At 34.2% G+C, this 60,948-nt stretch overlaps 2 protein-coding genes across 2 annotated transcripts; one reads left to right on the top strand and one right to left on the bottom strand.

Moving 5' to 3' along the window:
- Positions 1-8,117: 8,117 nt before the first annotated feature.
- LOC145098784 (putative purine permease 10) lies at positions 8,118-21,960 on the bottom strand. The gene is made up of 3 exons (XM_079036392.1): positions 21,842-21,960; positions 9,809-10,387; positions 8,118-8,871 (listed from the first exon to the last, which is right to left on the bottom strand). The coding sequence occupies exons 1-3, from the start codon at positions 21,876-21,878 to the stop codon at positions 8,354-8,356; spliced, it is 1,134 nt and encodes a 377-aa protein (XP_078892518.1). The 5' UTR covers positions 21,879-21,960; the 3' UTR covers positions 8,118-8,353.
- Positions 21,961-23,731: 1,771 nt separating this feature from the next.
- LOC145061705 (uncharacterized) lies at positions 23,732-28,794 on the top strand. Its single transcript, XM_079009250.1, has 4 exons — positions 23,732-23,818; positions 26,251-26,459; positions 27,774-28,577; positions 28,623-28,794. Exons 1-4 carry the CDS (start codon positions 23,732-23,734, stop codon positions 28,792-28,794), a joined length of 1,272 nt encoding a protein of 423 aa, XP_078865376.1.
- The last annotated feature ends 32,154 nt before the right edge of the window (positions 28,795-60,948 follow it).

Here is a 60,948-nt window from a genome sequence, read left to right as displayed (position 1 = left end):
CAACACCCGTTCGCTGACTAGTGAGTACTACGGCTCCCCATAGCATCACAACACCCTCTCGCTGACTAGTGAGTATTACGGCTCCCTGTAGCATCACAACACCCTCTCACTGACTAGTGAGTACTACGGCTCCCCGTAGCATCACAACACCCTCTCTCTGACTAGTGAGTACTACGGCTCCCCGTAGCATCACTACACCCTCTCTCTGACTAGTGAGTATGCAGCTCCCCATAGCATCACAAGACCCCCTCTCTGACTAGTGAGTACTATGGCTCCCCGTAGCATCACAACACCCTCTCGCTGACTAGTGAGTACTAGGGCTCCCCGTAGCATCACAACACCCTCTCACTGACTAGTGAGTACTACGGATCCTCGTAGCATCACAACACCCTCTCTCTCACTAGTGAGTACTACGGCTCCTTGTAGCATCACAACACACTCTCATACCAACTCATGGACGTTGCAGCTCCCTGTAGCCTTACATTACTTTCTCTTACCATCCCACGATCTCATCCTCTAGTCGACCCCACTCACTGCATCTGTTAACCCACGCTCGACGACCCAACATAGATAGATGCACACACCATCCAAAAGTAAGTGGCGCTACTCCTGACAGCAATCGTCATGACGAAACTCCTTTTCTCATTGCAATTCTCATTCTTAAATAATCTCTTTTGACATCAATCAGTCGAAGAGCTCCCGCTGGAACCATAGACACTTGCTACACCGCTAGCCATCTCTTAACTCAGAACTCAAAATAATCTGGAATTAAGGACATCATAACCAGGTACCTCGATACACTATCACAGAATCTCATGATGTTTTACCCAAACCACATATCTCATACCTATGACACCATACTCGGATACTGCATTGCTCTTTCAGAATCTCACAACCTATCTTCCTCCCGCACCATTCGAATCTTAGAGTATTCTATCTCCCAAGTGAAACATTAGAAGCATCGTCAATGGCTCAGTAATGATGTCGAATATCAGAAACTCCCCCTCTACTGATCAGTACTCACACGGAGCTACTCATATCGACATTGAAATTTTTTGACGAATCAGCGGCTGCCCTTCCGGGGGTATAGTTTACAATCTATACCTTCACTTGCAAATCCCGACTATTACATCCTCAATCCAGCGACCCAATCGCACTCGAACTTGACATATGCTAACTCCGAAAAGCACAGGCCACAAAGAATCTCCCAATTCGCTCATCCTTTCTCAAACATATACCACATGCGTTATCTCGCTCTGCACCTAGCCTCGATCACCAATAACCCTGGACTCATGAATCCGCACCGCAGGTCTCTATATCCAGATCTTTAACTGTTCCCGAACAAATCTATTATTCCCTCAATAAAATACCCGGTTCTCCCCCACTTAGGGTTCGAACAGTCACCAATTGGCACACCAACAATCTATCTCAAACACTGTTTCCACTAGTAACATCGCACCTACTCTTGGAAGGTGCTACGCAACGCTCGATGATCTCCCCGACAGAGATCAAGCAACTCCCATTACCCCGAATTTCAGATGAAATCCTTAGAACTCCCCATCATAACTGCCTCTAGTCACTCAGAATCTCACACCATTCCATCACTGGACCTCCCAACTGTCCAGTATCAACACTGACTCTTGGTCTGGAAATGACGAACTATCATTTTCCTCATCCTTGACTCCTCAACTAACACTCCATCACATCACTTATGATAAGAGCAAAACCCACATTACCGCTCTCGATACCCATCAAAAGCAATAAGATCCACCACCCTGATAGACCTATCTTGATCGTCCAACCCTGCAGCTAACACATGCCTTACTATACTCAAACAGGGTATATCCTGGTCCTTGACCATCTCAGTCCCCACTGACGACCTGATCAAGCTATATATTTACCTCGCGGCAGACCTACTACCATATACTCCGATTGAAGATCACCATCAGTGCAATCCCACAGGGCTCACCCCTAAACTCAGAAACCAAAATCTCAACACCTCTTACGTCTCCCATAGGAAACGGAATTAGCACCAATCTGGTCACGGAAAGTGACACCCCCACTATCGGTCGGTCGCCCAGCCTAGACAAAATTCTTCCATAACGCACCATCCCTACTCATCCCTGAGTCTTGCGACTCCAACTGGTATCTCACTAAAAATCCCTCGGAGGTAATTCGATTTCCCTCTCAAGGGATACTCTAATAAAACTCGTTCATTGTGGCCCTCAAGCCCCATACTCTTTCACATCTGTTCATAATCCAGACAATCACCACAGAATAATGGATGAAACCAAAAGCACTAACTGCCACATGTCGTGGTACTCAAACCATGACATCACCTCTCGATCCGCTACTTGTCATGGTACCCGAACCATGACATCACCTCTCGATCTGCTACTTAGATCCTCCAGAATACTCCATGCATCGAGTATGGGTCCTCTGCTTTCAGTAGTACGGGCCCATACTACCTGCCACATCTACCCATACTCTCTACACGGACCATCCCAAATTCCCTAAGTAGCTGCTCAACCTCCTCAATCAACAATCCCAACACGCGAGCTCACTCCCCAGCAAAATGCTCTACTCTGACAGCATACTCATCTGACTAAGGTCACTTCCTAGGTTCTCACACTTCTACACCATCAGCTGCTGAGAAACTCCTTATAATGCCAGTCATCCACCTCCTGAATATCGTCACATTCACTTGGTAGCTGACTCCCATCATCATAAATTCCACAAAGCACGAAGCAACCAGCATTCAGGCATCGAATAAACACGTAAAACGCACTCTAGGTGATAAATCCACTTGCTCTACTCATACTCAAAAGATATCACCGAACTCTTCAACTCTACCCCTCACAAGTATGTGACTACTCTCTTCATAGGCTCCACAAATGCTCATCTAGGTATCTCTCTTAGATTACTCCTCTACTCAAATCCCCCTCTAAAGGATTCCTGCGGGATACTCTCACTCAGCACCTACTCGAAATCGCAGTCCTAAATATGAATACCTAGCCTACTCTAGCATGCATAATATATCATAACACATAATGTAACAGTATTTTGGGAAATCACCGTTCGGGCTCTGGCTGATTGTACACACTGCTCTTTTTCATTTTCCCTTAGAAACTGTCGTTCGCTTTAGAAAAATCACTTCTTTGAAAACTTTTCTCAAATCTCCAGTTTGAGTCCAGATTCACCTGAAGTGCATCCGAATCCCTTAAACCAAGGCTCTGATACCAACTTGTAACACCGTAAATTTTCAAACAAAAATTTCATTTAAAAATCGCATACTTTTGTAGCATATTATATAAAAATCTCGTGTATTCAATTTACAAAACACAACTCCATTAATAATCCAGGATCCTCGTAACTCTTTCTCTGGTGTGTACAATCAAGCCGGTGCCATCCCGTGATCATGAGAAACCGGAAACACATAACACATACACGGTAAGCACAAAGCTTAGTGAGTTCCCCAAAATACCACATACAACGCATAAGCCACTTGAGGCTATAACTCGGTTTGACCCTTCAGTCAATGTGTCTCAACGGGACCCTCCAGTCCTGTAGCTCGTTAGACCCTATGGTCCGGTCTAGCTCGTTGGACCCTCCGGTCCGGTCTGGATCGTTGGACCCTCCGGTCCGGTCTGATCGAAGACCCTCTGGCCTGATGAGTCGTTGGACCCACTGGTGTAGTCTATATAACATATAGCTTACATATAACATAATGCACATAAATCTCAAACATACACATACACATAAGACCCTCTAGTCTACACATAGATACCACTCTAAGTACTATATAGTGAGAAGACTCACCTGACAAGCAACAAGTAAAGACCTTGCTCCTAAATCTCGAACTAGCCTCCGCCTAATCACAAGGGATGAATATTTCTAAGTGATACTCTAATCACCACTTTAAATAACGAAGGCTATTCTTCCTCTCTTTAATTCTTTGAAGTGGTTAAAAGACCATTTTACCCCTCCATAGCCTCTACTACTCATGTTGACCAAAGCCCCAAAGTCAGCAGAAGTTAAACTTGAGTCAACAGTCCATGTTTGACCCGACTCGTCGAGTCCACTTATTTTCCTTAGAAGTCTCGTGACAGTCCAGCTCAGCTCGTCGAGTTGACCCCCAACTCGTCGAGCTATCACATGATTCAGTTCTTCGGGACAAACCCTAACCAAATCGTTGAGTCTGCTCATTGACTCGGTGAGTTCATTCAGACCAAATGTTCATTCAGACGATTTCAATCAAATCTATCACTCCAAACAATAGATCTATCATCCCAAGGCTCAATAATCACGTAAAGCTTCTATCTTTACGTTCATACTCGAGGTTATTGCTACAAAATGCTAATATATGCCTTTCATGAAGGATTTAGCTCATCAACCCTCATTTGAACGACTAAAGCTGGGACACCTAGACTCTAAGGACCTTAGGAGGTCCAGATCTGAGGTTTCCAACCTCAAACCATGTCTCATTCAACTCATAGATTCAAAAGGATGGAAACAAAGCCCTAAAACTCCCAAAATGAGATCTAGTACAAGGAATGAGCAAGATGAGGACTTTGTACCTTATTCTAGCAGCCGAAACACTCAATACCACAGATCCACTGCCTTCCTTTGTTCCCCATCATGAAGCTCTTCATCCTTCTTCATAGAAATGCACCAAGATTGCCCAAAATGATCACACACTCACTTTACCAAGGTTAGAATGGTTTAAGGGTTTCTCTTAGGCTCTCAAGGGAAAGTGTGGCCGCAAATAAAGGCCATAAGGGCCTTTAAATAGGTCACAAACCCGGACAATTAGGGTTTCTCTGCCCAGTACCTACTCGGCGAGTCCACTTATTAAATCCACGCGATCAACTCGACTCGACTCGACGAGTTGGCCCCTTAGCTCGTCGAGTCCCTCCTTCAATCTCAAGATTAACATACACAATAATGTCCCTGAAAATTCGGATGTTACAGTGTAGGCCTTAGTTATGAACCAAGTTGGCCTATGCGTAGAATGGTCATTCTACCCTATGAAAGATTATTGGATATGGACTAGGATGGACTAGGGGTAAACGGTCATTTTACCCTAAGGAGAATTATTGGTTTTGGTCTAAGTGTTATCTTGGTATTGGTAGTTCGGGGAGCCGAAGGATCGGTAGTTCGTGGGTTTGTTAGATAGCAACCAGAGGGGTATCAGCAGAACTTCAACAATGCAAGGTGAGTCTCCTCACTGTGTGAATGGGTCTACGGCCACAATGCTGGCCCATGTATTTTATGAGTAGGAAGACCCGGGGGTTAGCCCTAGGCACTGTATGCTAGTATATGATTACGGATCAAGGTCTGATGTCGGGCAGTTATGCGAGGAATGCTTGTATGATAGTTGATACTTGTTGTCTATGTGATACTCGCATATGTCTGGTAGGGAGGTGAGTGTGGGCGAGGTCCCGTATCTCGCCAATTGCAGAGTATGGACGGGGTTCCTGATCTTATGAGCAGCAGATCATGAGCGAGGCCTAAGATATGAGAGAGGTGAGTATGGTCGGGGGCCCGTATCTCACTATCAGCAGGACCCTGGACGGGGTTCCATGACTCACCAGTAGTAGGACAGGGGCGGAGCCCAAGATAGGCGAGGCCTTAGTACTCAAATACAATAGAGTGTATTTAGCTTACGTGTTATGTGTTATGTTATATGTTATATATGTTTAGAGGGCGCGACCTAGAGGGAGGCGGCGCCTAAGAGAAATAGATATGTATACCGAGTGGGGCTTGATGCCAGGCGGGGCCTGATGCCGAGCGAGGACCGATGTCGGAGCTAGTCTGATGCCAGGCACATCCTGATGCGGCGGCGGGGGCCCAGTATGTGGTTATGTATATGGTATGTGGTAGATTGGGGAACTTACTAAGCTTTGTGCTTACAGTTTTCAATTTTGGTTTCAGGTGCTTCCGGGAGCGGAGGGAAGAGCTTGCGATGATCGCATTGCCCACACACCAAAGGAGTTTCAGCTTGGGATGTTTACCCTGATAAAACAAAATAATGTTTTAGACATGATACTCTGATGTGATGTGTTTTGAATGAATGGTTGACACTTGTGGTTTTATTATTAAATTAAAAACAAAATTTTTGGTCATGATTTTTGGGTCATTACAAAATAAGACAAAATAACGACTTCCATTAAAAGAGAAAACAGGGGAGGGTCCCCAAACATCAGAATAAACTATTTCAAACGGTTTTGAGGATGTCACATGAGAACTAGGGAGATGAAGTCTATGACTTTTTCCTAGTTGACACGACTCACAAACAGTAGCAAATTTAATTTTAGACACAGGAAGTTTGAATGTAGAAACTAAACGGCGAAGAAGCGGTTCATGTGGATGTGCAAGTCGCTTGTGCGATCCATGAAGTGAGGTGTGACTACTGGTAAAAGCTTTGTGAGTATAAGAGGGAGGTAGTCGATAAAGCCTTCATGTTTATCCCCTTGAAGGATTGTTTGTCCCTGAAATGTCTTAACAGAACACGATTTAGGCCAAAATTCCATGTAAACATCATTATCTTCTGTCAATTTAGAAACACTAAGAAGATTTTTAGTAAGGTTAGGAATAATCAACACATTTGGCAATTTGAGATGAGATAAAGAAGATGAGCCAACATGAGAAATAGACAAGTGATTACCATTTCCTACTTGAAACTTTTCATCCCATGTGTATGAATCAACTATGTTGAGCTTGGTAATGTCAGGAGAAACATGATCAGTAGCACTAGTATCAAAATACCAAGTTGGTTCAATAGATGATGGGCTAAAAGTGCTTGGTGCTGGTTTGCTTTAGGATTAGGCCTTCTAGATGGAAAATTTGTTTGGTTTCCCCTTTGCCAACAATCAATAACTTTTTCACCAGGTTTAGTATACAATTGACAAATTGGGCATCGTCTCCTCCGGTCAGATCTGCGACTTGAATTAGAGGAATTTGGCCTTTGATTAGCATTTGATGGAGTACTTGATCCGTGACCAGCATAGGAGTGAGAAGAGTGATGATTTGATCGATTAACTGTTAGGGTAGCAGCAGGGGATTGTGAGACGGAACCAAGGTGAATATGGTCTTGTTCAATCCTAGCTTCTTCCTGTAACAAAAGACCTATGAGATCATAAACTGTTAGAGTTTCATCCTTCATCATAAAAGCAGTAATGAAACTGCCATGAGATGAATCCAGGCCAGCAAGAATGTAGCTGATTAGGTCTTCTTCACGAACTGGGCGTAAGTTCTCTTCTAACGAATCAGCAAGCGACCTTTTTCTTTCAATGCATTCTATCATAGTTATAGACCCTTTTGTAAGAGTCTGAAGTTGATTTCTGAGCTGCATACGACAAGCCCTAGTTTGAGCTTGATACAAGGTCTCGATAGTTTGCCACACTGTGTAAGAAGAGTTTGAGCGGGCAACCAGAGCATGATCTTTATCTGTCATTGTGGATTTGAGCCGTTTGAGCGGGCAACCAGAGCATGATCTTTATCCGTCATTTTGGATTTGAGCCATAATAAGACATACCTATCACGTTTCTTCCAGAAAACATAATCGGGGTTTGGTGTTGAGGTGGGAGGAACAACAGCAACAGTCAGAGTAGAATCAATGGCTGGAATGGCTGCAACAGCAGGAACGATTATTGTTTCAGTCGGCGGTTGAGGATTCCAAACATAATCCTCGAGATCGAAGGCTTCAAGGGTTGCGACTATGGTTGTGCGCCAAAGTGGATAGTTGGTGCGATCGAGTTTCATAGTGATTTGTGGTATTTGAAAATTCAAGGTAGGGGCTGTGGTAGTAGCCAGATTGAGAATACTTTGAGATGCAGATGCCATAACAAAGAAAAAATCAAAGTGTTATAAGCTCTGATACCATAAAGAACACGGGTGTTGAATGAAATTGTATATCTTCAATCATATCTTTGATACAAGAGGTACATGAGCTTAAATACAAAGAGAAGTACAACTAATGTGGAGATATAAACTCCTACATATCTGTTATGACTATTTGAATGAAAGACTAAATCAAAAAGCAATGTACACATGTTCCTTTAATGTTATTAACGTGAAATATATCAAAACAAAAAGTAAGGACATAACAAATGGAATTATGAATACAATATACACACAGTAAGGTCTCATATATTCATTTCTTGCAAAACAAAATTTGACTTGCATATTTTTGTATACATACTTTACAAGCCAAGTTCTTGTATATTCATTTCTTACAAAACAAAAATCGACTTACATCTTTTTTTATACATACTACACTAGCTAAGGTTGTCTCATATTATGGCAATTCTAGTAATACAAAGGTTTTTTAAAGTAATACAAAGTCCTATGTTTATTGACTAATACTACTTGTTCCCGTAAGATTAACTTCATGATCAAGATTTATAAGTCTAGCATTTGTTTTTTCCTTCAAGTCATCAAGATAATGCTGATAGATAAAAGAGACAAACCCCCATATTGCTAACAACATGGAAATCACCTTCACTCCATTCATCTTTTCATCAAAAAACCATACTGCCAAAACGGGCACAATTGGGATACCTAAAGTACCAATAACATTTGAGAAAAGAGATGAAACCTCAAAGATCAAACCCACATAACCAACCGTGAAAACTTGCCACGCGACAGCTGTTCCTACAAGATTCATTATATACGAAGCCTGTCCAGACTCAAAACCCCTCATTTCCCCTTTTATATCTTTCCATTCACCACTAGCAAATAGTCCCATTAGAATTCCAATACTTGCTATCATATTTTGGTACACGGTCATATCGAATACCACCTTGTAACTTGTTGATTTCAAAATCTTTTGAAACGCAAGTTGTGTTATTGAAAGCATTAAACCCCACCCTACACAATGACAACATAAACTTTATCTTGAGCTGCAAGTCACCCTAATTAAGGTTGAAGCCTATATGAATCGAATTTGGGGAAACTCCATTTCGGATGCTTAATTCCCAAGTCATCACCATTAGACCACCTTATGGTTTAACTTCATGGTTATATATAGAATTTTATATCAAATATATAATAACCAAATTTTAACATGGTTCTAGTCCAAATACATAGTTTTCTATGAAAAGTTTGACTTTTGGTTTTGTACCTTTCTTGTGAAATTATGTACCTTTTTGTTTCCATGTTTATGAAGATTAAAAAAATGAGAAATTAAATATCCACCTACTTTTTATTCCTACAAATCCTCCTACCCAATTAAATAGTGACATGTGTAATATTTAATGTTCATTTAATAATATTTTAATAGACTAATATAACACATGTCATCATTTAATTAGATAGGATGATTTGTAGGAATAAAAGCAGGAGGATATTTAATTTCTCAAGTTGTTGCTAATGTGGAGATATATGGAAACAAATTTAATTCATTGCATAGTATTTTTTTTTTTGAGTTTCAGAAATGGTTTAGATGCTGAAAAACGTTGTGAAATGTTTGTAGTGATGTTCGTGGTATTGTCCCTTAATATTCTATCATTTTCACAAATTAGAAAAAAAAAAACTATTGTAATGTAGTTACTATTTTATAAAAATGCTTCCGTAAGTTAGTAAGTTTGTCACGAATCACGACATATATCCACAATAAACAAATTGAAGAAACTGTCATAGCCACACCATCACTAAAGGCAAAACAAATGCTTAAAATGTAACAAAAGATTATATAAAGTTCCACAAGAGTAAAATCAAATTATAAGTTGTAGCTTAAACTTGTTTTTTGAAAAAGAATGTTTACGATTCAATTATATATCTCTTAACGGTTTTAAGAAGATGTTACCTGCAGAACCAGCGACTGTGCAAACAAAACCAATGATATACTTGCTTCTCGATATTTTCCCAGTCTCTTCAGAATCGCTCTGAAACACAAGTAGCGTAGACGAAAAAGTGAGCAGAACAAGTGAATTAGTGATGAAAGGAGTGAACTTCTGGCCATTAAGAAAATATGAAAAGAAGGCGTTGAAAGCGAGAGTACTCGCAGAGATCAAAGAGAACGTGGAAACGGGCAAAAAATTGAGTCCAAAGGTAAACAACATGCAGTCTGCAGCCATGAATATTCCAAGAGTTGTATAGAGTATCACAAGAGTAGTCAACGAAGGTCTTTTGACGATTTGTTGATGGTATTGTGGTGTTTTTGAAGGTGAGAACAGGAAGATGAAGGGGTACATAATTGGGAATCCAGCTGTTTGAACTAGTGTTGCCATCCATTTACTGTTGCCACCTTTGATGAAGTAAAGTCTTCCTAACATTGTTGCGACTGACTGACCGGAGAGTACAAACATGGTGAAAAATACTATCAGTATCCACCACTTGTATTGTACAACTTTTGAGGAGCCTCCTCTACCATCTGATTGGATTTCTGTAATTTATAGTAATTGATAAAAAAAATCTTGATTAGAAGCAGAATCATCACGCAAGTTTCTACGTTTACCCATTAATGCATACATTTGAATTTTTCTCTTGTTTGGTAGACCCGTAGAAAATCTTTCTAGAAAAGTTTTTGTACCATTTTTTATTTATCCATTAAAAGATTTCACTTTTATACTTTATTTTAATTTAAAATAATTAATTATATAAACTATAAAAATCAAATCATCTTATTTAACTGACTGGTCAATAAAAACTGGATGAAATATCAAAAGCCTTGATGAAATATCACCTTTTATTTTTTATTACCCTTAGATCCCTGGCGTGTTCAAGAAACAAGAGTGAACCATCAAGAATGTACATATTGTTTTTTTTTGAAGATTTTATTGATAATATTGATATTAGATATATTAATAAGTTACTACAATACTTTTCATTATGGGAAGTGATTCGTACACAACATTTTTTCTCCGTACACAACAAATTATGTTTTACAAGATTGTATTGTACAACATTTTAAAACATCAATTGCTGTGTATGGAAATATGTTTTACAATATTAGCTCCCTTTCATTATTGGAAAAATAGTTTTTTTTATTTCTTCAACCGGTTATTATTTATTAAACATTTTAGAATTTAGAATTCTTTAATAACTGCTTTTTTCCGTTCAATGATATTTATTATGTTTTTCTAATTAAAATTTAAAAAATATTATTTAAAAATAATTGATCTAATGTTAAATATTTTTGTTACGTGCAATTTGTGCACCGTTTTGCACACATTTTAGTCCTTTTCCATGCATCTATTTAGCATAATTGTACTTCCTTTTTCTTGCATTTTATCATATTCATGTTAGTCTTTAGAACAACCTTATTTGCACACTTTCATGTATTTTTCAAGTAAACCGAAGGTTGGGACGCACTTTGAGAGGTGCCGGGATGCATTGGTGAAGAATTCAGGATGATCAGGCGAAGAGCGGAAAAGTTGGAAAACTTTTACATTGAATGAATTTAGTGTAAATATTTTCACAGACTTTTACATTTCCGAGCTTGTGAGGAGTATTGGGTGTTGTTGCGCAAAGAGGTATAGACTAATTATCGTGTGTCTCTGTGGATCGACTCTACTTGCATTGTACTACCTTTTAGTACAATATACTGGGATTCTTTTGAAGTATATCGTACCCCTTTATTTGTTGGGTTTGACACGCCTAACAATTTTACTTCAATATCCAACGTCTACTATTAATAAGGAACAAATTGTTTAAATCACAAGTAATTTGGTTTTTAAACATAAGGCGTATATTTCTATAACGACAAATTTTGATAATTAAAATTTATAAGTTTAAAATTGAGATTTTATAAATTTATGAAACTCAAAACCTTATATAATTAATAAACTGGGAAGTTTTATAAAAAGGTTTGTAAATAGTTCTTTAGCACTCAAACGTCAAACGTTAATAAGATATTGATATTTAAATTTGATCGTGTCAAAAATATAAAATTTGATTTTTAAAAGAATCTATTAGTAAAATGTGATTTTATAAAAAGTTACCATGGTATATTAATATATGTAATACCAATGATATCATATGTTTTTAAACTAAAATTATAAAACATATAAATACCCATTTTAAAATGCAAGTCTATGTCGTCTATTTTGAAAATGCTCGCATCTCACTTGTATAATGTTTGTGGGATAAATGATACCTAATCACTTGTATTTATCTTTTGATGGCCGATGTGAATTCGCGATTCCTATAACTAGTTATTGACCGATTACACATGTTTCTCAAAATGGATGATTTGATCAACAATCTTTTACAAAAAATGATACATAAGTTTAAGAGACCTGACACATAGATGTGATCAAACATGTCAATTAACAAAAGTTGTTAGCAATCTCATGTCGCTAGGAATTATATATTATATAACTAATATTCGATATTTACCTTTTTGAATTAAATAAATAGGATAATGGTCAATTAACCATTTATTATTATTATTATTATTATTATTATTATTATTATTATTATTTTGCAAATTGGGTCTTACGCTTTAATAGTTAATTTGTTAGAAGCTTAAAGGGTATTAGTTATTGAAGATATAATTCCTAAGAGTACTAAATGAATTATGTTAAAATTTTATAATTCCCAAAATGTAAAATTTTATAATTCCCAAAATGCAAACACCTTGAATATCTTACTCCTTCGATCCATCCTTAAGAAGGAAAATATATTTATTAAGAACTTCCTCACTTGGAATTGAAGGTTGAAAATGGTTCTTAGACGCTAAGGGAAGTTAAGTATACTTGTCCTCCCACTTCCCATTTAGCCCCTTCTCACATCTATAGAAGCTCATAAAACATACTGCAAAATGGTCTTGTGGTATGTATTTTTCTGGGTTTTTGTCCAAACCTCAACTTTTTTTTAGATTGGTGGTCCCTTTGACAGTATTTGTATGTGGCTTTAGTCCCTCCAAAAAACTGAAATTACTGTAATACTCTTGTGTATTTCTTTTCTATTTTTCTTCTATTCTTTATCTATTTAAATAATCAAAATAATAATAAAAGACCTCTCTCTCACATACACACATATAAATTGGTCATCACCCACCTTTCACGATCGTTCTTCTCTCTTAATCAAACCTTGAAACCAGTAATAAAATCTAAACCAAAACTGATGTGTTTCTATTTGTATAAATAGAATCCAATGCATCAACAGCTTATATCCATGTATCTCTTTGACTTAGTAGTGGTGTGGTTCACCTTACGGGTCGTGACCCACCATTGCTGTTCAGATGAAAATAAAAGTTGTAAACCAAAAAAAGAACCCAAATCCACAAACCAAATCTTAAACCAATTCTATGTGAATATAAACAAATCAAGACAATAAGATCAATATCAAAACCAAAATCAAAACAATAACAATGGAATTAGGTTTTAAGATCTTTTCCTCTCCTCTTCTTTTGCAGCGGGTCTTCTAGAGATAGTGGTGGAAAGATGAATAACAAAATTGACACCGGAGATAATACCTACCTCGAACCTTACTCTACTCTCTCTCTCTCTCTCTCTATCTATCTATCTATCTATCTATCTATCTATCTATCTATCTATCACCCCTTTCGTCTTCTTCACATCCAAAGCTTTGAAACCAGAGAAATTATTTGTCACAGGTAAGCAGGAAACTATAGGTATTTACTTTAATGGTGCCGGTAGAAGGGCGGACTCCCCGAGTGCTTCTAGAGAGAGAAATTAAGAGCTCGAAATTTGGTAGCTTTATATAGGAACAGTGGGTACGCACCACATACTGACCATAGGCGCGTCACGCCCTTTGCGCCTTGGTGGCTCCTCTGGTCATTTGCCACGTGTCGTCCACCCCTTCGTCTGCATTATCCTTCTAGAACAATGCCACATGTCACCATTTCATGGTGCCATGTGTCCAAATCTCATGGTGCAACGTCATCTTGTCTCTTGGAAGAGGCGGCCTCCCGACATGCCACGTGGCACAATCCGGTGATGCCACGTCATCAACACTGGTAAATTTTCGCAGATTTTCGAACAACCATAACTTTCGCATACGAGCTCCGTTTTTTATGTTCTTTATATCCCCAAAATCCTCTCGAAGAGCTCTAAAACTTTCATTAATATCTCAAAATCTAATTCTTGATATAACAAAATTTCATATTTAGACCGGTTTAGACTGTTAAAGTCCTTGCGAAATTCTTAATTCCTTCATACGAACTCTGTTTTTTACTGTCTTTTTTATCAACAAGTTCATATTCACGAGATCTTCAATTCTCCTTTAGATTGTTTCAGCTAACAATCAACTGATTTAAATTTCGATTTATGTGCTGACAGATGTGTCGAAACTTCGAAAAATGATAACTTCCTCTCATCAAGTCAGATTTGGATGTTCTCTATATGCACGCTCTCGGCTTAACGAATACTATGAATTTCATTTAGATCACTTAGGATAAAAAGTAATTTATCAAAATTTCATTTTTTGCGATACGTAGAGTCGTGTCGGTTTATTTGCGAATCTTCGAAGAAGCATAACTTCTTCATACGAAGTCAGATTTAGTGTTCTTTATATTTATGGAATCCTGACACATACTATAACTTCGGTTAAGATTATTTATCCTAAATAATATCATATAAAAAAAATCATTTTTAATGCTTATTATATATTAATTGACTAACCCGAATTGACTAACCTGAATCTGTAGGTGTTACAACATCTTCTACAACTTCCAATCCTCCATTTGAAGAATTAAAGTCTACAAAGGTTGTTATTCTTTTCATTCTATGGTTGGTTTAATCTTTCTATGAATGAAAAATGATTTTTGGTAGGTATAAAAATGTTTTATGTTTATTCAAGTTTTAAAGCTTCTATTGCCGTTTTTAGCATTTTTAAAAACTAATTTTTGAATAAAACTCAATAACGCCATCGTTGCATTGACCTCACACCCCACTTCATCATCAATCAGTTTTATTCCTATTCCAGTTTGTATAAAATCGGGGATTTTCCCCATTTTTTATTCTACTTATTATAAAAGATTAAATTAGATTTACGGTTTCTGTTTTTTCCCTAGGTTTGAGCACCAGTGTCTTTTTTGTAGCATTGAGCATCCACGAAAATTTGTTTTCGCATTTTTGCAGCTTTGAGCGGTAGTTAGGGTTCTTATTTTGCAAACGGGTTTTTTTTTTTTTTTTTTTTTTTTTTTTTTGTGAAGAATTGTTGATTGTTATTAAGTAAATAAAGAAAAATGGATGATAATGTGTTTGTATTTAATTCATAGGGCAATGGTTTTTTTCACAGATTTGAACATCAATGGTCGATGGTAGAGGTGGTGGTGTTGATGGGAAGAAAGAATTTTTAAGGATTATCGGTGGTGGGTATGGTCGATTGCAGCAGTGCTTGTATAGTGGTGGTTGTTGGTGAGGGAATGAGAGTGAGAATATATATATATATATATATATATATATATATATATATATATATATATATATATATATATATATATATATATAATTAAAATTTTGAAAAAAAAAAATATAAAGGGTAATAGTAATTTTCTATCGGATAGAGATTTATACCGTAACAAAATAAATAGGGACAAATCCATAATTTTAATAAACAACATGGACGATTTCAATATCTTCATCTATATATGGACTATTTTATAAATCTCTCTAATCTAATTTATCATTTTAAACAGATATCATATTAATATTTGATATTTGGGAGTAAAATAAAATTATTTTATTTTGCTAAGACGGTGGCCTTTGTTTTTTTAAATAATAATAATAATATTATACGATCGATGAACATTATTATGTATATATATGCAGTTATATGAATAAAATTTGTAATTATTATATTTTAATTTATATTCTCTATTCAAAATATCAATTTTAGTTTTAACAAGATTTTATAATATAAATTATTATTAGAAATAAAATAATATTATACATTATTAGTGTGCTTCGAGTCGACACGGGTTGAAGGCAGGCTCAAGACGACACTATCGGTACCGTCGGCTACACTATTTCGAGCTTAGGTACAACAGAAAAACAAGAATCACTAGTTACCTCTGAGGCATTGGGGCTATGACTTTGAAAAGAGTAAATTACACGATTCGTCCCTGGTCGAATGGTCAAATTGCGCGTTTAGTCCTTATTTTCAAAATTTAACTCGGACCATCCCTATAATATTGTTTTTTCACTTAGACAGTCTCTGACGGATATAAAATGACTATTTTGCCCTTCTCAGTTTCTTTTCTATTTTTCTTATTATTTGTTTTCAATTTATATTAATAAATAATTGAATAATCCATCATTTATACCCGACCCACCCAAACACACCCAACTCTTTTAAACTTTCAGGTAGGAAAGAGATACAATCGTCGTCCATCCACCACCACCACCTAGTACCGTCTCCGACCACCTATCACTGTCACTAAAACGACCTCCATTGATACCAACAAAACCCACACACCTCTCACACACCTATTATCCTTTCCCACATGTCACCTTCTTCAACAGACACCTTTTACACTCCCATTCTCTCTTCGACCTCTGTCACATTCTCAAAATCAGATCTATTTGAAAGCATGTAAATTCGTTTGATGGTTCAACAAGCACTGAAGAATATGGAGTTCAACAATTGCAAAAGAAGTAGGTGGTGCTCTGATGGGAGTTTGATGGCGATGTATGGTGGCCATGATGGTAGTTAGTCTCGCTGAGAACGGAAGAGGGGGAACTATGGAGTATTGGTTATGATGTTGGATCTCGATGAGGAGGGTGACAGTGGTGTCACGGTTTTCTAGCGTCAGGGAGGCAGATGGGTGGTGTCGTCTACACTGATGGGATTGCTTAGGTCACCAACACTGAGCTAGGGTTTGGATTTTGGAGCAAATGGAGAAGAAGGGCGGAGGAGGCGCTGGTTAGCTAGGGTATTGGGTTATTGTTGGGAGTAGGGGAGAAAGAGGGAGACAACGGCAGACTCTTCAGTACGTGCGAAGCACCTGCGATAGTGTGTTCTTGGTGATGTCAGAATGGTGTCAACAGACACCGAAAACCTTCCTCTTCTCCAATTTGAACGTTGGAAACCACCTTCATCCATTGGAAATCCTCAATCTGAAATCTGTCGCCATGAATTTGGAAACCACTACCCATAACGTCCAACAACCCATATAATTTGTACTTCTTTTTTCCTTCCAGGTTCACCAATCGGAGGTGCGGTGATGGTGGTGGGCAACTGTCAATGACAGATCTGCGATGGTGGTGGGATTTGAATGGATCGGAGGTGGTGTTGATCTGGTGTGCTTTGGGAAGGGCGAAGGAAAAAGGGAAAGGGAAGGGGAACGATAAGATATCTCCAACAAAGTGATGCTCTTCTTTTTCTCTCTCCCAGCAGCTCCGACGACGACAGTGATATCTCCGGCGACCCATCTTTCTCTAGCTCCAACAGCACAAACAGAAGATACAGTGAAAATGAAAGGATAGAGGGTTGTAAGTGGGGTTAGGGCAGAGATTGTGGGTTTGTGGTGTTGGGGATTATTTTTATTTTTCTTTTTAATTGTTAATAATAAACAAATCAAAAAATATATCAAAAAAGAAATAAAAAAGGTAAAATAGTCATTTTATGTCCGTCAGGGATGGTCCGAGTGAGAAATAAATATTATAGGAACGGTCCGAGTTAATTTTTGAAAATAAGGATTAAACGTGAAATTTGACACTTGAGTAAGGGATGAATCGTGTAATTTACTCCGTTGAAAAAGTCTCTCTCTCTCTCTCTCTCTCTCTCTCTATATATATATATATATATATATATATATATATATATATATATAGAGAGAGAGGATAGGGAATATACATTACAGCCCCACCTAAGCTTAGGTATTAAACCTCTAAAATATGTCGTTTTATCACGCTAAATATACCCGGTTTGGTTTTACTTCGTAAATATATCATCCCCCATAACATTTCTTTCTGTCATTATCGTTTTACAATCTCTGTTTTCCTTCTTTAATTATCGTTTATTAATTCATCCAAGTGACATTACTAAACCCTAAACCCTAAATTTAAACCCTAAACCCTAAACCTAAACCCTAAACCTAAAATCTAAACCCTAAACCCCAAACCCTAAACATAAACCCTAAACCCTAAACCTAAACCTATATCTAAACCCTAAACCCTAAACCTAAATCCTAAACCCTTAATCCTAAACCTTACTGTGTCGATCTTGAATTTACATCTTGAAATATTAATCGTGAATCCATTAACCGTAATCTTTATTTAGTAAAACAATTTCTTTTCAAGAGGTTTAGTACCTAAACTTAGGTGGGGCTGTAATGTATATTCCCTTTTCCCATATATATATATATATATATATATATATATATATATATATATATATATATATATATATATATATATATATATATATCATTCTTAAAATTTTGTTTTTTGTACCAACTATAAATACCACACTCAACCACTTTAAAAATCACACACATTCTCTCCAATTCGGCAATTCCATTCCAACTTTCTCCGGTTGCGTTAAAATTCCATTTGAAATGGATTCTAGTCGTGACTACTTCAAAAAAACAAAAAGTCAGTTCAAGCCAAATATGCAACCGATGCAACGAAGTGGGTTCTTAAGATTTTTCATATTCCACACTCGAAACCAAAATTCCAAATTATCCATAATTCACACTTTATCAACCCTAATATAACTAACTACAGATGCAACAAGTGTAAAATCAATTTCAACTATTCTCACAAAATTTGTGTTTCTTTTTTACCTAAGTATAAATACCACACTGACCCACTTCAAGAACCACACAACTACTCTCCAGTTTGATTCCAACTTTCTCCAGTTCTATTATAATTCTGCTTAAAATGGATTTTAGTTGTGGAAACTCCAAAAACGTCGGTTCAAGCCAAATACGCAACTGGCACAACGAAGCTAGAAGCAGTTCTCAATAAGTTCCATATTTCATTCTCGAAAACTAAATTCCAAATTATCCTTAATTCTCACCATCTCAACCCCAACACAACTACCTACAGATGCAACGAGTGTATAACTAATTTTGTCTATTTCAAGAAAATATCAGTTATAATTTGTTCCCCTACCATTCATAATCCTTTCCGAAAACCCAATTCCAATATTCCACTCCCAAAGCATCGCAATTTCGTGATGCTCAAAACAAAGAACCCGAAGAACCAAGCGATAAACCCACTCCCATCCATCAAAACCAAAACGAAGAATTAGACAACAAGCCCCAACCCATCCCCGACACTTCAAAAATTATACCGATCGTCGAAAATAAAACAATATGGATCGATAAGGAAGAAGTAGCATTGACGAAGGCTTATATCGACATTTCAAAAGATAAGGATGGTGTAAGTCAACACAAGGAGCTTTTTGGGATCAAGTTCTGAAACACCCTAAACTACAACTGTGGGTTCAGATCGTTCAAAGCACCAAATGGACTCCAATTGGAAGGATATGTAGGTGAAATGTAACAATTTAAATTGCATCTTCAATCGATAGGTGAATAATCGTGTGAATGGTAAAATCAAGGTTGATATGTGAAAGTCGACAACATAAACTCTACAAAATCAAAGCTCTTACACACAAGATGGCTTGGGATACTTTGAAATTCCTCCTGAAATGGTTAGACGTCAACAAATACAGTAATAATCCATTAATCCCCCTCTTACATCCAAAAGGATCAACACATCGACTCCAACGCGTACATAACCTCTTCTAATGCATAATTTTCATCCGATTTTAATGTCGAGCTTGAAGCGATTCCATCTAATTTTAATGTCGAGCTTGAAGCGATTCTTATTGTCTTACAACCACCGAGGCAACAAAAATGAAAGAAAACAACATTCACATCCTCACAACCTCTCGAACTAACTGAGTTTGTCGTTGAAATTGTTGGCCTTGTCTACCAAAACAAAAAAGAGAAGGAAGAGAAAGAAGGCGACATTGAGATGATGAATTTCGGCTCATGGGGAGCTATCAGGCAAGATAAAACGGCATTCTTTGAGGAAAATGATATGTAGCTCTTTCTTAAGCCGCATGACCATTTGACCGAAGAGATGTTCAATTTGATGCTGCCATGAAACGATACATTAATACATTGTATGGTTTTTAAATATATAATTTTATTTTAGACTTTTAATTATTATTTTAGAATTTTTTAATAATGCCTTCGAATTTTAAATGCCGTTTCATGCTTTTATTTTCTCTATGTAGTAGTTTTTTATTTTTTTAATGAAATGTATTTTTTAATTGGTAATATTTAATTATTTTTCTAAGAAGTATTAAATAAATTATATATGACAAGGAATGAGAAGTATGAATTTTCATGAATAGAAAGGTGATGATGGGAGGAATAAAATTCTAGCATCCTAATTATTATGTTTTAATATAATATATAAAATAGGTAATAAATATTATTTTATGGGTAATTAAATTATCTAACCAGTTTTTAAAGTATATTCCAAGAAAATAATCAATATTTTTTCTTTAACAAAAATAACCATTGGTCTGGAATGGATTCCAGACTAAGAAACAACATTTTTTTTATTGATTCTAGAACGACATCCAGATTGTCGACCAACATTCCAGATTCCGAACAAAAATTTCGGATTTTGAAAAAAAAGCCTTTATAAATTCAAGAAAATAAAACCAAAATCAGAAGAATATTTCGAGGATTTTGAGAAAAAAAATATCCTCTATCTAATAATTTTTTTAACATTATATTGTCTGCATTTTAATTATTTTTATGATTAAAAAACTGACGCCATTTCGTGATATAAAAGAATCACGAAACTGGTAACAAGGTATCTCTTTGACCGTTTGACGTATAAACAAAATAAGTTGTAACAAAATTAATAAGTTAGGCATGCAAGTTGAGCCCTTGTAGGAGGATATTTTTTATTTTTTCCATATAGTTCCAAAAGAGTCAACAACGAAACTCATAAAACCAAATTCCATTACGGCATTTCTTGAACATAATTTTGTTTACACTTAAAAACGAATAATCAAAAGTTATAATTTTTTATTTCGTGATTTTTTCCTGAAATTGTTTATTTCGTTAAAATAAAGTTGCTTTCACACACAAAAAACAAAAAAAAAAAAAAAAAAAAAAAAGTCTTTAGAATCGATTTAACACATCACAAATATCTTTCACGAAATAAATAGTATAAAAAAAATGAATTAAATATTATATCCGTATATTATTATATCTATTTTAGTGATGATCATAGCTATAGTCATGAAACGCATAACGAGGTAGAACTATTTTTAATATTACAAGTCTATTTCATCGTTATCTTCTTCAATTCATGTTTGAACAATTAGGTACAAGTTTTTGAATGATTTCCTATGTGTTTGTGGTCATTCCTTGAGATTTTCAGATATAAAATAATCAAGTCCAGCTGAATATACAACCTTTTATGCATGCCATACAAGCAATAAGAAATTATTAGACAATATCTAATCATTCCAGGATCATGGGCCTCATATCGATTAAATTATTGTGTATGAGCTTCCAATTATAGGTCCAATTCATTAATGATGATTACTATGTCATACTCATGTATTTATTAATTAAAGAAAAAAAAAAGTATAAAGTAAAAGCTTATTAGAGTTTCTTGAGGGTCAGTATCTAAATATAAAAGTGTTATACCCTCTTCAACAAGTCATATAGCGTGATTGTTATGAATATAGTCGCCGATTTACCCTTGATAAACTCTCCTATTTTATTTACTACCATGCTAAAAAGATAATAGAAAATACTCAGTATGTCAAGTACTATGTACAACTTATCATACACAAGGCACAACTCACTATTGCAAAAAATTTAGAACAGAAAAGAAGAAAAAAGTTTCAATTATAAAGGGTTCAAAGTTAAGAGTATGCTTACCAACGGTAGTTGTTGCCTGTTCTTCGGCTTCCTTCATTGATTAGTAGAATAGGGAAAAGGGTAGAGCGAAAGCGAGAAATGGAAAATAGAATTTTGGGTTTGTAAGGGTGTTCTTTCCAACGCAATCATATATATATATATATATATATATATATATATATATATATATATATATATATATATATATATATATATATATATATATATATATATATAGGGTTACGTTATTTTGTTTTTAGTAACTATTGTGTGCCAGAATGCATAGATCTGGACCATCGGATGAAATATAATCAAAGGTCATGATCTGAGGGTTTATGATAGTAGAATAGGATAACATATACCATATAATCACACAAATTTCAGCATAAGAGCATTTTAGTCAATTAACCTATATTAAAAAAGGAAATTTTCGGATTTTTAAGGATAATTAATTTCTTTATTTTTAAAATCTGAATATTTTAAATTAATTCAAAATTAAAAATCCGATTTTATTTTGTCTAAATGATAGAATGTTAACCATAAACTAGTAAATATATTTTTCGATTTTATTCTGTCAGAATGACAGAATGTCAACCATAAACTAGTAAATACATTCTGAAAAGAATACACAAAATCAATTCTTGAACTAATAATATACCAAATAATTACATTGTATAATTGTGATTCATTAAATAATAACAACATTCTACAAAGAAAAAAAAAACATCAAAATCTAACAAAAACACTAATCTATTCTGAGAGAATATTATTTTTTAGCAACACTTTATACATTATAGCATAACACATTCTGGTATAATACACTCTCGTTCTCTATGTTTTCTTCCTTCTCCACATCAATGTTAGTGTCTTCAAAACCTAAATCCACAAAGAAAACATAATCAAGTTTCAAAAATTAAAAAATTCAATGCATTCTAAGAGAATTACAACTATAAATTCTGACAGAATGTATTAAAGACTATAAAATTTAATAGAATATAGAAAAAAATAAAAACTATAAATTCTGACAGAATGTAGTAGAGACTATCAAGTCAACCATAAAGTATCACAAATTCATTACCAGTTACACAAATATACTTGTTCTTGACAATTATTCTCGAACATTCTAACAGAAAACATTTATATAAAATAAATTCTAATAGAATACATTACAGAATATATTTATATAAAATAAAGTCTAACAAAATAAGAAGCAGGTCGTCATTAACCAAGTACAAACCAGTTTATTTAGAACCCCACTTCAAAACATATTCATGAATTACAAGACATATGCTGTCAAAACTAAACCAAAACATGAAAATTATTAAAATTAATTTAATAAGAAAACCTTCAAGATTGAATGAACCAAAATAATTATTAGTAGCCTTAACAAATAGGATCTAAAAAAAATACAACACATGCTAGCTATTGTTTTTCCTAGAAGGTTCTTTGTGTTCTTGTTTAATTATATGATAGCAGGTTTTTTGCTAACAAATTGAGATAATGCAAAAGATTATTTCTTCAAGGAACACTCACGTGAAACTTCACCACAAATTACACAAGCATTAACGAACAGGAGCACTATAAAATAATATTGATAAAATCATCATCAAGAGCATTAGGAAACAGGAGCATTTAAATCAATACCGCAACATATTATTTGGGTTTAATATTGATAAAATTATCAGAAGCATGAACAAACAGGATGAAAAATACAACGTATCAGAATTTAATAGGAAACACTCAAAATTTTAGGAAAAAAAAAAAACACAATTAGCGCATACCTGTGGAGAATTGAAGAAATTAGGGGAATCTGAATCTATCAAAATACATCAACAATTTATGGGTTTAGATCCACAATTCTCTCATGGCTTCTCGACAATCATCAATGTTAAGAATTGAAGAAATTAAAAGATGGATTCACAGCAACGCCATTGCTCCTCTGCATCCCCTTCTTCAGCGTCATTGACCCCAGAGTTCACCATCGATTGTGAGACGAGAGTATGTGCACCCTTTTGGATCCGTCGATTGTAGAAGAAGAAGCAAAATCGGTGATGGTGATGGTGTCGATGCCGATGATGAAGTGTTCGGCCACAAATATAACTAGGTCAAATATATTTAGTTTATTTCCTTAATTGAATGATTAGTTTATTTCCTTAATTTAACCTACAAAAGGTCCAAAATACCCTTTAATGATTTATTTAATTATTTATTATTTCTTGAATTCTCATTGGTGCATTTAGGCACACTATAGTTGCTAAAAATATTTGAACCTAGCTATATATATATATATATATATATATATATATATATATATATATATATATATATATATATATATATATATATATATATATATATATAGGGAGTGGTTCAAATGAGAACCATAAAAGATTAAGAACCTAAGAACCCCATTAGTTAATAAATATTTACATGATATTCTTGTTAAACATGTGAAAATCCTTTTTTTTCTCTCTTTTCGATACAAAAAGAGCAAAATTGTAATTTTTGCAGTATAATATTTTCATTCTTATATGCTCTCATATTTGAACACAAAACTTATATAAATTACAAGTTTATACAGTCTATTCGTAATTTAATCCATAAAATTCACAATTTAATACAAACCATTTTATACTAATTCACAAACTTAAAGAAATCAAAATTTCAAACCTTACTACTACCACCACCACACGCCGCCACCAACCACCTATACCAGCATCGCAACCATTATTTTTTCTAAATTAGATCTGTAAACAAAGTCATGCATTAATAACATAAATACTGCATTCACAGTCTAATAAAACCATTTATTTCATTCATTTTGAATTTAATGCAAAATTATTATTAAAACTAATGTATTCTTATATACTTATACAAGACAACAAATAAATATATTCATAAAAAAATTTACACATAAATCATTCATATTTTAAATTGTGAATTTAATATATTAAGTCGTGAATAAAATTTACATTATTTCAAAAGCAAACAAAAAAATTATAAAATAATCACAGCTTAATGTCAATTTATTCACAACTTTATACAATCAACTCATAATTTAATACACAAAATTTACAGATTAATATAGTCAATTCATAGTCTAGGAAGAAAATATACAGTTTAATGCAGTAAATTCACAGTTTAAAACACAAAAGTCATAGTTTAATACACAAAATTCAAAGTTTAATACACAAAAAGTATGCATCCATAACCATATTTTCAGCTTAACACTCTTTATATAGTCAATACAAAGTTTATACACAAAATTCATAGCTTAATACAAGTAACTTCATAGTTTCATACACATAATTCACAATTTAATCTAGTCAATTTACAGTTCAAACAGAAAATTCACAGCTTAATACAGTCAATTCGTAGTTTAAAAAGAAAATTCAAAGCTTAATGTAATCAATTCGCAGTTTAAAACACAAAAATGACAGCTTACGAGACTAAATTCACATTTAATACACAAAAAGTAGTATTCACATCCATATTATCAACTTAAAACACTTATTACAATTAATACACAATTTAATATATAAATTCACAAACTAGTATAATAAATTTAAAGTTTAATTCAAATAAAATTATACATTCACAAGTTAATAGCAGTTAAAACTAAGATTAACAAAATTATATGACAAATGAGAGATTAAAATATCAAATTCACACATTAACAGAAAAAAAACATAAAAAAGAAAACCAAAATATAATAGAGATCTACAACAAATGCAAGTAGAAAAACATAATATAAACTTAAAACTTTTAATTCATAGTTAAATATAGAAAATTCACTGTTTAATACCCAAAAAAAATATGCATTCAAAAGCATATTTTCAACTAAAAAATTTAATACAATCAATTCACAGTTTAATACAACTAATTTATAGTTAAATATACAAAACTCACAGCTTAATATAGTCAATTTACAGTTTAAACAACAAATTCACAGCTTAATGCATTCAATTCGCAATTTTAAACACAAATATCACAGCTAAATACACAAACTTCATACTTCAATATACAAAAAATATGCATTCACAACTTATTTCACAGCTTAATAACTTACCAAATTTCATTGAGACATTTCATCAAACACCTTATGTGCATCTTTTTTTTCAGAACTTCCTTTTGTAAACACCATCAATGTAAACACCATACACACACCAGATCTAACCTGAAAATGGACAAAAACATCAGATCAGATGTCGATTTGGTGGTGTTTTGACCAAAAATAAGAGAGACAAAGATGAAAATGAGTTATACATAGGAAAGAGGTGACACATAACATATCTGGTACAAATTTGACAAACATTTTCGCCAGTGATGGAACATTTCAGAGAAAAAAATAAGTTCAAGAGTTCTGGAACAAAACATTTGTATAATAACACCAAATTCTCAGATTACATCAGATCTGAATTTATCTAGAGGTGGTCGGACATCTAGAGGCGGCGCTCGGTGGTGATGGCAGATCTAAAGTCGGAGGTTGTAGATATGAAGGCGAATGCACCAGATCTGAAGGTAAATGCTTCAGATCTGAAGGCGGCGGCTCCGAATCTGAAGATTGTTGTATTCCGGCGACGACGACGGTGTCGGCGGTGGTGCCGGCGTTGGTGGTGGTGGTCGGCAGCGGTAGAAGGTAAGAGAGAGAGAGAGAGAGAGAGAGAGAGAGAGAGACCAAATCCAAGTCTAGATCTAATTTTGAATATAACAAGTATTATGTTAAAAGTGGGTTAAATTTAATTAGGTGGTTCTTAATCTTTTTTGGTTCTCATTTGAACCTTTACCTATATATATATATATATATATATATATATATATATATATATATATGTTGTAAATAATTGAATGACAACATTTCCTAATGTCAAATGTGTAAGAGTTATTTTTAACTCTTATGACAAATATGTCAAATATGTGTAAGAACTCATTAATTATGTCTAGTGATTTAACTAGTATAAATAGCACTATCACATATGTAAAAGATACACCAATTTCAATACTTTATATATGTTATCAAATTCTCTCCAAATCTCCTTTCTTCTTTCTTAAAGGTTCTTAGTTTAGTTTTACTAATCTTGTTTTAATTACATCAAATTTATAACACGTTATCAGCACGAAAGCTCAAATCAAGGTTATTTAACAAGTGGAAATCACATCTATCTTAATCAAGGTATGTATTACTAAGTAAAAACATTATTAATTATAATAACCTTCATCATATTAAACTAATAATATGAATTACTAAAACTTATACATTATGAACATTATGGACTACTAACGATTTTTATTTCTTATACTAACATTTTTTTTATGTATTCTAATTTTTATGCATACTAACATTTACATTATGCAACTAACTTTTATTTATGCATACTAACATTTAAATTATGCAACTACTCTTCATTTATATATACTAACATTTATTTATAAGTGTCAATGTTTATTCATATTTTTCAAAATTTTATAAACATTTACTAATATTTATTTATGTTTCTAATTACTAAATTATACCTAGTAATATATATATATATATATATATATATATATATATATATATATATATATATATATATATATATATATATATATATATATATATATATATATATATATATATATGCAACGGTTATAAACAGCAAAAACAACGGCTATATTTTTTTACTATAAATAAACACCTTTACCCTGCTTATTTTACCCACAACAAATATTTCTCTCTTCTATAAAAAAAAATCAATTTCAAGAAATCAAGCTTCAAGATGATTCATCCGTTTGTTATAATCATTACTATAATAGTCATATTACTTTTCATCCCAATTCTTAACGTCGAAGATAATATGGAATTTCAACTACTTTTAGGCTGGTATGCAATGTTTAGCTTTACCGCTTCTTTTTGTTGTAATATTTATTGAAATAAATGGATTTTAAATTTTATTTTGTCTAAAATTTATAGTTACAATATGTCCAACATTTCAAAGCTCGGGTTTGCAGCACTTGAAGTTAGTGGGAAAAACTATGTGCCATGGATGATAGATGTAAAAATGCATCTTGAGTCCATGGGAATCTCAAATGCTATAAATGAATTTAATAATTGCTTGGCACAAGACAAAGCAAGAGCACAAGTTTTCCTTCGTAAGCATATTGATGAAATGTTGAGATTTGAATATCTTGATGTTACTGATCCAAGTATTCTCTGGAATCTTTTAAAAGAAAGATTTGATCATCAAAAGGAAGTGATACTTCCAAATGCTAGAGATGAATGGAGAACACTAAGGTTTCAAGACTTCAAGAAAGTAAATGAATACAACTCAGCTTTGTTCAGAATATGTTTACAACTCAAGTATTGTGGACAAGAAGTTACCGATGAAGATATGTTGGAGAAAACTTACTCCACATTTCATGCAACAAACATTACCTTGATGCAACAATATCGGATGCAAAAGTTCACAAGATATTTTGAACTAAATGCATGTCTGCTTGTTGCAGAGCAAAACAATGAGCTCTTGATGAAAAACCATGAATCTCGTCCAACGGGATCAGTAGCACTTCCTAAAGCAAATGCTACAAATATTAATGGTTATCAGAACAATACACGTGGACGAGGCTGTGGCTATTTTAATCGAAACCAAAGCCATAATCAGAACCATAATTTTGGTCGTGGACAAGGTAATAATCGTGTTCGTGGCCATAAAAAGAATAATTACCAATCTTCACAAAGAAACAATGTCCATACACAAGATAAGGCCAAAGTGGCAAGGCATGATACTGGGACATCACAAAAATCTGATGGTTAATGTTATAGATGTGGTAGCACAGGCCATTGGTCAAGGACCTGTCGCACACCTGCACATCTTTGTCAACTTTATCAAGAGTCCATTAAAGGAAAAGGAAAAGAAGCAAACCTCGATGATAATGTTGAATTCGCTCCGCTAACTTTTGATGAATTCTACAATGAGATGGAAGACATAAACTAAAATTTTCTATTATTGTTCTAATAAACTTGTTTTTCCTTTATTTGTTTTTCATGTAATGTCTTTCCTACAATAAATGAACTTTCTTTATAATAATTATTATGATTATGTTTATTCGCTTATTATTTTTTTATATGTGAAGTTTAATATGAGTCCAACTGGAGCACAACACCAAGAAAAGGTTGGGGATCTTTGTATAGCAGATAGTGGTAGTACGCATACTATTCTGAAATCAAAGAAATATTTTTCAAAATTAGTACCAACAAAATCGGTCATACATACAATATCAGGTCCTGCAGACTTGATAGAGGGAACTGGGAAAGCCCATTTTATATTACCAAATGGTAAAAGTTTTTCTGTAGAAAATGCCTTATTTTCTCCAAAGTCTAATAGAAACTTACTAAGTTTCAATGATGTATATTTCAAAGGATATGACACAAAAACTATGACCATTGAAAATAAGAAATATAGGTATATTATAGACAAAAACCATGTGCTTGAAAAACTACCAACACTTGATTTCGGTCTGCATTATACATATATACATATGATTGAATCAAATATGGTAATCAAAGGAAAACATTGTGATCCTGGGACATTCAATTTATGGCATGATAGGTTAGGCCATCCAGGATTAATAATGATGCAAAGGATAATTGAAAATACGCATGGGCATCCATTGAAAGACCAAAAGTTCCCTCAATCCAACAACATAAAACCATGTGCATCTTGTTCCCTTGGAAAGTTAATTATAAAACATTCTCCAATGAAAGTTGGAAGGGAGTCACCTAGATTTCTATAAAGAATTCAAGGTGATATATGTGGACCGATTCACCCACCATCTGGACCATTTAGATACTTTATGGTCTTAATAGATGCATCCAACAAATGGTCTCACGTTTGCCTATTATCAACTCGTAAAATGGCATTTGCAAAGTTTCTTGCCCAAATTATTAAATTAAGGTCACATTTCCCTGATTATACTATCAAAAGAGTGAGACATTTCCCTGATTATACTATCAAAAGAGTGAGACTTGATAATGCTGGTGAATTTACTTCACAAGCATTTAATGACTATTGTATGTCTGTGGAAATTGTTGTTGAGCATCCAGTTGCTCATGTATACACACAAAATGGTTTAGTTGAATCACTGATTAAACGTCTCCAGCTAATAGCTAGACCATTGATAATGAGGACCAAACTTCCTGTGTATGTTTGGGGTCATGCAATCTTACATGCTGGATCATTGATACGTATGAGACCAAGTTCATATAATTTATATTCTCCTTTACAACTTGCTTTTGGTCAAGAGCCAAATATATCCCATTTGAGAATTTTTGGTTGTGCATTATATGTCCCTATTGCACCACCTCAACGGACAAAATGGGTCCTCAAAGAAGGTTGGGAATATATGTTGGTTATGAGTCAGTCTCTATTATAAGATATCTTGAACCATTAACAGGTGATGTTTTTACAGCACACCTAGCAGATTGCCAATTTGATGAGGCAAAGTTCCCATCATTAGGGGGAGAAAAGAAGATTCTGGAAAAGGATGTGCCATGGCATGAGCCTTCTTTATCATATCTTGACCCCCGCACAAAGCAATGTGACATGGAAGTTCAAAAGATAATGCATTTCCAAGAAATGGCAAATCAATTGCCTGATGCATTTACTGACACAAAAGGGTGACTAAATCATATATACCAGCTGTCAATGTTCCAGCTCGAATTGAAATTCCACAGGGGCAATCTGATGATAAAATCACTCAAGAGTCTAAAACACGCCTGAAGCGTGGAAGGCCATTTGGTTCTAAGGATAAGAACCCACGAAAAAGAAGATGATCAGAAAATGCACTGGATCATGAGGAAAGTGTTCCTGTAGAGACACAGATTATTCAAATTCCCCCAGGAAAGGAGGATGATGCACAAAATCATGGTCAAACAAAGATAATACGTGACCACAATGAAGTTGACAATATAAGTGCAATATTTTCTTATTCAGTTGCATGTGATATTATGAATGATGATCCCGAACCACAATCTGTCATTGAATGTCAAAAAAGAAATGATTGGGCTAAATGGAAGGAAGCTATGCAAGTTGAGTTAAAGTCTCTTAACAAGAGAAAGGTTTTTGGGACCATTATCCTCACACCTGGAGTTGTTAAACCATTAGGGTATAGATGGATCTTCGTACGAAAAAGAAATGAGAAAGACGAAATTGTAAGATACAAGGCTAGGCTTGTTGCTCAAGGTTTCTCTCAAATATCTGGAATTGATTATGAGGAAACTTATTCACCTGTAATAGATGCAACTACCTTTAGATATTTAATCAGCTTGGCAGTCTCTAAAAATTTAGAGATGCGTCTTATAGATGTTGTTACAGCTTACTTATATGGATCACTTGATAGTGACATCTATATGAAAATCCCTGAAGGATTTAAAATGCCTGAAGCATTAAGTGCAAAACCCAAAGAAATGTACTCTATAAAATTACAAAGATCTTTGTATGGGTTAAAGCAATCTGGACGCATGTGGTACAATCGTTTAAGCGATTATTTGACAAGAAAAGGTTATAAAAATAACACTATTTGTCCATGTGTATTTATTAAGAAAACAACATCTGGGTATGTGATCATAGCAGTCTATGTTGATGATCTAAACATCATTGGAACGAATAAACAAATCCTTGAAGTGATTGAACTTTTAAAGAAAGAATTTGAAATGAAAGATCTTGGAAAAACCAAATATTGCCTTGGTTTACAGATTGAGCATATGCCTAACGGAATACTTGTGCATCAATCAAATTACACAGAAAGAGTCTTGAGACGTTTCAATATGGACAATGCCAATCCTTTAAGCACTCCAATGGTTGTTAGGTCATTAAATATTGACAAGGATCCATTTCGTCCATGCAAAGAAAATAAAGAAGTCCTTGGTCCAGAAGTACCATACCTTAATGTAATTGGAGCTCTTATGTATCTTACCGATTATACTACACCTGACATTTCTTTCGCTATAAACTTGCTAGCAAGATTTAGTTCATCCCCAACAAAAAGACATTAGAATGGAATCAAACATATTTTTCGATACCTTCGAGGAACTAGTGATTTAGGGTTATTTTATCCTAACAATTCAAAAGAAAGCTTGATTGGTTATGCAGATGCAGGTTATTTGTCTGATCCTCAAAAAGCTAGATCTCAAACTGGATACATATTCATGAATGGAGGTACCGCAATTTCCTGGTGTTCTCAAAAGCAAACACTTGTTGCCACATCCTCAAATCATGTTGAAGTAATTGCACTAAATGAAGCTAGTAGAGAATGTACATGGTTGAGATCAATGACACAACTAGTTTTAACTTCATGTGGACTTGAAACAGATGTAGGTCCAACTTTAATATATGAAGATAACTCAGCATGTGTCACTCAAATGAAAGAAGGATATATCAAGAGCGAAAGGACAAAACATATACCTCCAAAGTTTTTTGAGTACACTCAAGAGCTTATAAAGAACCATCAAGTTGAAATCAAATATGTTCAATCCAGTAACAATGCAGCAGACCTTTTTACGAAGGCACTTCCTACTGCAATATCCAGGAAACATGTCCATGGCATCGGAATGCGACACGTGCATAGAATATAATGTGACAGATGTCTAAATAAGGGGGAGTCAACTATACACTGCACTCTTTTTCCCTACGCTAAAGTTTTTTCCCACTGGGTTTTCTTTAGCAAAGTTTTTAATGAGGCAGTACTTCAAGGTTGAACTCTAATTTGAAATGATGTCATCCAAGGGGGAGTGTTGTAAATAATTGAATGACAACATTTCCTAATGTCAAATGTGTAAGAGTTATTTTCAACTCTTATGACAAATATGTCAAATATGTGTAAGAACTCATTAATTATGTCTAGTGATTTAACTAGTATAAATAGCACTATCACATATGTAAAAGATACACCAATTTGAATACTTTATATAAGTTATCAAATTCTCTCCAAATCTCCTTTCTTCTTTCTTAAAGGTTCTTAGTTTAGTTTTACTAATCTTGTTTTAATTACATCAAATTTATAACAATATATATACATATATATATATATATATATATATATATATATATATATATATATATATATATATACATATATATAGAGGTTTAGGTTTTATGAAAACCAAAAAACTATAAAAAAAAAACCCTAAAAATCATAAAAATGCATAAAAAATTACTTAGAGATCACAAAACTCTTTTTGACTATATAAATGAAAAAATCGTAGCTTTTTCTTCAAATTTGTTGAAAGTTTTTTGAAAAAAAACCTAAAAAAAGAATTGATTTTTTATTTTATTTTTATCAGCAAATTTAAAGAAAAAGCTACGATTTATTCATATTTAAAGTCAACAAAAGTTTTGTGATCTCTAAGTATTTTTTACGCATTTTTATGCATTTTTAGGGTTTTTTGTTTTGCATATATATATATATATATATATATATATATATATATATATATATATATATATATATATATATATATAGGTATAATAGGGAACCATTATTAACAAGTAATCAATGAACCAATCGTGAACATCAACATTATTAACATGATTGGTTACTTGATATATAAAAAAATAATTTTTTATTTCGAAAAAAAACTCACTTCGTTTTGTTATTTTTTCAATATTTAAGTTTATTTTTATCCAAAGAAACTACATACCAAAATTTCAATTTTTTGTCCTCTATCAAATAACATCAACATCGATTAAAAAAACCACGATCAGTTCAAATTCACAATGTGAATCTGAACTGTAAATATTTTAATTTCAGCATTTACAATGTGAATCTGACTTCTTATTATTCACATTGTAAATCTGCTCAGATTCACAATGTAAATCTATACTAAAATTTTGTTTTTTTTTTACATAAATATGAATATCTATTTAAAGAGTACCAACAAATTAAAATTTTGATATATTTATTATATATTTTCGATTAAAAATAGGTATTAACTTTTCAAAAAACATAGAAATGAAGGGAGTTTTTCTGAAAAAAAAATTCATTTTTTGTATATCAATATAGATCTCTGTTGAAAGATCACGAAAAAATCATAAACAATAGTATATTCGGTTTTTTTTCCCGATAAAATACATGGTCTAAAAAAATTAAATGAAAAAAGGAAGTGAGTTTTGTTATAATCCGGTGCATGTACGTCCAATGTAAAAGTCTACAACCTTTTTTTTGCCGTTGATAGCTTTAAATTCGGACGCTTTAGATTGGTTGCTTGGTTAATTGATTAATAATGGTTCTCTATTGAACTTTTTCCTATTATATATATATATATATATATATATATATATATATATATATATATGTGTGTGTGTGTGTGTTCACAGGAGAACAATTTTTATTTTGAGAATAAATGAGAACAAAATTGTTTCCAATGTGACAATTTTGTGAATAACTGGAAATGAAGATGCAAAGATGATGGATTAAAAAAGACACAAAGGTATTATCTTGGCAGTTATAGCGGTCCAAAATCAAATATCAATCAAGGGCCGATATTTGATATATAGGTTATCGTGGTGAGATATCAGTAGGATATTAGTATTCAGTGCTCAAATGATCGACCATGCCACCAGTAGGTCACCGACTCAACCAGTGCCTCCTACTTCAATCAAGATCACCAGCAGCTTATCCCTCCCGATTTTTACCCCTCAACTAATCGACGACTTATTGGTGTCGTTTGTTTCCCCCTTGTCGCAACAAGGCAACGACGCAGAGCCCTACCCCCCACCATCATCGCTTTATCAAAGAGCCCCAAGCCTCCACCCTTTGTGGATTCAGCGACTCCCGTTCTACGTTTTTTCTTTCTAGGTTTTGGTCTTAGATCGTATCCATAGCCCTCCTATTTCCATTGGTAATGCAACCAAGGATGCTGATATTCAAATCCTTTGATTGCTAAAAATTTCGATACCTCAACTTCTCAAATCCTCTGATTGCTAAAAATTTCGATCTACGTGCGTGTGGATGGGCGTATGGAATGAATGTATTTGATTTGGAGGAATGGAGGAAGCAAAACATCACCCAGGTTTATCACTCGCGGAAAAATCTGGTAAGTGTTTGATTGATTCATCAATTGCAATAATAAGTAAAGAATATATATGATGTGATTGAAGTTGTAGTAACATTTGGTTGGGTGCAGAACAATGAGAGGTAGCTGTGGAAGTTGGGGACGCTACCACCTGGCTTGATAACATTTTGCCCTAACTTTCACTTAGATTAGAGTCATTGATGGAGTGGCAATCGGATCCGATGATTCTCATGCAATTTGAATCGAATTGGATAAGCTCACCTCAAAGATCCAATCCCTTGGTTTGTCTTCTACCTGCACTTCCTTTGAATTATCGTAATTTACTTCTTAGTATGTATTGTTGAAAACATGACAAACAACGGTTTTCCAAAATCTATCCTAAGGATCCCATAGAAGCTAATCCAACAAGATTATAGAAAGGTAAGAATGTTCTAATCTTTTGCTTCTCAGTTTTATTATATAACAAGTGGAGAATGTAATTAGATTCTTGATAAGAACTATAAAACAGCTCAAATTTCAATTCTGAAATAGATATATAATAACCACTAACCGGATATGCTCCAGTATTTTAAATCAAACAAATACAATGACATATAGAAACTTAGAAAAAAGACTGAGTTCTATATGGTTGGAGCTGTAAAGGTTAAGCCTTAATACTCATATTAGTTAGCATAGAAAGACTGGACATTTAGAATCTTGAAATTACATATCAAATTTACTTCTTATATGATAAAAATCAATTTGTTTCTGTAGATGATTCAATGGATGATATTGGTGAGATTCCAATTCTATTGAAATGGAATCATGTATTCTAGTTCTGTTGGAATGGAAACATGAATTCTAATTCTATTGGAATGGAGTATGGATATTTTCTCACTAATTTATGCATGTTCTACAATTCTTGGGTATTGGTTTTGGTGCAATTCACAAGTCCACATATTTTTCCAAAGGAATTTAGTTTTTTATTTTTCATTTGCTAATGCATTATTGGAATCTAAACTACAATTTGGTTTTGTTTTCACAAAAGTTGATTCTTGAAGAACGGACCACAAAGTTGAAAGTGATTCTAGGCAACATTATTCTTTTAGAATGTATTAGTGTCTTTGTTAGATTTTGATGTTTTCTTTCTCGTTTTGAAAGTTTTTTAGTTTTATTCTTTAACAATAAATGTAATTCTTAACAACTGTTACCCGTATTCTATAAGAAATAATGTATTTTTTGATTTTTATTCTTCAATTGATTATTCAAGAATTTGTTATTCTACAAGAAGTTTTTAAAGTCATGATCAAGAAATAGGTTCAAGAATATTTTAATATTTATGGTTCAAGAATATTTTTATTTTTTAATATACTCATAAATATATTCTGTCAGAATGTTCGAATTTAAAGAATTATAATTCATAAAATCGGATTTTTAAAAAATAATAGAATCTATGATTCCTTAAAAAATACAATTTTCCTTTATTAAATCTATATTAATTGACTAAAATACCCTTGTAATTAATTTAAATGATATTTTTCAATTATATTTAATTCAATAATATATATTAAGCACTTTCTTAAAATAAGTAAAATTGATTGGCCCACATTTATGCATACAATAACAAAATAATTACTTTGAATGGAATAACATAAGCTTATATATATATATATATATATATATATATATATATATATATATATATATATATATATATATATATATATATATATATAGAAATGTATGACATATATAATAGTAATATCAAAAGTCAAAACTCAAAAGTGTCAATGTTTCAAGCATAATCATACGTAAGCCATGGAATCTTCCTCCAAGTCCACATCAACCAAGGCTTCCAATTACTTTATAAAGATCTTCCACATGAAATATAATATCGTCGTCATCATCTTCATCATCATCATCATCATCACCAGTTAAGAATTAAGTACTTAACATAACAATATGATCAAACCTGTAAAAACTAGCAAGTTAACACTTGAGTATTTATCAATTAACACAACAATAAGATCAATTAAGACTTAAAACCATGAGTCTATAACACTTAAGTATTTATCAATTAAGGCTTCCAATTACTTTATAAAGATCTTCCACCTGAAATATAATTCTTAACTGGTGATGATGATGATGATGATGATGATGATGATGACGATGATATTATATTTCATGTGGAAGATCTTTATAAAGTAATTGGAAGCCTTGGTTGATGTGGACTTGGAGGAAGATTCCATGGCTTACGTATGATTATGCTTGAAACATTGACACTTTTGAGTTTTGACTTTTGATATTACTATTATATATGTCATACATTTCTATATATATATATATATAGAGAGAGAAATGTATGACATATATAATAGTAATATTAAAATTCAAAACTCAAAAGTGTCAATGTTTCAAGCATAATCATACGTAAGCCATGGAATCTTCCTCCAAGTCCACATCAACCAAGGCTTCCAATTACTTTATAAAGATCTTCCACATGAAATATAATATCATCGTCATCATCATCGTCATCATCATCACCAGTTAAGAATTAAGTACTTAACATAACAATATGATCAAACCTGTAGAAACTAGCAAGTTAACACTTAAGTATTTATCAATTAACACTACAATAAGACCAATTAAGACTTAAAACCATGAGTCTATGACTCGAAACTAACAACTAAGTACTTAACATAACAACAGGTTCAGATAAGTTAAGACCATAAGACTTAAGACAGTGATTTAACACTAACAGAAGTAATTAAAATTACTTAACCGATATCCCACCTAGAAATCACTTGGAAATATCGGTAAATAGCACCGATTTTTGCAGTTCCGATATTTGACATCGATATTTTGAAAGGTACTGATAACCAATATCCCACCTGGAAATCACCTGGAAATCCCCGATATTAAGTGCATAGGGTATTATAGTAAAATACCCATCCAACCCCTACCCGCTCTACCTGTGTCATTTATGTCGTCTCATTTTCATGTCGGACCTTCGGTGAACCATCCAGTATCCAATTTCATCCTAACGACAAGGATCTCATGGTTCACTATATCGGCCATAAGTCCCAATTGACAACATATTTCGTTGGTTTCTCTTGGAGCGCACGAGAATCCCTAAATCATCATGAGTTTGCTATCATTTCATTTGGATCAGAGTACAAAGATTGATCAAACTAGGTATGTTTATTATTTGATGAAATGGTTTGATGTTGTTTAAAGTAAGGATAAAAGTATAATGAACTGGGTTGATTTATTTAAATTGTCGAAATTAATGTCAGTGATGCTTGATTTTTCTTAAGTGTTTATTGTTGTTATTGTTGCTTCATTAATCTTTCATTTCAGGTAATTAACTTCTATCTTGTTTCAAGTAATCTCATAGACATTGTGAAAACTTATAGATTTTTTATGAACAATAAGTGATCGATGAAATACCACAATGAAAAAACTCAAGAAATTACTCAAAAACAAGGTGGTGTATTTATTGTTGTAGTCTGTATATGCTTGTCGATGGCTTTTGCTGAAATAGCATCACTTTGATGTCTGTATTTAATTAGCCTCTGTTTTTTTTTTGACTTTTTTTTTACAAGACTTTATTTCCCCAAACGTATTCAAAAACTTGAATGTTTGGTTATTGAGATTATAAACTGAATTTTATATTTTTTCATAGTTTCCCCAAACCTATTTTGATGTCTTTGTTTAATTTGCCTTTGTGTAGGACTCGTTTTTCCTTCCAAGAGGTGACTTAAAGAGCTTAATGGGTTAAGTTGGCAACTTAACCCTAATAAGTGTAAAAGTGGCATTTTATGTGAAAATCAGTAAATTTGAACTCTCATTAAGCCAAGCATTAAGGCTCTTAGGTTAAGTTGAATTTCATATCTCAATATCCTAATAAGTAACCAACAATCATATAAAAAGTGATAAACTTAAGGATTAACCATTAAGTGCTTAATAGAACACCAAAATTGATTTAAAAGCTATTATGATCAATTTTTCCAAATTTGTCCTCCAACTTCTAAAATTCTTGCAAGTCAATAAGAATACCTAAAAATCATGAGACTTAGTTTTATGGAAATCTCAGTGTGCCTAGTTTCTTAAAACTTTGAATCACATTTCAAAATTCCAAACACTTGAGGGGTAAAATTGGAAATCTTCTCAGGCTGGTCCATGTTGTCACAGATTTCATGCATTGTCTTCAAAAAATCTTAATAAATTCATTAGAACTCTAAATGCCAAAATTCAAAAGCCTATAGTTAGATATGGATGTATAGTTTCCCACATATAATGGGACTGATGTAATTCTTAGTATATTGGTATAGTTTATTCACAGAGTGTTGGGCGGTCCAGAAAGTAACACTTTAAAGTTACTAACTTGTAAATTTAATATAAAATCAGCCAACAATCATTAGAAAGAGATATTTATATTTCTGAAAAGATAAAAGGGATAACTTTACCAATATTATTTTATCGAAATTTAAAAATGTGTTGGAAGGTAAGAAAATAGATCCCAAACAGAGCACTACAATCAAATAGAAAATAAGGAAATATGTATATAAGTTTTATAAGAGCAATACAACAAAGCACAAGCTAATTAATGTTATAATTATTGTGTAGCTTCTTGGAAAGGAAAGGATCCATGTAGCTCAGGCTAGATGATTTTCAAGTTCAAGGAGGTGAATTACACTAACTCTCCTATTATGTAGGCATTACTTGTTATATGCTATTGTTCACGAATACCCTAATCCGGTAAAGTGAACAAGGAAAGGAAGAAACTAGTTTTCTCTCTAGTAAGACAAGAAGACAAGGTTCATTTTCGTGTTCTCGATTCGTTAATTGTTCTCGTGCATTAAATCGTATGTGATTATATGATCTAATCACATATAACTTATATGCACAAGATTCATTTTTGTGTTTTTGATTCAATAATTATTCTTTGTCCATATTAATTGTATGTGATTAAATACATAAAATGACATATGATTAAATACATGCTAACAACTATTGAATTGAGAATGCAAATTTGAATCTTATTCACATAAATCATATGTGATTCGATACGTATAATCACATGTGATTAAATATACGAGAACAACTATTGAATCGAGAACACGAAAATGAATATAGTCCACATAAATCATATGTGATTAGATACATATAATAACATGCTATTCTATGTATCTAATCACACATGATTTATGTGGCTAAGATTCATTTTCGCGTTCTTGATTAAATAATTGTTTTTTTTCACTCTAATTGTGTGTGATTAAATACATTTAATCAGATCTGATTATATATTTCTAATCACATATGATTTTATTTGGAAAAACGAATATTGTCTATATAAATCATATGTGATTAGAAACATATAATCACATGTGATTATATACACGATAAAAATATTGAATCAAGAAAGCTAAAACAAATCTTTATCCACATTAATCATATGTGATTAAATACATCTAATCACATGTGATTATTTGGATCTAATCACATATGATTTATGTGGACACAATTTATTTTCGTTTTGTCTATTCGCTAGTTGTTCTCTTTTATTTTATCACATTTGATTATATGTATAATCACATGTGATTAAGTACATGAGCATAACTATTGATTCGAGAAGGCAAAAATGAATCTTATCCACCTCAAATCATATGTGATTATATACATATAATCACATGTGATTAAATACACCAAACGAATTATTCAATCAAAATCACAAAAATAAATATTGTCCATATAAATCATATCTGATTAAATACATATAATAACATGTGATTATATGTCTCCAATCATATATGATTTAAATGATTAAGATTCATTATTGCATTCTCGATTTAGTAATTGTTCTTTGTCAACTTTAACCATAAGTTATTAAATACATCTAATCACATGTTATTATATATATATCTAATCATATATGATTTATATGGACAAAAAAGAATGATGTATATACAAATCATATATGATTATATACATAAGAACAACTATTGAATCGGGAACAAAAAAATAAATATTTTCCACATATATCACATGTGATTAAATACATATAACCACATGTGATTATATGTATCTAATCACATACAATTTATATGGAAAGTATTCCTTTTCACATTCTCGATTTAGTTGTTATTATTGTGTATTTAATTACATTATATTATATGTATCTAATCAAATATGATTTATAAGAACAATATTCGTTTTTACATTCTCGTTCAATAGTTGTTCTTGTACATCTAGTCACATATGATTTATATACACAAGATTCATTTTCGTGTTTTCGATAAAATAGTTTTTTCTTCATGTTAATCATATGTGATTAAATACATTCAATCACATATGACTAAATACATGAGAAACAATATTGAATAAAAAATGCGAAAACAAATGTTATCAATATAAATCATATGTGATTTGATACATATAATTACATGTGATTAAGTATATAAGTACAACTATTGAATTGAGAAAGAAATAATGAATCTTATATACATAAATCATATCTGATTAGGTACATATAATCACATGTGATTATATGTATTTAATCACATATAATTTATGTTTGCAGTATTCATTTTTGTGCTTTTAATTCAATAGTTGGTCTCATGTATTTAATCACATATTATGTGAAAAATATTTGTTTTCACGTCCTTGATACAATAAATCATATGTGATGAAATATATGTAATCACATATAATTATATACACGAGAACAACTATTGAATTAAGAACATTAAAACAAATTTATGTCCACATTAATCATACATAATTAAATACTTATAATCACCTGTGATTAAATATATGAGAAAAATTATTGAAACAAAAACTAAAAAATGAATATTGTTCATATAAATCATATGTAATTGGATACATATACTCACATGTGATTGTATGTATCTAATCACATATGATTAAAGTTGAAAAAAAACAATTATTGAATCGAGAACACGATAATGACATTTGTGAGTAAATATATCTAATCCCATGTGATTATATGTATCTATTCACATATGATTTATATGGAAAAAAAGAATATTAACCATATAAATGATATGTGATTAGATACACATAACCACATGTGATTATATACATATAATCACGGGTGGTGGTGGTGTGTAGTGATGTTTAGTGGTGGTAGGTGGTAGGTGGTGAAGGGTGGTGGGGGTGACATGTGGGATGGTGAGTGGTGGTAGGGGTGATGATTATAGTGGGTGGCAGGTAGCGGTTCCGGTGACGGGTGGTGGAGACAGGTGATAGTGATAGGTGGTGGGTCGATAATAGTGGGGGGTGGTGGTGGTGTATGGTGGTTTTGGTGGGTGATGGGTGGAGTGGTGGTCGCGGGTAGTTGTGATAGGTGGTGGAGGTGAGTGGTAGTGATGGGTGGTAGGGGTGGTGGATGGTGGGCGGTAGTGATGGGTGTTGGTTGGTGGTAGTGGTGGGTGATGGTCATAATGGTTGGTGGTGGGTGGACGGTAGTGATGTGTGGGTGGTAGGGATAGTGGTGATGGTGATGGGTGATGGTTTTGGTGGGTGGTAGGTAGGGGTGATGGTGGTGAGTGGTGGTGATTGGTAGTGGTGGTGAGTGGTGGGGGTGCCAGTGGGTGGTGGTGATGGATGGTGGTGGTAGTTGGCGGTGGCGGGTGGTGGTAATGATGTTAGCATATGGTTTTCGTGGGTGGTGGGTAGGGTGGTAGTGATGTTGAATCGAGAACACGATAATGACATTTGTGATTAAATATATCTAATCCCATTTGAATCATCACATTATGATTGACATGTGTTTTTTATGATCCAAAAATATTTAGACTCATAAAAATTGACATGCGTTTCCTTGGGGATTTTCTCCCTGTTTCCTTATCCTAATTTAACAACCAACCAATTAACCTTTGCCGAAAAATGTCAAAATTTTGCATACAATTACAAAAACGCCATATCATCTCGTAAGATATTGACGATAAATAAAATCAAATATCCACATTTTATTTTTTTCAATCCTACGGCAAAGTTTGTCCTCGCAGTCCTCACTTATTTTAGAGTCCTCAATCGATCCAACATATATATATATATATATATATATATATATATATATATATATATATATATAGACTTAGGTTCAACTGAGAACAATTATAAATTGAGAATGCGAGAACAAATATGAGTCACATATTTTTTTGCCGCAAAACCCTTTAGCATACTGGCGTGATGCAGGAACGTAATATTTATATGTGAATAATTATATTTAGATATGAATATATGATGTATATTCATATATGAATAAGTTGTTGGAATAGTGTCTAAGGCTGCAACTATATTAGGCAAGTATTTGACCCGGTTGTGCATGGTCCTTTTGGGTTGCCTTCACCATAGCAACTTGATAGGATGATTTATTAAGAGAGAGTAAATATTATTAATATATTATGAGAATAATATAATGAATAATATATTTGTTATTTGATTAATATAAGTCATAGAATTAATTAGAATTAATTTGGTGACTTAAAGAAGTTAATTGAATAAAGGGGTATAAACTGTCAATTGTTTGATAGTTAAGCTTTAGACTGTAAATCCTTATGGATATGCTAGGGACGAATTCTAGAAGCTAAAGGATAGCTTAATTCGTCCAAGGCTTATCTATGGAAAGGATTTGGATAGCCTTAAGAGAAGATTATCCAATTAGGGTTTAGGTTGTAACCCTTAAGGAGTCTACAAGTATAAATAGACCCCATGGCATAAGGAAATCGATCTCTCCTAAAGTAAGAGAACCCTGGCCGATTTCCTCCCCTCTCCTCTCTCCTAAATCATCTTCCTTGCTATTGGTGTTTGTAAGCCATTAGAGGAGTGACATTTGTGACTCTAGAATCTCCAAGACCTCAAGATCAACAAGTAACTCAAAGGTATGATTCTAGATCTGTTTCAATGTTGTTATTTAACCGAATTAGTCATTAGAAGTCTTAGATTCAAAGCATGTTTATTAGAAAGCCTAGATCTAAGCATTAGGGTTTTGTATGCGCACATAGGAAAGTTCTTATGGCTAAAACCCATAAGTGGTATCAGAGACTAGCTTGGTTTTCTTTAAATTGTTGCTTGATTAACTGAAACAAACCTGCAAAATTCGATTTTTAGGTTTCTGAGTCATGGACTCGGCGAGTTCCAAGGTGGACTCGGCGAGTAGGCCTGACTCGGCGAGTCCCCTTGTGCACTCGGCGAGTCCAGGCGTCAGGAATGGCCAGATTCGGGATTTTTTCATAATTATCTTATGGAAACTTACCTTAATCATAATAGATCAATCTAAATCCGATTTTTTGATATATATGACTATTATCTTGATCTAGTTAAAGGTATTTATCAACTAATAAAATATTTAATTTCCTTATATGATAATTAATTAATTATTTTAATTATTTTGGTAATTATCTTTCAAAGAAATCTTGAATAAAATCAAATATAGATAATTAGGATATTAATTGTTATTTGATCCTCCATGTTTTAAATGTTTAAAACTAGCCCTCAAGTTTTGAAATTTATATTTGTGATTAAAAGTTTTAATTTAGACAACTTAAATTTCAAACCCTAGATTTTAAAAGTTTTAAAATACAACCCTATACTAATATGATATTACTAGAATAATATATATATATATGTATAACTAAATGCTAGTCTTACCGTTAGTAAGCCTCATTCACGAAGCCGATCTATAAGGTGGGTATAAGGTTGCGGCCTATAAAATGGCGTTTAATGGGTGTACACTCACACCCACCGCTTGCTTGATTGGTGGAGGGTCGTTAGCCGAACGGGTAGGATAGGGCAACCTCATCCTCTCATTAAAAGTATAATAAGAAATATAAAGTAACTACACATATTTTAAAATTTCCCAATCCTAGTTACTTTAGAAAAAGTGAATTGATGCAATCCCATGAAATTACACTTTGCACCTTGCTAAGAAGTTAGTGGAGCGTGTGTGGTTTACCGGCACACTAATTGGTTCTAAGCGAAGGTGGCAAAGGGTGATTCATTGTTTATCATAGTTCGATGGAGCGTGTGTGGCTTACCAACACATCGAATAGGTGATCGTTACAATGAAGGCACCATGTGAATTTGCATGGTAATTCACAACCGCTTTGTGATCCTCGGTATCCCAGTCACAAACAAGAGGGGCATATCGAGATTTAAACATGCCATTGAATAGTTTCAATGAATCTCATCCGAACCTAGGAATTCTCAAAAACACTTAGGACTAATAATTTAAGTTTTGTGATGGAGAATTAGTGAATCGTCATTCACTTACCTTCAATTTATTTGCATGTTAGATTACGGCATCCCTTTTCTAGTATGTAAATGTTATTGTTGGATCCTAGCCCTAATTTTTCTTATTGGGTGATAATTAGGGATTCTTATTCTAATCTATCTTTGTCCTTTTCTATTGTAGATGTCGAATGCAAACAACGTTGCTGCTAGTTCTTTCACGTTGATGAGCCTTTGCCAAAAGGTCACCTTCGATGGAACGAACTTTAGCGAATGGATAAGATACATTCGCACCATTGCTCGCTATGAGGATAAGGAGTATGTCCTCGATGAGAAGCTCGAGAAAATCAACCCCGAAGTTGCTACTCCCACCGAAATCACCGCTTTTGAGACTCATGAGCGAGATGCAACGAAGGTACATTGCATCATGATCGCTACCATGAACTCCGAATTCCAAAAGTCCTACGAGGACATGTACCCGTAGGAGATGCACCAAGACTTATTGGAGAGATACCACCAAAACGCGAGACAAGAGCGTTATGAGATTTTCACCAACATGATTTCCGCTAAGATGGGTCATGGAGAATCTCTTACCGTGCACCTGCAAAAGATGCAAAGGTATGTCGACCGCCTTCGCAAGTTAAATGTTGACTTCGGTGAAGACTTGGGGATCGATATGGTGCTTCACTCTTTGCCTCCGATGTACAACCAATTTAGGATGACCTACCACATGAACAAAGAAGAGGTCACCCTAAGCAAACTCCAAGGTCTCTTGAGGGTCGCTGAGAGCAACTTCAAGGACAAGTCTGTTGCACCTACTCCCAATCCGCCCACTGCTCCTGTCTTGGCTATTGGTCAAGGAAAGGGAAAGAAGAGGAAAGCTTCATCGAAGAACTATCGCAAGGTGAAAGCCCGAGATGGTTCCTCTTCTAGTGGGACCAAAGTTGATCCCGCTAAGCCCTGCCCTAACCCAAAGGAGGCAGAGTGCCACCACTGCCACAAGATAGGACATTGGAAGAGAAGCTGCCCAGATTACCTGCAAGCAATCAAAGAGGGAAAGATCAAGCCATCTTTCGCAGGTATATACACAATCAAATCTAACGATTCTAATCATGCTATTTCTTGGGTTCTTGATACTGGTTGTGGTTATCACATTTGTTCTAATGTGCAGGGACTAAGAAGAAGTAGGGATGTGGAGCAAGGAAGGATCAATCTAATCATGGGGAACAGAAGATCGTCACCTGTGAGCAAGATTGGAGTGTATTCTTTAGTGCTTAGGAATAGTTTGGTTTTAGATTTGAACAATTGTTGCTATTCGCCAGAAATGGCTAGAAACATCATTTCATTTCATGGTTTATATAGACAAGGATTTAGATTTTCTTTTAATAATGAGAATGGTTCTATTTTAGCTTATCTAAATGGTGTCTTTTACTTTGAAGCTTTACCATGTAATGGAATATATGAAACCGTTATGATTGTTGATAACTTAGGAAATGATGTTTTGAATATTGATTCTTCCACTAGTATGGATAAAGCATCCTTGTGCCATTGTCGTCTTGGACATGTCAACAAGAAACGCATAGCCCAACTCCAAAAGGATGGAGTGTTGGAGTCATTCGACCTTAGGGAAGATGACACATGCGAGTCTTGTTTGCTTGGAAAGATGACTAAGTCACCCTTCACGAGTACATGTGAAAGGGGCGAGGGTCTATTGGACCTAATACATACCGATGTATGTGGACCGTTTAGATCAACCACGAAGGATGGGAACCGCTTCTATGTGACTTTTACCGATGACTATAATAGATATGGGTATATCTACTTAATCAAGCAAAAGTCAGACACCTTTAAAAAGTTCAAAGAGTTCAAGAATGAAGTGGAGAATCAATTGGGCAGGAAAATCAAGATGCTTCGATCCGATCGAGGAGGAGAGTACCTAAGTCTTGAATTCCACGATTATCTCAAGGAGTGTGGAATAGTTTCACAATTGGCGCCTCCTAGGACACCGCAGTTGAATGGTGTGGCAGAAAGGCGTAATTGAACCTTATTGGATATGGTTCGCTCTATGATGAGTCGTGGTTCACTACCTATCTCTTTTTGGGGGTATGCCTTAGAGACTGCTGCCCATATCCTTAACCGAGTCCCTACTAAGAAGGTTGCCAAAACACCTCACGAGATGTGGACAGGGAAAGCTCCCTCGTTGGCACATATCAAGGTTTGGGGTTGCGAGGCTTTCGTAAGACGAGATACTCACGACAAGCTTGAACCTCGAAGTGAGCGATGTATTTTCATCGGCTACCCGCAGACATCCTTTGGATATCTCTTCTATAGACCGAAGGACAATGTTGTCTTCGTTGCGAGGAGAGGAGTTTTCCGAGAGCGAGAACTCATGAGCCAAGGAGACAGTGGGAGGCAAATCGAACTTGAAGAGATTCAAAAGTCGATAGATGAAGGAACCTCTGCTGCTAGCATTCAACCCGATGAGGAAACTCCGGTTGAACTGATTGACGAATCCTTACCTCTTAGACGTTCCGATAGAGTTAAAGTTCATCCCCAGTTTTATGGCTTTCATATTACTACCGAAGGGGACACGTATATTAGTGATGGTACACTAGTAAATCTTGATGAACCTAATAGCTATAAGGAAGCCATGGCAGGCCCGGAGTCTGCAAAGTGGAAAGAGGCAATGGATAGCGAGATCCAATCCATGTATGATAACCAAGTTTGGAATTTGGTTGATCATGTACCCGGACGTAAGACCGTTGGGTGCAAATGGATCTTCAAGAAGAAGACCGACGTGGATGGAAACGTACACACATATAAAGCGCGATTGGTCGCAAAGGGCTTTACTCAAACTCCCGGAGTTGACTATGATGAGACCTTCTCACCAGTTGCGAAGATTAAATCTATTAGAGTGATGCTATCAATTGCCGCATTTCATGATTATGAAATTTGGCAAATGGATGTCAAGACCGCTTTCCTTAACGGAAAGTTGGCTGAGGATGTTTACATGGCTCAGCCAGAGGGGTTTGTGGATCCGAAGCATCCGAATAGAGTGTGTAAGCTTGAGAAGTCCATTTATGGACTTAAGCAAGTGTCTCGCAGATGGAATCTTTGCTTCGATGAGAAAGTCAAAGAGGATGGATTTGTACGAAGCGAAGACGAGTCTTGTGTATATGTCAAAGCCAGTGGGAGTATAGTAAGCTTTCTCGTTCTGTATGTCGATGACATATTACTCATAGGAAACAACATCCCGACTCTGCAGGAGGTTAAGTCCTGGCTCGGGAAGTGCTTCGCTATGAAGGACCTCGGAGAGGCTTCTTACATTTTGGGAATAAGGATAGTAAGAGAAAGAAGTAAGAGACTAATTGGACTTAGTCAGAATACTTACTTAGAGAAGGTACTAAAACGTTTTAGTATGGAAAACTCAAAGAAGGGAGAACTACCGATACAAAGTAATGCCAAATTGAGTAAGACTCAAAGTCCGAGTACCGAAGCTGAGATAGCAGAGATGAGCCGAGTACCATACGCTTCCGCAGTTGGCTCAATCATGTACGCTATGACTTGTACTCGCCCTGATGTAGCCTTCGCTTTGAGCATGGTTAGCAGATATCAAGGGAATCCTGGCAGAGCACGAAGGAATGGTTCTTAGTCCTCGGATGGAGTGATGACTTGAAGGTGCGAGGGTATAGTGACGCCAGTTTTCAGACCGACAGGGACAACTACCGTTCGCAGTCGGGCTGGGTCTTTACCCTAAATGGAGGAGCAGTGACTTGGAAGAGTTCCAAGCAGGAAACCGTAGCTGATTCAACGTGCCAATCAGAGTACATTGCAGCGAGCGAAGCGTCGAAGGAGGCGATATGGCTAAAGAACTTCATCGGTGATCTTGGAGTTGTACCTGCCATAAAAGAGCCAATGGAGCTTTTCTGTGATAACGAAGGCGCGGTTGCCTTGACCAAGGAACCGAGGGATCATGGTAGATCAAGACATATCGACAGAAAGTATCACTTCATTAGACATCGTGTAGAAGAAGGACAACTCGTAGTAAAGAGGATATCATCAGAAGATAACCCAGCAGATCCGCTTACGAAGGGACTGAGTAGGGTTAAGCACTTGCAGCATGCTAGGAGTATTGGGCTGAAGGATGATATTAGCATAGATTAGATAGTATTAGAAACGTGTAATAGATAAATGTAATTGACATTTGATGATTAAATAAAGGAGTTTTATTTATAAGTAATGTTACTATCTTATGTTAATTGTTTAACTATTGTTTCACTTTGCATGTTTTGACTTCTAGAATAATTGAGTTTATTAGGAATAATCGAATTGTTCAAATGGTCCACAATCGTTCATATGTTGGAAGTAGATATGAATGAAGATTGTCATGAATTGGTGTGTAGATTGTCTAAATGGTGTTAGACATAGCAAAGGGTTGCTGCAACGTTCATGAGCGCTTATGAACTAGTTTTGAGCACTGGAACAAACCCGCGCTTGCTGGAATCACCTTATGGAATATGATATAAAAGGGTGATCGCAAGATGATAATATCATATAGTCTTAAAACCTAGATATATGGTTTGTTATTTATTAATTGATTGTACATTGATAATGCGAAAACGCATCAGTAACTCGGTGTTATAAAATGGATTGTTGTGTATAGTTAGTTAATGAATAAGTAAATGCATATAAGTCGAAGTTTATCTATAACTTTTCTCTAAGAAGGTAAAAGTGATATCTCGGCCGCTCGATGATTTGATTTGACTTATGTGCCGAGCCCGGTCAGAACTAAATTGATGTGTTCGATTAAGTTCTATGTCAAATAAATCAGAGATCGAGAAACCTAAATGCTTGACTAACCATTCCATAGGATTGTCAGCATGATATCTAGCAGAGGACTGTACGTTCCCTTATCTAAAGGACAAGATTGATTAGATCAGAGTTGACAGCGTCTTTGAGAGCTACGATTGCAAACCGAATTGTAATTATGAATATAGTTACTAGACTTATCCAAGTGGGAGGCTGTTGGAATAGTGTCTAAGGCTGCAACTATATTAGGCAAGTACTTGACCCGGTTGTGCATGGTCCTTTTGGGTTGCCTTCACCATAGCAACTTGATAGGATGATTTATTAAGAGAGAGTAAATATTATTAATATATTATGAGAATAATATAATGAATAATATATTTGTTATTTGATTAATATAAGTCATAGAATTAATTAGAATTAATTTGGTGACTTAAAGAGGTTAATTGAATAAAGGGGTATAAACTGTCAATTGTTTGATAGTTAAGCTTTAGACTGTAAATCCTTATGGATATGCTAGGGACGAATTCTAGAAGCTAAAGGATAGCTTAATTCGTCCAAGGCTTATCTATGGAAAGGATTTGGATAGCCTTAAGAGAAGATTATCCAATTAGGGTTTAGGTTGTAACCCTTAAGGAGTCTACAAGTATAAATAGACCCCATGGCATAAGGAAATCGATCTCTCCTAAAGTAAGAGAACCCTGGCCGATTTCCTCCCCTCTCCTCTCTCCTAAATCATCTTCCTTGCTATTGGTGTTTGTAAGCCATTAGAGGAGTGACATTTGTGACTCTAGAAGCTCCAAGACCTCAAGATCAACAAGGAACTCAAAGGTATGATTCTAGATCTGTTTCAATGTTGTTATTTAACCGAATTAGTCATTAGAAGTCTTGGATTCAAAGCATGTTTATTAGAAAGCCTAGATCCAAGCATTAGGGTTTTGCATGCGCACATAGGAAAGTTCTTATGGCTAAAACCCAATATTTTCTTAGTAAACAAATCGTAATCTCAGCACTTTGAGACTAAAAAGTATAAGTTTCTTATGTTTATGACTCGTGATTCAAGATTCTAATTTATGTACTTAGTATGAACCATACTGTTACCTCATATAGTCCTATGATTACTTAGAGTATGAAAATTATATATAATAAAAATTGAACGAACAGTCGATTGGGTGAATCTAACCTAAGCCCACAACCAAACAAGGAACAGGAAGAAACGCGGAAATCACACATTCCACTGCCTATCAGATCTTCATTATATAGAATCTTAATGTATACATTAAGTAATCATAGACTTTAGTAATAAGAATATTTGATATATGTTATTCTGAACTTTTGTTTGTACCATATTAGTAAATAGTATATAAAGTTTCGCTTTTCGTGTAACTAGGTGTAATCTAGAAATTTAGTACTTACAAATAATGTAATATAGTTTTATTATTTAAATAAAACCCTTGAAAGTATATTTGCCTTGAAATCCGAATGTAAGGTTAATAATGAAATAAAGATATTTGATAATATATTATTCATAAATATGTTGTTGTTTTCTCTTTGTGAGTTCTTATAACCATACTGACCCAGTCGACCTGATTGCAACGTTTTTCAATGTCGGAACGTTAAAGACATTTCTCATCCCAGGCTTGCCGACCTGATTGTAGCTAACAGTCGGGATGTGGGGTTATCAGTCTCAAATAGATCTATACACGAATATCTCACTCTCCCTACAAGAGACTCTGGTTATAAGTCAAGACTTTTACTCGCACTTAGATAAGTACACTAAGATGTCTCACAAATTGCTTCAACGTTTTTATGAGTAATAGCTGAAAATTCTTTTTTTTTTTTTTTATATGTTAACCTGTACTTTGTAAGATAGATCCTTTGTTCCATAAACTATACCTATTATAGTTTATAAGTTTGTTTTCCGTGTTATAACCATGTACTTTGTAAAATAGTTCATTTGTTCCATAAACTATACTTATTATAGTTTACAAGTTTGTTTTACCATGTTGGTGTGATGTTGGTGCATGTAAATGCTCCACAAATAATGAGTGTTTATTAGGTTGTATTTTCCCTTTATTTTGTATTTTGTGGTGTTAATACTCTTCCTCCTATATAAAGGGAGAGTTGGTCATTTTTTACTTTAGCTAGCTTATCTTTTCCTTTGTTAGAGTTACACTTCTCAAAATGTAATCTCTAGAGAGAGAGAAAGTTGATGGGTTCTCCCACCCAGGGAGAGTTTCTCTCCCACTATGTTCTTCATGCAATATATTTTATCTCTCTTTGTTCTTAGTCTTTTTTTATTAACTCATAATATGTTCTTCGTGTTCATACTTACAAAAACACGATTAATCTCGAGATATCTTACTTCCGCACTCACCGTTCGTTATAAAAAATAGGTTCCTTCAATTGGTATCAGAGTCGTACCTTGAAGGTTCAAGCGACTAGTTCAAGGGAACGACTCCCGTTCGGTAATTATCTTGAATATTTTTAGGATTTTTGCAAGAATTTTCGGGTTCAAACCGGAAATTTTATGATGAGTTTTCTATTTTTTTGGTGTTGATTCGTTCTTAGAAGAATAAATAGTTGTTGATGTTCGTTCATAATTTTTCTGCTGAAAATCCGTTCTTACCAAGTTTTTTTTCTTGCTGCTGAATATGAAGAAAAAGAAGAAAATATTTTTATCTAAGAGCTCACTTGATGATTTTCCTGCATATTATGGAAGAGACAAAATAATCTTGGGTATATGGAGAAGACTTGTTTTGGAAAGAAGATATATCAGCAATCTTTTGAAATCATACGACTGCAATAAAAAATATCATGAAGGTATGATTCTCCTGATTTTATTTTGTTGTTGGTATATATTTATTTAAGCCATGAGGGTACAAGTGGATTGGGTGGTGAAGAAGCTGAAACTTATAGATTAGGGTCTTCGCATGATTTTCTTCCATGAATATTGCACATGATTTTTTTTTGTCATAATTGCCATTTAATCCATAATTCCATCGTGACATACAAAAAAAAAAACAAATCCCAACATTTCTTTTACTGTCACACGTTTTCTGTAACACTCATGCCTCTGCCATCTTTATTCACAAACACTCCATCTCAATTAACCTATATATCTAGACTAAACCTTAGGCTTGATGGTATGGGTGCGGTCCGAGACCGCACTTCGTGCCACATGGACATGGAACACCGCCCCCAGACCGCGGTCTGGTGCGGTCTCGGCCGCAGTGCGACTTGTGAGTACCCTGCAATTTGATTGGCCCTGGATCTTTGACTGTTTTGACCGTTGAATGGTCTTCAATGTTTGTTTTCTTTTTTTTTTTTTTTTAACTTTACTACACACACACACACACACATATATATATATATATATATATATATATATATATATATATTACCAATCTACACAATATTTTTACACAACTTTTTATCATATCTCTACTCCTTTTCTCTATTTTTATTTGAAAAATGTCATCTTCCAAACGACCTAACAAAGAAAAAACACCAGTCAGAAATACCAACACCCCAGTACCTTCGTTTGATCAACCGATTTTCTCACCTCCGTATTACCACTACGGCGGTATGTTTCCGTATTTTCCACAATGACCAGGGCAACCACAACCACAAACACCACCACTACCACAACCCGACTCGGATTTTAATCCATTTGATTTTTTGTCCTAACCCGAGTTTGTACAACAAACACAAACACAACCAGAAACGGTCGTTTCTGATTCTGAGCCGGAATTCGTTACAGAAACTCAGCCCACTCGAGCAGCGAATAAAAGAAAAGAGAAGGCGGAGGCTAGATGTTGGGAACCTTTGGAAGCGTTGGTGTTGGCACAATCTTGGATCGATATTTCAGAAGATGCGACGGTTGGAAAAGACCAAAAGCATGACCGCTTTTGGATTCGCGTTTTACACAGGTTCCATAAAGGAATGAACCGTGGAGAATACCGTTCAAAACATCAAGTGTACTCCAAATGGGGGAAGATGAACAAGGAAGTCATGTTGTTTAATGACTTGTGGAACAACATGAAACGTCAATGGAAAAGTGGAGAAAATGATGAAGTCATTTTGAAGAAAGCCTTGAAAGTGTATCAAAAAGAAAATCTGAAGGCTTTCAAGTTTCTTGAAGTTTGGAATTTTTTGAAAGATAACAGGAAATGGTTGAGTAGCAAAACATCTGACCAACATATCGACAGTGGGTCAAAACGCAACAGAACATCGGAGTCCGACCACACTACATCAGATGCTCGTGTTCAATTTGATCTGAACGAAGATGGACCTGTTCCAGTTTCACCACCTTCCCGACCATTGGGAAGAGACAAATCAAAAAACAAAGGCAAAGGCAAAACGTCGGATTCAGATGATTTGAAAGAAATGGTAACTGACATGAAGGATATAAAAGAGAGAATAGACAAGATTTTGAAAATTGCTTTTGAAAGAGAGCTTCGGAAACAAAGGGAGAGCGACATGCGAATACTAGCAATGGACACGTCGAATATGACCGGGGCCGAGCTTGAAGTGGTTTTGGCGATGAAGGAGGAAGTGAAAAACCGTAACATGAATCGTGGCTAATTGCTAGTTTTTTTTTTTTTTCAAGTTTTTAATGGTTTCTTGTGTGTGTTTTTTTTAAAGATGTTTGTTTTTTGTTTCTACTTTGTTTTTCTAAATTTTTAGGTTTTTTTTTTAAAATTAAGTAATGTATGGTATTTGTATTTTTAATTAATGAACTATTATGTTTTTAAAATTATGTTTTTTTTTATTAAATAATAAGTTTTATTAAATTAAAATAGTTAACAAAAAAAAAAAACAAAAAAAAAAGAAAAAAAAAATAAAACTAAAACTGTGGCACCACACCCTTGATGTGGCAAGAAACCACACTTAAGTAGTAAAATATGACGTGACGCTTACGTGACAAGGGAGGAAGTGCGGTTTCAATGGCACCACTTCCTCCAGTCTTAAACTGCCTCCATGTGACCCTTTTGACCCTCCATATCTCTTTTTAACCGACACCTTTTTTACTTTTTCCTTTTTATTTTCTATTTTATTTATTTTGTCTTTTGCCAATTCAATCCTTAAGAAATCCCCACCGCAACTTCTCAATATCACAAAACACATTACATCTTGCGGTACCCTATTTCGTATACCGAAGTTTTACCACAAACCAAAACAACCTCGGCCCCACAACCCTTTTTCATTTAACCCATTTTCTTTTTACAAAAACCGAGGGCAACTTAACTGCGGTATCCACCGGAGTTATAAAAAAAAAAAAAAAAAGAAAGTGCGGTCCACACTTCCATATTTGGATCGTAGTTAACCCATTTATACCGAAGTTTGTTTTTCTGCCCCTGCACTTCGGTATATACTGCAGAAAACCCCCCTTTTCAACCGCAGTTTATATTAAAAAAAAAACGTTGCGGTCCCACTCCTATATCTTAAAAGTTTCCCTTTAGACACTACCGCAGCCCAAAAAATAAATTAATAATAAACACTGAGTTTGTCACCACAAAATCATTCCGAAGTTTCACTTTAGCCCCCCTCACTTCGGTCCATACTGCATATTTAACCCCCACCAATCTCCGCATCACTCGTCTCAACCACCGAAGAGTTCACCTTTCATTTTTGACCCCTAAACTTCGGTCACCATTGTAGTCAGCCCCCCTCTCCACCTCAGTTACACATTCAACCCTCAACTTCATATTCATTAACCAATTTCCAACGCAACCTATTTATTTATTTTTTTTTATTTTTTTTAGCCCATTTATTTTATTTTACACCCATTTTTAATGCCCACCCATATTTTTTTTTATTTGAACGGAAGGAAATTCCCAAGCAAGAAACTTTTAATTAACACCAATTATTTTTTTTAATACCATTTTTTTTAACATCAATTTTTTATTTAGCCAATTTATTTATTTTTTACCCAATTTTTTTTAATTTAGCCAATTTATTTTTTCTAATACCAATTTTTTATGATCCTTTTTTATTATTAAAAACAATTATTTTTTTTTATTATTAAAACCAATATTTTTTTTAAACCAAATTTTTTTAACACAAACTTTTGCCACAACCGAACATTGGATTGTCACATTGGTTTACTTCATGCCGATTATTTTGGAAGATTAATTCATACCGCAGTCGGACTTTATATTATTCTTTGTGAGGCTTGCACCGCAACGGCGATTGATCAACAAAGTTGTTTCGCATTCTCACTTTATGGGATTTTTATAACTCGTCGCTCTTGATCTCCGGTTGACGAATCATGTATCTTGAACATGCGGACTTTATTTTTCTATTGAAGACCACTTCGAGAGTTCCGACACCGCCGTTTGGGTATACTGGTATTTATTCGGCACAACAGTGATTTTTCATGCAGAGATATTCTTCTTTCTATGGCATTTTGTTCGAGCAGCTTCAGCAATGGAATCCACCAACTTCTGTTGACCATAGAGTATATCTTTTACTCGATTTCTTGTGTCTTATCGAGACCTTTTATACATCTAGGGAGAGCTTCTCTTAGCTCTTGGTATCCGACACTCTCCATCCGATGATTTGTTGATTTTTGATAATCCGGTCATTGGTTATAAAAAATAGGGAGAGAATATCATCCGGATTTGATTATTATTGTTTGATTTTGGATTTTTGAAGACTTCTGAAGACGATTATTTATTTATTGATGTGATGTGACACTTATTTTTGGTATTCACGGATCAAATTTTTGGCATTACTCGATGTTTTCCGATTCAGATTATTTATTATTCGGACTCTACCACATGATGATTTTGTGTTCACATCTGGTTCAGTTCTGATGGTTTCACGAGTTTGGATTTATGATATGTTGAAGACGAAGATTATTTTGGCGATGTGACGTGGCACTTATTTTTGATCCTTGGATCAAATTTTTGGCATCGTTGGACCATGTTTTTGGACTCACATTATTTTTATCCGGATTTCATTTTATGGATGCTTCACATTTTTAGCAGGTTATTCTTTGAAGAATTTCGGTGTATTATGATTCGAGAACTCAAGATGTTATTCAAACTTTTTGAAGCCGAAGTGTTTCTTTTATTGGATCTTCTACTTGCTCATGGTGACCTCCTTCTTCGGGTGATTATGACTGGTTTGAAGATTTGGATCTTATCTTTTCTGCTTCATTGGTTGTGCTTTGAAGCCGAAGACCTTCATTTTAGAGATTCATGGTCAGTTTCAGACTTCACAGACACTTTAGAGTTTCAGAGACATTTCAACACTTGATCTCATTTTATTACCACACTTGCTAGTCGGATTACTGTATTATAGCCTTGTATCACTTATTGTATCTCTCATCATTTGTAAGCATTTAGGGAGAAAATGTTGGTGCATGTAAATGCTCCACAAATAATGAGTGTTTATTAGGTTGTATTTTCCCTTTATTTTGTATTTTGTGGTGTAAATACTCTCCCTCCTATATAAAGGTAGAGTTGGTCATTTTTTTACTTTAGCTAGCTTATCTTTTCTTTTGTTAGAGTTACACTTCTCAAAATGTAATCTCTAGAGAGAGAGAGAGAAAGTTGGTGGGTTCTCCTACCCAGTGAGAGTTTCTCTCCCACTATGTTCTTCATGCAATATATTTTATCTCTCTTTGTTCTTAGTCTTTTTTTTTTTATGAACTCATAATATGTTCTTCGTGTTCATACTTACAAAAACACGATTAATCTCGAGATATCTTACTTCTGCACTTACCGTTCGTTATAAAAAATAGGTTCCTACATGTGAAAATTGTTGCGTCTCAACATGTTTTTGATAAATCATTTGTAAATTCAATAGTAACAATATTTAGCATATTTAGTAAATTTCACATTTAATGGTATATTATGGTAAGAAAATATAATAAACAATTTATATTTTTAAACACAAGATTTCTTGTGTTTTACTTGTATTCCCTCCCCCCTTTTAAACAATTAAAAATCATGAAAGTGTAGGGGTATGAACTAACCTTGTGTGTGTGTTCTTGTTTAGATACGAATTGGTTGCAAATAATCATCGGGATAGAATACATGATTATAGTCGTATCTTAATAATTTTTACACACGATATCGTATTTAAATCAAATAAAAATAATTTAAATACTAAGTTAAAGTGTTAAACAACACTTAATTATTGTAAGAAAACTTACAATAAGACATAGAATAGTTTGTAGGTGTTCTTGGTGTTCTTGGGGAGATTTTTAGTGTTTTTGGTTGAGGATTTGAAGATGGTAGGGTGATTCACACAATTCTTGAAGAATGTATAAAAGATTTCAGCAAGATCATCAAGGCCTTCGGATGATACTTGAAGGAAAGAGGATGATGAACTTGATGATAGTTGAGAGAAAATAGGAAGGTTTTCGGCCAAAAGATGGAGGAATGATGGTTGTTTTCGGACTAACACACACACACACACACACACACACACACACACACACACACATATATATATATATATATATATATATATATATATATATAAAGGGGTTTTCGTCCGAGAAAACTACTCAAGAAGATGGATTTCGGGCGAGAAGGGAAATCCACCGAGGAGGGTTTGCGATCCGAGAGGTATTTGCGGTCAGAAGGCAGCTATGACGTTTGCGGCCGAAGACTTGTTTCCGGTCCGAAAGTTCTTGCCCGAAAACGGTTCTCGGTGCGAGGTAAGGGGCTAGTTCGAGGGTTTTCGGTGGGGTGTTTCCCATGTGAGACTTCTCAGATTTTTAGGCTTTTTGCCTTTAATTTTTGAAACACTTTTTTAATAAAGGTTTATTCAAATCAAAACCATTAATTTAAATTTAATAAATTAACAAATCAATAAATTGAACTTTTATTTAATATGTTTGACTTTTGTTGACCTTGGTTGACTTTTGTTGACTTTTACAGATTTGAAAAAAAGGGTTGTCACAGTATCAGAGCCTGGGCACGGGTCGATTTGTTAGACGGGGACATCGAAACCTATAATGGGGGGGGGGGGGTTGAATACAGGCATATTAGTTGCACCTGATCCCACATCGGCTAAGAATGAGAACTAAGCATTCCTTAGAAAAAAGGTGTGCTTACCTTTCCTATCACAACACGTTTTAAACCCATGAGGGCATCAGATCCCATAAGAACCCTATAGTAAAGTATGCCCAAGCGAGAGCAATTCAGAGATGGGTGACCCCTAGGAAGTTTTCGTATCGGGAGCCTAAAGTGAACAATATTGTGACACGTGCAAGAGGGGGATGTTACACCTAGATTTGATGGTGCATACATTCCTATCCATTTGAATGTATCATTTCCAACCAACAATCTTAACACAAGTTTTAGGACAAAACCAAATTCAGATTTAGCTTTCCTTCATGGAATGAACTTTGTTGTTTTAAATTTCTTGCCCTCTAGTAACACTAGGGCCTACCAGTGCCTCCATGTTGTTAGCAGCTCACCCATATTGATCAATGTACTTTCACCGACCAACACACTTTGCTTTTGTATTTAAATAAAAACATAGAACTAATAAGCACTGCCAACTCAATTTGAAGTGCACATAAATAAGAATGTGTCAACCAAACATCATAGGTTATCAACCTTATGTTGCCTGCTAGTGATAACTAAAAGGTTTGTTGTCGATCGACTCTTTAAACTCTCAAGATCAATACGAATCCGACTGAATTCTTGACATATGAGTCTTCTCTCAATAAACATTCCTTTATGAGCCTAAACAAATATTCAAAAGTTCACGTGGGTTCCCAACATGAAAACACTTCATAGAATAGGTCTCAGTTTATCTTTTGTTTCTCGATTATTAAAAACATCACAACTTCAATTCTATATGTTCTAGAGTAAGAAAACATTTTTACTATAGATATTTCAAGTTGTTTTCAACCTTCTTAGTTTGAAAAAGTTTCAAGATATGATTTGTAGTTACTAAAGTATGACTCTAAAACTTGATTCGAACATAATATGACTCATCTATGATCTACCCATTTCTAACATTGCTCGATTCCTCTTCTTAGTTATATAATTGAACTAGGATGTTCTTCGAGGATCAATTGTGATATAAATCCATAAGCACTAAGATGACATAAAACATGATACTAAAGTACTCTCTTTTCCTTTCAAATTGGAGAAACATTTATCTTTCTGCCTAATAGATACTTCTTATTTGTTCAGTTACTTTTTCAAAGTATCAAAATTATGCTTAATCTTATAAACACAACCATATTTACTGAAATATTAAAAATTCATGATGAATAGAGTTATCGTCCTTTGTGGTGGATTTGAATAGTCCATATCAACATGTACTTGATCCATTAGTCCTTCACTTGACACACATAAACATGTGATCAATGAATTAGTCATAATTTTCCAATGAACAAGATTCTCTTGCATCATGCAATTCAAATTGTATGTCTCCAAGTTTCTATCCAACTGAAACTTGCTGATGAGATTTCTTTTCACTTAGTCAATTATGACAATACCACAAACGATATCATAAGAATCAAATACACAATTAATATTGCTAATATTATAAACATAACCAACACTTTCATAAATTCCATTGCAAGGAAATATATAATAAGGCAACCAGATAAACCCAAATTTTCACTTTTATTGAAAATAAGCGAAAAGCTAGAACTTTTCCTTACAACACATAAAATGAAAACTATGTTTCTAGACATCCATAAAAGTAATAGCAATCTATCAAATTATCCCAACTCCTTAGTAGTAGCTCCAAATTCTGATCTTCGACCCATGTGACCAAAGTCCATTTCTCATGATCAAATTTAACTCACATTGCTCAAGCTTCCTTCTTTCTCTTAGATCCTTTAATACCATCAAAATGTGATCATCACATCCTGTATTAAGAGTCTATTAATAGGAACTTATCAAACATTGGAGTCAAATAATGGATGTACCTGAAGGAGAGTCACACGACTTGACTTTACTATCTCTAAGATCTTTCAGGTATTTTGGGCAACTTCGTTTCAAATGTCCCTTCAATTGGTAGAAAAAACAAATAGACACTTTGGGGTTAA

This window comes from Lactuca serriola, chromosome 1, assembly GCF_051521515.1.
Source record: "Lactuca serriola cultivar US96UC23 chromosome 1, Lser_US96UC23_V15, whole genome shotgun sequence".
NCBI classification, from domain to species: domain Eukaryota; kingdom Viridiplantae; phylum Streptophyta; class Magnoliopsida; order Asterales; family Asteraceae; genus Lactuca; species Lactuca serriola.
Note: the sequence above shows the minus strand (reverse complement) of the source record. Positions and strands in the feature narration are given on the sequence as shown.

Coding starts and splice junctions, on each gene's coding strand:
- LOC145098784 (XM_079036392.1), bottom strand. CDS start 21,878: ATGAAGGAAGCCGAAGAACAGGCAACAACTACCGTTG. Junction 10,388..21,841: donor ACAGGCAACAACTACCGTTG/GTAAGCATACTC, acceptor TATAAATTACAG/AAATCCAATCAGATGGTAGA. Junction 8,872..9,808: donor CACAGTCGCTGGTTCTGCAG/GTAACATCTTCT, acceptor GTCATTGTGTAG/GGTGGGGTTTAATGCTTTCA.
- LOC145061705 (XM_079009250.1), top strand. CDS start 23,732: ATGGATTCACAGCAACGCCATTGCTCCTCTGCATCCCCTTCTTCAGCG. Junction 23,819..26,250: donor CCATCGATTGTGAGACGAGA/GTATGTGCACCC, acceptor ATTTATCTAGAG/GTGGTCGGACATCTAGAGGC. Junction 26,460..27,773: donor GTGGTCGGCAGCGGTAGAAG/GTAAGAGAGAGA, acceptor TAAAATTTATAG/TTACAATATGTCCAACATTT.